This window comes from Carya illinoinensis, chromosome 4, assembly GCF_018687715.1.
Source record: "Carya illinoinensis cultivar Pawnee chromosome 4, C.illinoinensisPawnee_v1, whole genome shotgun sequence".
NCBI lineage: Eukaryota > Viridiplantae > Streptophyta > Magnoliopsida > Fagales > Juglandaceae > Carya > Carya illinoinensis.
Genome location: NC_056755.1, coordinates 12,914,891 through 12,986,979, shown reverse-complemented (window position 1 = coordinate 12,986,979; position 72,089 = coordinate 12,914,891). Strand labels below are relative to the sequence as shown.

The 72,089-nt window shown below is 34.7% G+C and overlaps 6 protein-coding genes across 12 annotated transcripts in view; 3 read left to right on the top strand and 3 right to left on the bottom strand.

Annotated features, from left to right (window-relative positions):
- LOC122307274 (small ubiquitin-related modifier 1-like) overlaps positions 1-472 on the bottom strand; it is a 3,087-nt gene extending 2,615 nt beyond the window's left edge. Inside the window, exon 1 of the mRNA XM_043120041.1 lies at positions 238-472. Within this exon, the coding sequence (XP_042975975.1) occupies positions 238-342 (105 nt within the window). The 5' untranslated portion in view covers positions 343-472. The remainder of the gene's footprint in view (positions 1-237) is intronic.
- A 14,894-nt stretch (positions 473-15,366) lies between these two features.
- On the top strand, positions 15,367-28,997 carry LOC122307633 (UBX domain-containing protein 1-like). Of its 6 annotated transcripts, none has more exons than XM_043120641.1 (12): positions 15,367-15,668; positions 15,775-16,345; positions 17,375-17,491; positions 18,029-18,105; positions 22,856-22,935; positions 23,143-23,203; positions 23,953-24,020; positions 24,151-24,232; positions 25,544-25,627; positions 25,742-25,825; positions 27,716-27,835; positions 28,589-28,768. In XM_043120641.1, the coding sequence occupies exons 3-12, from the start codon at positions 17,386-17,388 to the stop codon at positions 28,622-28,624; spliced, it is 798 nt and encodes a 265-aa protein (XP_042976575.1). In that variant the 5' UTR covers positions 15,367-15,668; positions 15,775-16,345; positions 17,375-17,385; the 3' UTR covers positions 28,625-28,768. The 6 variants fall into 6 exon arrangements, with proteins under 6 accessions (XP_042976575.1, XP_042976572.1, XP_042976570.1 ...); XM_043120638.1 differs by having other exon boundaries at positions 15,369-15,668; positions 25,748-25,825; positions 28,584-28,997; XM_043120636.1 differs by having other exon boundaries at positions 15,369-15,668; positions 28,584-28,997.
- A 2,475-nt stretch (positions 28,998-31,472) lies between these two features.
- On the top strand, positions 31,473-41,439 carry LOC122307653 (ankyrin repeat and SAM domain-containing protein 6-like). 2 transcript variants are annotated; one of them, XM_043120673.1, is made up of 7 exons: positions 31,473-31,810; positions 33,042-33,103; positions 33,206-33,471; positions 39,112-39,186; positions 39,450-39,512; positions 40,733-40,822; positions 41,041-41,439. In XM_043120673.1, the coding sequence occupies exons 1-6, from the start codon at positions 31,707-31,709 to the stop codon at positions 40,775-40,777; spliced, it is 615 nt and encodes a 204-aa protein (XP_042976607.1). In that variant the 5' UTR covers positions 31,473-31,706; the 3' UTR covers positions 40,778-40,822; positions 41,041-41,439. The 2 variants fall into 2 exon arrangements, with proteins under 2 accessions (XP_042976607.1, XP_042976606.1); XM_043120672.1 differs by having other exon boundaries at positions 41,034-41,439.
- Positions 41,440-51,251: 9,812 nt separating this feature from the next.
- On the bottom strand, positions 51,252-53,058 carry LOC122308252 (RING-H2 finger protein ATL52-like). Its single transcript, XM_043121471.1, has one exon. The coding sequence runs from the start codon at positions 52,813-52,815 to the stop codon at positions 51,637-51,639; it is 1,179 nt and encodes a 392-aa protein (XP_042977405.1). The 5' UTR covers positions 52,816-53,058; the 3' UTR covers positions 51,252-51,636.
- Positions 53,059-62,859: 9,801 nt separating this feature from the next.
- Positions 62,860-63,501, top strand: LOC122306255. Its single transcript, XM_043118687.1, has one exon. It carries the CDS (start codon positions 62,860-62,862, stop codon positions 63,499-63,501), a length of 642 nt encoding a protein of 213 aa, XP_042974621.1.
- A 744-nt stretch (positions 63,502-64,245) lies between these two features.
- The window catches only part of LOC122307273 (ATP-dependent RNA helicase DEAH11, chloroplastic-like), an 8,557-nt gene continuing 713 nt past the window's right edge, over positions 64,246-72,089 (bottom strand). The window contains exons 1-3 of the mRNA XM_043120040.1: positions 71,826-72,089; positions 67,129-70,252; positions 64,246-65,611 (exon numbers count right to left, since the gene is read on the bottom strand). The exon at positions 71,826-72,089 is cut by the window's right edge and continues 713 nt beyond it. Of these exons, the coding sequence (XP_042975974.1) occupies positions 64,398-65,611; positions 67,129-70,252; positions 71,826-72,089 (4,602 nt within the window). The 3' untranslated portion in view covers positions 64,246-64,397. The remainder of the gene's footprint in view (positions 65,612-67,128; positions 70,253-71,825) is intronic.

Sequence of the window (72,089 nt, the reverse complement as noted above, 5' to 3'; positions counted from 1 at the left end):
TCTCAACCAAAATCAACACACACAGTGAGCCTCACACACACTGAAATAGCTCCATTAAACACAATCCAACATCAATTGAAATCCCAATCCCAGCCAAACACAGTCAAAGCAACAGCCACATAGTTCTCCTTGATCCCTCCATAGAGACAACGTATCAAAGATTAGCACATATATATAAACAGAAACTAAATATAAAAAGCAACATCATTTTCTAATACAGATAACAGATATCTATACCTGGCCTTTGACTTTGAGATTAATGTGCTGGTCCATGGGCTTCTTGTCCTCCTCTTGACCACCACTAACACCACCACCACCGGCACCGGCACCCGTTGCAGACATCTTCACCCACAACTCCTTTTAAATCCACCCAATTCCCTCCCTTTCTCCGTCTCTTTCTCACTTTGAATCTCTCTGTGGTTTTAGGGTTTTCTTTCTGCAACCAGAAATAGCAATACTAACGTGATGTAGAGAGCCCAATTCGACGCCAAAAAGAGCAAGCGTCGCATACACGCTACACTACAGCTTCCCTCCAATCGTGGAAATGGCATTACAGTAATTTCGGATGCAATAATTACTCTTTTTGCCCTATTTGCAGACGTGTCGGCTGGACAGAGCGAGTGCTAACAGTGGTTTATGGTTTTGTAAACGCGCGATGATGGAGGTGAAGCGGAAAAAACTGAAATTGAAAAGGGTTTGGATTCCAGTGGGGAATCAAAGGGTGGAGGGGTAAAAGGTGACGTTGGAATGGGCGGCTGAAATCGAAGAGAAGAAAGAATCGGATGGTAGTAATTGGATTCCTGATGTCACTGTCTTTTGCTTTTTTTAAAAAAACAGGGTGCGTTTCACGTGTTTTGATTGGTGAGTACGATTACGAGTGATAATATACTATACGATTCATTAATTTAATATAAATATGATATGATAATAGTGAATTAAAATTTAATCTTAATAGATTTGAGTTAAAATAGATTAATTTGTTAAGACACAATTTTTTAATAGATCGATAACAAGTCAACCCGTTATGACACGTTAATAAAGTTAAAATTATAATTATATTTTTCTACTTAAAAATAAAATTATTAGAATTTTAATCTCAGTATTTTATTATTTAGATTGTAATTTTAGACTTGTAATTAGTTTTATAATTTTTATAGATATTGTAATTTTAATCTTTATAAAAAATTATATTAAATTTAATCAGGTCAAATAGGTAACAGGTTAATTTTAAGTTTATTCAACCTATTTAAATAAACAGTTTAAAATCAGTCGTATTGTGTCGTATTAACTTATTTTATAATATTTACTAATGAATCAAAACAGATTGACACGATACGACACGTTATGTTAATAGATCGTGTTAAGGTTTGAGATTTTAACACGATAAACTTAACGGATCGAATTAGGATTGACTTATATAATATAATATATATATTTTAATACGATACGAATACAATTTATTAATACGATTTGATATCCTTAAGTATGATGTGTATATTTTTATAGAATTGTTTTCGAGTTTGGAGGTTTTTAATTTTAGATAATTAAAAAATGATATAAAAAAATAAAAAGGCAAAAACAAAAGTGAAATTGGATTCGTTCTTATCCACTTAAAGTGGTCACTGACTCACTCTTCACTTGGTCAGTGGTCCTCCATCGACCAGATAATGTCTAGTAATTTTTACGAATTTTTTTTATATTTTATTATTGTTATTAGTTGCTTATTTTTTTAATATAAAATAATTATTTTAATTAATTATATCAATAGAGTATATAAAAATACATAAAAATGTTGTATATAGCGTAACTCGACATTATTAAATTGGATTTCAGCAAATGAGCCCCTACTAATAATTTTTTTATCCATAATTATTAAAAAAAAATTAATATTAAACGTTAAATTATAAAATTATTTTTATTAATATATTATATGAAGTAAAATGATACTTAGTTTCCTCAAATTTGTCTTTCAAAGTTATTGTTTAAATATTTTATTTTATTTTTTATTTTTTTAATGATTAAAGAAGTGACTATTAGGAAAGTTATATATATTTTTTATTTATTTTTTATAATTAAAGATTTTAAAAAATGTTTAAAAGAAAATTTTAAAAAAAAAAATTGATACTAGCGATATGCTCAGCGGTAAGTGCTGGGCGATCTACTAGCACTATCTATTATATAAAATTACGTCAATTTGTAAGTTTATTTTTATAAAAAAAATTTATAACTACAACTTTTTTTCTCTCTCTTTCTAAATAATTTATCATAACTTGTGATAGATCATCTCATAGAGAAAATATAATATTAAGAAATGCTATAAGTTTTTCGATATTAGATATTGTAAGTTGTACATATTATTTATATTTTCTTCTAAGTTAGAATCCAACTCAGATAAAAAAAAAAAAAAAAAAAATATATATATTGAACTCTCTCTATCCATATAGCAAATTCTTTTGATTATCTCAATTTTTTTCACATTTGTTTTCTTTGGGTTTAACTCTTTTTTTCTTTTCTTTTATTTAACATATTTCTTGGAAATTTTTTTTTACATGAAGAAATGGGCGTGTTTGGTTAGAGAGAATCTTGAGAATGTTCAAAAAAATTTGAGATTTTTTTTTAAAAAATTTTTGGGATGTATTCTCATTGGTCAAAAATACAGCTAGCTAGTTTATGGGATGATCATTGATCTCCAAGAGATTTCCAATGAATGTTGAGATTAATTTTTCAGCATATTCAAAGGAAGAACCACTCCATTTCAAGTATCAATGTCCTTCATGTTTACAAATATCAAAGACAGTGATCATGCATGCAAAGAATAATACTTATCCATGCGTTTGTTCTGTGTTTTGTGTGGAACCACAAATATTGTCAAATTCTTTGGGTTTTAATTTGTATTTTTGTTTTTAGTGTTTTTAAATTGTTTCTATGATTTCATCTTGTGTTTTTAGGGTGTTATATATATTATTTACTTATAAACTAAAGTGCAGTTTAGATGGTAAGATGAAATGTGATGATTTTATATAAAAGTTAAATAAAATATTATGAAAATATTAATTTGTAATATTGTTGTTGTTTTCAGATTTCTATTTACTATATTTTATGTAAAAATTTAAAAAAATTATAATAATGAGATAAGATAAAATATTCACACTAACCAAACAGGATCTAAATTGTAGGAGAGGAGAGACAAGAAAGAATAAATTAGTCAAATAAGTTTGGTCAATGCTACAGTTTTCAACAAATCCTTTGAAATATTGTAGCTCAAAATCAACTTGCATATCTAGTGAATAAAGCTAGAGACCCCGCTGGCTCCCAGCTTTTTTTTTTTTTTTTTAGTGATTAAGAAAATGTTATTTAATATTATTGTGAATTTTTTTTATTTTTTTAAATATTTAAAAATATTAAAAAATAATGTGAAAAAAATAGCCTAACGGGAGCCCCAGCGGTCGCTCTAGAATAACACATCCAATAGTTACTTTAATGTAGATAAAAATTAATAGATTAGTTTTTTTTTGAAAAGTATACTTCATTCATTCATGAAAGGAAAGTTATTTCTGTGACTTGATACAATTATAAACTAACTATTCACAATTAGGGCTCTCTCAATACACAAATTCTTTTGTGACTAATATGGTCTTAACTTTTATAAATCTCTACAAATAACCGTATGAGAGACAACACTCTACTTAAAGTAGAAACATCATCCTCCACCCTCCATAAGAGGAGATGACTTTCACTCTATGGACAAAATGTTCAAGAGACTATTTCTTTTTTTATTTTTACCTAAACAAAAACAAATAACAATAATAAAAAAGATAGATGTGAAAATGATGAATTACAGTTTAAAAAATTGTAGATCCGCATTTTTAGTCTTTCAAGAAGAAAATAAAAGAACAAAATATGTTGTGGTGGCGCTTGAGGGCCATGCGCCATCCTAGAAGTGTAGCTAACGGTCAAGTCTAAAGAAATCGAGGGCCTTGGTCCTAGAAATGCCACATGTGGCAGCAGCAGGAACTTCTCCATATGGTGGCATGTGGAACTCATATGCACTTTGACTCGCTCGTTTGAGTCACATGCCGTTCCATTTGACGAAATTCTTCACCCATCTAAAAGATCGGAGGCTTGGGAAATCTACGGTGGGGCGTGTGGTGGTCGCTGAGCTCTAGAGAATAGCATATTAGCATTTTGTCATACTTTGGATGGAAAATACAATAAAAAATTAGAAAAAAAAAACCATTATACACTGTCTGGTCTAAACATCCATTTGGTTTATTTTTGCTAAAGACGAAACTCAAGAGAAAATGAAGAGAGAAAATTGCGGCAACTCTAGCTATCGAAGGTAATTAATAGACTAGTAGGAATAAGTTAGATACAATTATGAATTATATAGACAGTGTAAGCATCGCATATTATTATTAAAAAATTAATTTTTTTCAAAATAAGTGGAGAAAACTTTTCTTAATTGAAACATGTTCTATCATCGTTACTAAGTGATATGTCATTAATCTTATTGACAGCGTGTCAGCGTATGAAAGAAATAATTTACTATGAATAGTCTATGATAGCTTCATTAAAATTTTGTTATTAAAACAGCATAATAATTTGTATAAGTTTTATATGTACAAGTATTGTATAACATTTCATTTAAAAAGTTGATCTCGTTCAAAAAAAAAACGAAAACAAATCATATTTTTAGAAAAGAATATGCGCAAGACTTGCACACCTGACAATAATTACTCATACAAAACAAAAACATATTTGTCACTTGAACGTTAAATACAATTTTAGAATGTATAAATTTTATACATTCTTTTTTTAAAAAGTAGAGTTCACCATTAAAAATAAATATTTTTGTATGATTTTCTTACCAGTAATGAAACCCTCGCAATAACTTTTCACAATATATTTAACAATTAATTTTTAAATGGGAGTATTCTTATAAAGTAATATTATTTTTATAAGGTATTTTATAAAATTACTCATCATTTTAAATTATAATTATATAAAGTATTCTAAAAAATATTGTACTTTAATAATTTTTCTAATTATCTCTTTTGAGCACTTTCAATATCTTTTCTATTTTGCAATGTTTGTAAAACAGAGGACAATATGTCAAGATAAGGCTACCATTAGATTATGAAAAATCAATGCAAAATATAAATATATATGAGTTAAAGTAATTCTCTTCATTTAATATGCACTATTCATCTACGTAAACATTTTTTTTAATAATTTTTTCATTTTCTTAATCTTTCTTTTATATTTCTCACATTTATATTTTTATTTATAAAACATGAAAAAAATTTAATATTATTAGAAAATTTATTTTAATAAAAATAAAAATAGTCATGTTAAAAAGTTTTCAAAACATCATAAAATGATAAAAAGTAAAAAAAAAAAAAAAAAAAAAAAAAAAGAGAAGAAGAAGAAGAAAAGAAAAGAAAAAGATGAATGAGTTCTTTTCATCTTTATTTTCTTTTTGATCTCTTATTGGGCCAGTGATGATATTTTGGCAACAAGAGATCATGTGTTCACATTAATATATAATAAATATTTAAAGACATGAGAATATTATAAATTTAGTGGTAATTAGAAAAATATTTAAAATGAATAAAGAAAGAATAAATAAATTGATGTATGGTGTATTGTAAAAGTTGTTAATTAAAATATAAAAAGTGAATTTTGATGGTGTACATAGCATTACTTTGAAATTATTGATAAATAGTTACAAAATACTGAAATAGTTTAAGAATAGTCAGTAACAATTGTTTTAAAAAAGAAGCCCTAAGTTCCAAATTCTTTGAGTTTTCTCTTAACTGCTTTTCCCACCCTAGAAAGCGACTGAGAAGAAGTGTGCAATCTTCTTTCGCTTTTGAGGAAGAAAGTGGTTGGTCTCTTTGCTTGCAATTGTGAACAAAGTAGTGTTCGGCATTGATTAAGGAAATGGAGGTAGTGTAGAGGTGTCTGAAATTGAATGATGAGAAAGATTGTCTGATAAAGATACAACAAAAGTTGATTGGTTCAATGCGAGGGAAGGGCGATCATAGTCTGGTGGGGAAAATTGTCTCAGATCAAAGGATAGGGAAGGAAATAGCCAAATCTATGATGGAGAAAGTTTGGAAGGTAGGTAAGCTACTGGAATTTTAAGAAATTGATAGAAATTGTTTTGTTATCACTTTTGTTAAGATTTTGATGGAGAAACACAACTTAGTATGCTTGATTTTGATCATGCATGTCTATGGGTTCAGATGTTAAATCAACTTCTCAGTTATATGAATCAGAGGATGGGGGAGGTAATAGGGAGGTCAATGGGGGAGGTTATGGAAGTTGATGTTCAGAAAGATGGTTCAGCTTGGAGTAGATGTATGAGAATGAAGGTGAAGTGTGATTTGAGAAGACCTATAGCTTGAGGAAGGACTATTGTAGTGGATGAGGGGAAGTGTTGGGTACCTTTTCAGTATGAGAAGTTGCCTAGGATGTGTTTTAAATGTGGGAGGATTGCTCATGAGAAGGATGGGGTGTCTGGCTTCGAGTTGTGCCTCAAACAAGAAAGAATGCTGTTAAGAATGGGGGATATAAAGAAAAAGAAAAGAGTGAGGAAAGGGGAGATCAAGGGAGACAGAGTTCAAATAATGTAGAGAAAGATGAGGTGTTTCATAAGGGTGAGGTAAGGGAGGAGTCTGTTGAGAATGGAACTGATGTGAGTGTTGAGAGTTCCAAATTGGTAGAGTCTCAGGTAGCGGTTTCACAATCTCCAGTCCTGTTGCAAGAGGTGAATAAGAAAATGCCAGTTGCAATTGAGAAACCAAATAATTGTCAGATTATTGTGTCTAGAAATGAACTGTTGATTAAAAATATGAATGTAGGTGATGGGGATGATAGTAAGAGAGTCTCAAGATGGAAGAGGAGGACTAGAGCTAGGACTATGTCAGGTAAGCTTCCTAGTCAATCTTTGGTTAAAATAAACTATGGTGCTATTTAAGAGGTTAGTGAAATGGTAGTGGATGGAAAGAGATTTAAAGGCAATATTGAATTGCTTTATGTTGAAAACATACTAGGTGTGGTGGCTACTGAGTAGCACCACCTGGCATTATGAATATTATATGTTGGAACTACCGATGGCTTGTGAACCTTTGGACAGTTCAAGGTCTTAGCCTATTAGTTAAGGATAAGTGGCCCTCTTTGATCTTTGTTTGTGAAACAAAAGCCAAATCTTACAAAATTTCAAGCTTACAGAGAAAATTAGGCATGGAAGGATGCCTAGTTGTGGATTCTGATGGGAAGAGAGGAGATTTGGTTATATTATGGAGATATGAGAATACTGTTGAGGTAATTAATTACTCAAGTTAACATAGAAGTGTGATGGTTAAAGGAGAGAAGGAGGGAAGGGATTGACAATTTACAGGCTTTTATGGGCACCCTGAAACAAGTAAAAGAGGTCTTTCTTAGGACCTATTAAGACAATTAAAGCCTACTAAGGATGTTGCTTGGTGTATAGGGAGAGATTTTAATGAGATTTTGTGGCAAAATGAGAAGGTGGGAGGCAAGAAAAGACCTGAGGGTCAACTCAATATGTTTAGAAATGCATTGGAGGATTGTGGTCTAGGTGACACTGGCTGTCGAGGCAGTGCTTTTACTTGGTCTAACAAACATGATGATCTAACCTTTATAAAGACAAGATTAGATAGATTTGTAGTAAATGAGAAATGGAGGTCTTTCTTTAAGGATTTGAAGGTAGAGGTTCTGACTGGGAGATGCTGTGAGCAGGTCATTAAGCAGGGGGGAAAATGATTGTCAATAATAGAACCTATACAGAGAGTCCAAACTGGTCTACAATATTGTAGTGGTTCTCTATTATCCTGTTTCAAAAGAAAAGATAAGGGGAGAATTCAAGAGATTGACCTGGTTTCAAAGAAGATCCAGGAGTTGCAAGGGAATCTGTCTCAGGAAAATATGGTGGAGATGAAGTTGCTGCAAGATAAGGTGGGTATGTTATTGGAACATGAAGACATTAAATGGAAACAGCATGCTAAAAGGAATTGGTACACTATGGGTGATAAAAATACTAGATTTTTTCATAAGTGTGCAAATCATAGAAGGAAAAGAAACAAAATTGTGTCAATCTCGAATGGACAATCAGTCTTGAGGGAAGATGAGGAGGGTATTACAGTTGCTTTTAAGGAGCATTTTTCTGAGATCTAGTGCAAAGCCATCAGCAAAAAATATAAATGAGTGTATTGCAGTTTTACAGCCTAGGGTGTCAGAGGCTATGAATGAGTTTCTCAAGAAGACTTTCACAAGAGAGGAAGTGGAGATTGCTCTGAAAATGATGGGGCCTATGAAAACTCCAGGGCCTGATGGTTTTGGGGCATGTTTTTTCCAATCCTTTTGGCATGTGGTGGGGAATGATGTGAGTGATGTTGTGTTGAAGTTTCTAAATGGAGGTAGATTACAAGGGTCTGTTAATCAGACATTTATTGCATTGATACCTAAAGTTAATGATCCAAAGAGTGTAAATGATTTTAGGTCTATAAGTCTTTGCAATGTATTTTACAAAATCATTGCAAGGACCCTTGCAAATAGGCTTAAAAGGGTAATGTGTGAAATTATTTCAAGATACCAAAGTGCCTTTATCCCTTGGAGGTTGATCCCAGACAATGTCATTGCAGCTTATGAGATGCTACATTCTATAAAATGCAGACAAAATGGTAGAGTGGGAAGTATGGCTGTGAAACTTGATATTTCAAAAGCCTATGATAAGGTAGAATGGGGATACCTAGAGGCAATAATGAGAAAGCTTGGTTTTGGAGTTAGATGTACAGATTTGATCATGAAGTGCATCTCATCAATGACTTATGCTACCCTTTTGAATGACAGGCCAGGTGACTTCATTGTTCCTACTAGAGGATTAAGACAAGGAGATCCAGTGTCTTCTTATCTTTTCCTCCTATATGCTGAGGGATTAAGTTCCATGCTTGAAAAAGCAAAGCGGAAATGTGAGTTTAAAGGGGTGGTTGTGGCTCGAGGAGGGGTAAGTTGACTTATATACTATTTACAGATGATTGCTTAATCTTTGGGAAGGCTACATGGATGGAATGGAGGAAAATTAGTGAGATTTTGGAAATATATGAAAAGGCATCTGACCAAAGTCTTAATAAGCACAAGACAATTGTGTTATTCAATTGTACAATTAGTATAGATGTGAGAAATGCCATTGTAAATGATTGTGAGGCTTGAGTGTAGAACAATTGTGAAAAATATTTAAGCTTACCAATTATGGTTGCTAGGTCTAAATATCAATCTTTTAGTATTGTCAAAGATCGTGTGTGGAAGAAACTAAGTAATTGGAAGAATCAATTCTTCTCTCCATTAGGGAAAGAAGTGTTACTTAAGGTAGTTATTCAAGCAATTCCCACCTATTATATGAGTGTATTTAGGCTACCAAAAAAAAGTGTGTAAGGAGATAGTCTCTCATGGCCAAATTGTGGTGGGGTTTTAAACAAAGGGACAACATAATTCAATAGAAGAGATGGGCCAAGATGGGATTATCTAAGTCGGTTGGAGGTTTGGGCTTTAGAGAATTAGAAGCTTTTAATAAAGCACTTCTTGCAAAGCAATGTTGGAGGGTGATGATGAACCCTCTTTCTATGGCTGTTATAGTCTTAAAGGATAAATACTTTAGACATTCGGACATATTGTATGCTTCCTGAGGGTTTAAACCCTCAGTTATTTGGAGGAATTTGTGGAGTTCTCTGAATTTGTTGAAGGAATGGCTGGTTTGGAGGGTTGGGGATGGAAAGAGTATAAGGATTTGGGAAGATAGGTGGATTCCTATGGTTGTCACTCACATAATTCAGTCTCCAATGAATATTTTACATGCTGAGGCAAAGGTGGAGGAGTTTATTAAAGTTGATAATAGGGGATGGGATGTTGAACTAGTGCATTGAGTGTTTAATGAGTATGAAACTGCTGCAATTTGCAAGTTACTTGTTAGTCTCTCTGGGCTTCCTGAGCAACAGATATGGACTTTTTCAAAGAATGGTATGTATAGTGTTAAAAGTGCATACCATTTAGAAGTGGATAGAAAAAGAAGGGAGAAGGGGGAAGTTTCAAGTAGGTCAGGTGAGGTTTGGAAGGAGTTGTGGAAGCTGAATATCCCAGGGGTAGTGAAAGTCTTTGTTTGGAAGGCTATTAATAATTGTCTACTAACAAAGATGAACTTATTGAGAAGAACAATCATAACAGAAGCTTCATGTCCAGTGTGTAAGAGCATGAAAGAATCAGTTTGTCATGCTTTGTGGAGTTGTAATGGGGCAAGTGATGTATGGGCTTGTGAGAGGAGTTCAGTGTAGAAATGGTCAAGTAGTGAAAGGAACTTTCTTGAACTTTGGTTTGATTGGTCTTCGAAGTTGTCTCAAGATCAAATGGAGATAATGGCTATGGTGCTGAGAATAGTTTGGTTAAGAAGAAATGGCTTGGTGTTTGAAAATAGATTTGAAGGACCTAACGAAATTTTTAATCAAGTTGTTAATTGTTTGTTTGAGTATCAAATGGCACAAGCACAACAAGGCAATGATCAGAGAAATGGTGGAACACATAGCAGCATAGTTACTCATTGGAAACCATTTGTGGGGGATGTGGTGAAAGTTAATTGGGATGCGGCTTTGAAGATCAATGAGAACAGAGGTGGGATTGGGGTAGTGATCCGTCATAGCTGTGGAGAAGTTCTAGTAACTCTATGCTACCCCAAAGAATATGTTTCTAATCCTGTTATAGTTGAAGTCTTTGCTCTATGGAGGGCCATGAAGTTATGTGATGAACTAAATTTCTGAAATGCGCAATTGGAGGGTGATGCCTTGTTTGTAGTAAATGTTGTTAATAGTTTAGAAGTGAATTGAGAGTGGCATGGTCAATTGATTGAAGATTTAAAAGCTACTTTGAAAAATAGAAGGAGCTGGCCGGACAGTGTCATATGTGAATAGATCTTGTAATGGTGTTGCATATAGTCTTGCAAAAATGGCTTTAAATGTAAGTGAAGAGTTAGTTTAGATGGAGGATCATCCACAGGAGGTTCTTAAGAATGTAATTTTTGATAAATTATGTAATTCCTTTAACACATTAATACAACATACAAGTTTTCATTTAAAAAAAAAAAATGAAGCCCTAAGCAATAGAATTTTCTATTCAATTCTGCTAGGGATAGTCAGAAGATGTAACCACGGACAGTCGTCTTATATGTTATGCCACCTCAGTTGAGTTATTAGAAAAAAAAAAAGACGAACAAAGTAGAAAAAAAAATAGAGGAGAAAGCCATTGTCTTATTACTTGTGCCTATATGTATATTTGTTTTTGCGTTGTGTATACCCAAGAACACCAGCAACCTCTTAGCCTTAGAAAATGACCTCCACACCATGAAAACCAGTAGCGGAGCCACGTTGGGGCAGGGGAGCCATGGCCCTCCCAGAAATTTGAAAAAAAAAATTTATATGTTAATTTTTTTAATTTAATAAAATAATATGAATTTATTATGTGTTGGCCCCCTCTAAATATTATTTCTCTATAAAATTTAATCTAATATAAAAATAAAATAAATAAAACACATCTCGTATAAAATAAAATACATATTTTTATTATAAATAAAATTAAAAAAAATTATAACTATATCTAATAACATTTCTAGCCCCTTTACATTTTCTAAAGCATTTTAATCGATTATGGCAATCTGTCAAACATCCTTTTACAGACTATATTTCATTCTCACACGGCACAATACCATATTTTCACATCTCATCCTTTACTTTTGTTTTCTCCACTTTCCAACATCAAAACTCATTTCATCCTTTATATTTTATTTTCTCTACTTTTCAACATCAAAACGAAAAAAAAAGGAAGGCAGGAAGCAAACGATTTTACTTGTTTGCTGCCCTACTGCTCGACTATGAGGCACTGAGGTGTAACCCAGCGAATGCCGACAGACCATTTCCAGTCGCTCTCACTCTTGGCGTCCTCTCTCTCAGTTGCTCTCGCTCTCGGCGTCTCCACTATTTATTTCATTTCACGGTAAAAAGGCTAGACCTTTTTCACTTTTTGGTTTTGAAGGCTTGAAGCTTCCAGATGAGATAATAGATTAACAAATAACAATGATGAGAATCTCGAGAGAATATAGTCAAATAGTCAAATGGAAGATGACCCTCTTGTAACTTTGTTTGTCTCGACATGATTGTTTGATTTTTTTAATTCATTTTTTTTTCTAATCTCTGGTTACTTAGTTATAAAAAATTTCATAATATATTAATATTATTTATTTATTTATTTAATAGATTAATATTTTTAAAAATTAATACTTTTATTTATTTAGTAGATTAATAAATTTTTTTTTTTTTTTTATATAGTAAACTAACATTTTATTTTTTAATAGATTAGTAGATGTATTTGATAGCCCATTCCAGTTCTCGTCGTACAATCTCACAGATATGTCTTCTTTTTTTATAAAAAATTTATATTGGTATTAATCATATTATATATATATTACATATATTAATTGTGTATGGTTGTATGTACTTATTCAAGTTGTTTTTTTAATAGTATTATGTGTATTAATAAATTGTTTGATTTTCAATTTTAAATTGTTTGATTTTAATTTATCAAAGTTTCTAATTTTATTTTATATGTTTCAATTTGATTTTAAATTTAGGTTCATGAATAATGTCTAAATTAAAAACTATCGACTCATTCTTCAAAAGAGAAGAAGTTGATCTTTCAGAAAATTCTTCTAAACTTCCGAGGATTGAACCTGAAAAAAACCCTGATCTTAACTCTCCAATTTTGGAATCTGAAAGAATTTATTTTATATCGTCAACACTTAATTCTAAAGAGATTGATATATCTTCTCTACAACGAGATCTGGGATTACGTCCTCCTATATGAGATTATCCAGTTAATCAGCGTCATTTAATAAGAAGAGCTTATTTAAAAATGGTCCTATATGAAATACGTCTCTCAAAATATCAATTTTTTGGTTCTGAAAAACATCCTCGTCGCTTTCAAACTTCATGGTTTGTACAATTTAGATCTTGGTTAGAGTATTCTCCATCAAATGATGCTGCATATTGTTTACCTTGTTATCTTTTTACAATGAAAGCATCTCAACGTTCTGGAAGGGATGTATTTATTGTCATGAGATTTAGAAATTAGAAGAAGATTAATAATGGACAACATTGTGCCTTTTTGAATCATATTGGGGAGGATCATTGTTCTTGTCATAATAATGCTATGAAATCTTGTGAGGATTTATTAAAACAATCACAGCATATTGATAAGGTAATGAATGCACAAAACTCTTAACAATCGACTCCGTGTAAAAACATCTATTGATGTTGTTCGATGACTTGCATTTCAAGGATGTGCCTTTAGAGGTCATGATGAGACTCTTGATTCAAAAAATCGAGATAATTTTTTAGAGATGCTTAAACTTTTGATTTCCTATAATGATAAGGTTGGAAAACTTGTTTTGAAAAATGCTCCTAAATCTTCAAAGTATACTTCACCCCAAATTCAAAAAGAGATTTTGGAAATTCTTACAAAGAAAGTAAGAAATAAAATTCGTGAAGATGTTGGAGATTCTCGATTTTGCATTATTGTTGATGAGGCATGAGATGAGTCTAAGAAGAAGCAAATGGTTATAATCTTGAGATTTGTTGATGTTGATGGTTTTATACAAGAATGATTTTTTGATCTTGCACATGTTAAAGATACATCGGCATTGACTCTAAAGAATGAAATATCTGCAGTTCTTTCTCGTCATTTTCTTGATATTTAGAATATTCGTGGGTAAGGATATGATGGTGCTAGTAATATGCATGGTGAATGGAACGGATTGCAAGCATTATTTCTTAAAGATTGCCCATATGCATACTATGTTAATTGTTTTGCTCACCGATTACAGTTAGCATTAGTTGCTGCATCTAGGGAGGTGGTTTCTGTTCATGAGTTTTTTTCAAATTTAAACTTTATTATCAATGTGGTGGACGCTTCATGTAAATGCCATGATGAATTGCAAGCTGCTCAGGCAACACATATTGCACATATGATAGCTATTGATGAACTTGAAAGTGGAAAATGAGCTAATCAAATTGGCACTATCAAACGAGTCGGTGATTCTCGTTGGGGTTCTCATTTTTATTCTATTTGCAGTCTACTGAGAATGTTTGAAGCTACTTGCCCGGTGCTTAAAACCATAATAAAAGAAGGATCCACTTACTCTCAATGCAGGGATGCAAATGTTGCTTATAAAATGATTATTTCATTCCAACTCATATTTATTTTACATTTAATGAAGGAAATCATGGGTATTACTGATGTTCTTTGTCAAGTTTTGTAGCAAAAATCTCAAGATATTTTGAATGCCATGAATATGGTTTTTACTACAAAATGACTCATTCAAAAGTTGAGAAATGAAAGTTAGAAAAATCTGCTTGAGAACATTGTCTCTTTTTCCAAGAAATTTGATATTGACATTCCAGAATTGAGCTCTCGTTATATACAAGGTCGTGGTCGTCATCAACGAGATTACATTACGATAGAGTATCATTATTATTTTGAAATATTTAATACTGCTATAGATTTTCAAATGCAAGAGCTTGACAATAGGTTTGGTGAAGGAACGACAAAACTTTTAACTTTTAACTCAGCTTTAGATCCAAAAGATGAATATAAATCCTTTAATATTGATGATATATGTTGTCTTGCAGAAGAATATTATCCTCTTGATTTTTCTGAGAACGAGAAAATCAATTTAAGGTTTCAATTGAAGCATTTTGAAGTTGATGTGTTTAGCAATTCAAAGTTTAAAGATTTGAGATTTATTGCAGATTTATGTCGAAAATTGGTAGAGACAGATAAATCAAAGATATACTATCTTATTGATAGATTGATTCGTCTAATTTTGACTTTTCCAGTGTCTACAGCAACCGATGAACATGTATTTTCAGCTATGAAGATTGTTAAAACAAGGTTTTGCAACAAGATTGAAGATGAATTCTTAGCAAATAATTAGTTGTCTATATTGAAAAAGAAATAGCTAATAATTTAGATTTAGATTCAATACTTGATATTTTGTTTGTTTAAAAGAACGTAAGTTATAATTTTAGACATTATGTATTTTTTTTGTTTAATATATTTATATGAATGTCTTCATATTATTTCAATGATACATTATTCTTGACATATCAAATACTTTTTTAATATATAAATTATATTAAACATTTTTTATTTTTATTATAAATCTTCATATCAGATTAAAAAAAAATTATATAAAAGTATAACAAAAAAAATATGTTATATATATTGTGTTAATTTTGTTTGCCCGTAGTGTAAAATTCCTAGCTCCGCCGTGATGAAAACCATTTCGCAAGAACCATTTCTCACGGCAATCGAGGCTTCCACTACCACGATTTTTTATCACCACCCAACGTTGCTCCGTCGCTCAGCCACTAAAGAAACTGCATCACCAACGTCGTCAGTTGTCGACCGCCCATACCTCTGTTTTTGTTCATTCAAAACAGAACAAATTTTTTCTCCTAGCTTTTGACCTCGTTGCTTCCTCCATTCACGGCTCAGTGAAGCCCAGCGATGCCGACCAGTGCCATTGCATCTCTGTCGTCGACGCCGTAAGTGTCTCAGTTTTTCTCACTCTTTGTTTCCTCTCTCTCTCTCTCTTGTTCTCTCTCTCCATGCTCTCACTCATCACTCTCTCTCTCTCTCTCTGATGTTCAGCCACTTGCCACTATCGACCCAACCATAGCACAGTTTCCAGTTGATACTTTTCTTTATCTCTGTAAGCGTCGCTCAACTGTCTCGATCTAGGAAGAGAGGGGGAGAAGGGGATGGGGAAATCGAAGAGAGGGGGAGAAGGGAGATGGGGATTGAAGATGGGAGAAGGAAGAAGATGGAAATCCGAGGGATAAAACGGCGTGTACACAATTTTGAATGAAACGGGTTCGTTTCATTTATGCCACGATGTCACCAACTGCGCGGCTGTTACCGAAGCCGTTTGCACAAAGCATTTTTGTTTTCTATTTATCTTGCCACAGAGGAAGGTTTGTGGAAAGGTATAAATACAAGAGTCAGAATGTTGAATCAGCAAAGAATCCTCCTCCTTCCTTCTTCAACAATGTTACTCCATTTTCGTGATTGCTTAGACTACATGGCTTCGATGAGGCTCCCAGTGAACATTCCTGACGTACATATACCTCGCTTCTCGTCCCCATTTCGCCAAATCATTCGAAGCCTCTCTGCTCAGCTTTTCATCTTCCATTTCCGCCACAATCCTCGTCAATCCAACTCGGTATTCATTGAATTTCTTATTTATTTAATATGCCTGGGTAATTGTGAGTGCTATCTAGTTCATTAGTTTGGTTGCTCGAGAAAAATTCTAGAAAAATGTTGGAGTTTGAGCCTTTTCGCTCCGTATTTGGGTAACCCTGAAAACCGGGATGTTTAGAATGATGGGAAATGTTAGATATTAGAATTTTAGGGGTGGTTTGCTAATTTTTTGCTTTAATAGAAAGCATAAGATAGAGGAATCTAAATGTCTTTGTTTTTTTTTTCCCCCTTTTCTTTTCATTTTATTGGCAACAACCAAAAGGAGGGCTGAAAGGAAATGATATATGTATGATTTTCTGTCAAGGATTAAAAGGCCTTCTTTGGACGCAGAGATGATTGCTTAATCTATGCGGGGGGTGGGGGGTGTTATTGCTTTTTGGTTCATGCCATGGTGATTACCTGCTGGAGGAGATCCTAGTTTTATCACCCCTTTAGACTTGTAGATCGAAATTGAATGTATTTTAATCTTAGTTTCAGCTGGAACTGCATATTATCTCTTCCTTTGTGTACGTGATGTGAGTGTAAGTGCCTTTTATTTGAATCAGCTGCTTGAGTTGTGAACTTTGTACAACTTATGGCTCTCAAAACTAAGTTTTGTTATTCTATGTTCTGGAACGTGTACATCTAATTATTTTGTAATGTCTTAGAAGATGTAAAGGTGGGAATCTACTTGCTATGCCCTATGATTCTGCAAAGTTAATAAATGTACGACAGCTTTTGTAGCAAGTATTATCTCTCTTTTGTAATAAGAGGAGGTTTGGGGTTCAATCCCTTGAAAATTGGGGTGGGGAGGGTGGTTGCCCCTGGATTTGGAGATGGCTACGAACCTTTGGATATGGATGGGGTGACCTTTTAATTATGTCTTTGAATAGAACTGTATAATATGTTTTAGAACAGCTTGTTTGTAGATCATGCAAGTTCTTACTTTTACGAATTGGAAGATTGGTTGGTATATGATTTTATGGCAAGATTAATGTTCCATGATTTTCAGGTGTCATATATATGCCTGTAGAAATGGCTGTTCCAAAAGTAAACAACAAAATGCTTGAAGAACTTGAAGACATGGGATTTCCTAAAGCACGGGCAATACGAGCTCTTCATTATTCCGGTGAGCTAATTTATGGGAGATACCATGTGTGTGTCTGATGTTGACGTGTGGTTTCCAAACCTTGCATGAATGTGACTCAAGGAGAAATATAACCGCAACATAATGCTGATCAATTAATGAGGTTTCCATGATGTTGGTCTGGCTGGCCACAATGTGAATTCTAGGTAGGGGTGAGGCCATGTTCAATGCTGCAGCATGTGATTTAGCATGCACATAAGTGTATAGCAGTAATAATTTGCTGCCTGGTTCCCATTGGTATGCACTCCTATCTAGTGATGTTGCTAGTGAAGTTATCTAGCATAGCTAAGGACACTTAAGTTGTATATGAAGATGGCACTTTGTGCAAAAGGCTGGAGATGATGATCTGATACCGAGGCATGCTCTCTTGATTGTTGATCCCAAAAAGAATTGTAGCTTTGAGGACTGGTCTTCTAAGCATTCTTGTTGATAGGGAAAACTGTTACTTGCTCTTTCAGAGTCATTATTTGCAGTAGTGCTATTTTCCTGATTGTGAACATAATTGTTTCTGTTAATCAGGTAATTCTAGCATAGAGGCATCTATAAATTGGATGATTGATCATGAGAACGATGCAGATATTGACCAGATTCCCTTGGTATGATTTCTCATGTTGATTGTGTTCCTTTCTGACATCACATAGGGATTTCTGTAGTGTTGATTCTTACTTGATGACATCCCTATTTTGATTTTTCTGTCTTTATCAACTAATATGGCTTTTATTTTATTTTATTTTATAAGTAATAAAATTTTATTCATCGAATGCAATAGGTGAAGCCCATGTACATAGGAAGTATACAAAAGATACACCTAATTACATTCTAAGATTAGGAAATGATTCAAATGAAAAAAAAAAAAACTCATGAACAGTCCCTCCATTAAGTAAAATAGCTGAAACCCATTGAAGCAAGGTAAACGAAAAAAATTTCCAGATTTCCTCTGCAGTACGCTCCCTGTTATTAAAACATTGCTCATTCCTTTCCATCCAAATACACCACATCCAAAGGAATCATCTTCCATGCAGCTGCCACTTGAGAACAACTATGATGTAACGCCTGGTCCTGGAGGTCCGGAGAGTTAGCTCTTATTACTAAATATCAACTCCAATATCACAACTATAAAATCCGAAAAAAACTCCATAAAATACTAATTCATTTGCTCAACCCAAATATCCATGTTCCCCCACAAAAATACTAATCAAAACCCTCAATAAAATAGAATAACAACTTTACAAAGACTCGAATCTCCCATAACTCGACGTACCAAAATAACCGCCAAAGGTAAACAAACCTACAAAATATGATCGTCCAAAAATACTTGCACCCTTAGCACGTATTCATATATGATCATTGAACTTTTCCAAAATTTCCTACTCGTGTTCTCCAGCTGAACCATAAAAAATATCAGAAAAATGTTATGCAAATTAGGGGTGAGTTATCAATAACTCAGTAAGCAGAGAACATATACTAGTATGCAAACATGAGCATTTACATAGTTCATAATGCAGAGCAAAACAATTTTTATTTTCATAATGCAAAGTCAGAATACGTTATCAAAAATATTAGAGCAAAGATTCAAAAATATTTTTATTCAAAATTCATTTGGCATAACATAACTGAAACATCACATCAGAAGAGAATTCTATGTTTAACCTCAATGGTAGGGTTGTGCAAACCCTGGTGGTCAACCGAGCAGAAACAGAATGTGAATCTTTCCCTTATTATTCTCGGAGTCCCGAGTGTGCACATAGGAAAGATTATGCAGAAAACCACTTTGCTTTCAAAGTGGGAGCACCGGAAACTAAAAAGTTGGTACCAACCCGAACAGAGGCCACAGTTTTACACCTGTGGTGAGGTCAGAATGGAACAGAAATAGAATGTCATGCTAGAGGTTTTTGGAAATCACATCATATCATATTAGAGTACAGAACATTTTCAGAACAGAACAGAATCATATCACAAAAATATAATTTATGCACTAAATTTCATATTCACTCTTGTGCACAATTCAAAAACAAAATCCCAAAGTAGCTCATGTCTACACCAGTCATACCACAAATACTTTATTCATATATAGAATTTTATAAGTAATGCAGAACAAATAATTGAGATTGTTTCACATTTCTTTTCATAATAAAGCATGCATATTTTTCAAAATTAACCTCAGTTCATTTTTTTAATGCAAAGTTTAGCATAGGAACCCCGCTTTCCTGAACTTCTTAGCTTTTCAGAAAATTTTCTCAATAATGCCGAACGATTATTAATTATCACCTATAAAAAATAATCACGCAGTTTCTGTAAATTCTCAATTGAACACGCATTCCAATATCTCAACATGAAATGCCAAAATTAACCTATTTTAATTCCTCAAAACCTAAAATTCTCCTAACCCTAGAAATATCATCACTTTCCAAATTCCTCAACATCCACTTCATTGCTATAACTGTTAAACTCTAAATTATTTCCTAAAAATATAACTAATATTATAGCAAAGTCATTTTAAGTAGAAAATCACTTTCTTTTAAAGTAGAAAATCACTTTCTTTTAAAGACTTCAAAATAAAAATTTTGTACTTAATATATATTTCTAGAATTCATATTTTAAAAAAATATAATATTACTAATAATATACTTCCAATATTTATTTATTTATTTATTAAGTTATCTATTTAAAAACACTATGGTAAAAAAATGAAAAAATGAAAACTAGATTTAATATAAACTCATCTAAAGGGTGTTTTAGTAAAAGCCATATGCATGGGCTGAAGTTGAACTTTACAACACCATTTTCTGAAGTTAAAACCATAAGACCGAAATAAACTCACCGAGAGAAGAGAAAACTTGTGACAGAGATTCGGAAATGGCATTGGGTATACGTTGACGGCGTGGCTGGGAGCAGCAGCAACAAGGGGAAGAGGTGAGTAACTGTGTCGCAGCGGTTGGGTCAGCATTTTCCGTGCAACTGGAGGTGGTGTGGAGGGGAGGGCTGTAAGTGTTGTCGTGGTGGATGAGCTTACGGTGGCTTGGGCTGTTCTGTAATTACTGCTGCTCAGTGATGCAGAAACAGAGGTGATACCAAATGGCTGAGCAGGTTGGGGCAGGCCGTGACTGACTAGGTGGTGGGTTTGCATTGCTTATGGTGGGGGAGTATGTGTCCTGTTTTGAGAAGCCAAAACAGAGGTGATACCAAATGGCTGAGCAGGTTGGGGCAGGCCGTGACTGACTAGGTGGTGGGTTTGCATTGCTTATGGTGGGGGAGTATGTGTCCTGTTTTGAGAAGCCAAAACAGAGGTGTTTCGAATGTGAGAGTGCCTATGATTCGCGTGGGCTTTCAGTGCCTGGGCACGGTGGTTCTAGGGAGCAGCTACGGTGGTTGTGTTGAAGCGGTTGCAGCGGCAGCAACGTGGAGGCAATGGCTGGACTGAGGTACACAGTTTGCCAAAGGGCTGGGCTGGGCTGGGCATTGGGCTATCACGGTTCACTTCAAACTTAGGCTGCGGCCAACTCTTTTTGTAGAAGAGAAAATATGGGTATTTATAGAGGTGATTGAAAACCCTAGATGAGAACAAAAAGGAAGGTGGACATGCATGGTGTGGAGTCTAGAAGTTGATTCACATGGGATTGGGTTTTGGTGCAAGGTTTGGGCCTTTGGGTGATTGGGTAGGGCCCATTTCAAATATTTGGGCCCACGGTTTGGATAGTGAAGGAAATTTGTAAGAGGGTTCTTCCCTGAATTTTGGACCTCGATTCAATCTAAAAAAAATAATCCAACTTGTTTAAAAAAAATTATCTCGGCCCATAAAAAGATTTTTAACCAAAATATCAAAGCCGAAGGAAATCATAATTCACTAAAAGAGATATTTTAGGCCCGTATTCTACTTAAAAAAAAAAATTTGAATACTCAAATAGAATAGTCTTTTCACACATATAAATCCAAATTTTTTTCAAAATAGCTTGGCACTTGACCCAGGTGTTACATATGAAGCCTATTCCAATACGCAAGTAGATCCACCACTGTTTTAGGCATTACCCAAACCAGCCCTGCTCTACTGAACACACCATCCCATAACACCTTAGCCACCTCACAATGTAAGAGTAAATGGTCCATTGATTTACCATATTTCTTACACAAGAAGAACCAACTAATATTGCTTTTATTATGCTTATTCTTTTCCTTTTACTCTCCCCCAACCCTTTGCCCCTCTCCCCCTTGTTGGGTTTGTGGAGTTTGGTTTATTGTTGTGGCGGTTCGACTTGATGACCAGACCCAACAAGGATTCGTTACGGTTTTTGAGTAGATTTGCAATGAGGCTTGTGCCATGGAGCATAGGCTTGGGCCGAGGAAAAATTTTGGCACTATTTTTTCACTTGCGACAGGTGGCTCAAGCGAAACTCAGATAGAAAGTTCGCTCGAGTCTCGCTCAACAGATTGCTTGAGCAAACATCCGATAGAGAGTTCGCTCGAGGTGTGTTCAATACTCTGCTCAAGCGAATATCACAGAAAAATGAAAATTACGGCTTCTGCCGTGTAACCCTATAAATATGCCTATTATGAACAGTGTGGCTGACTGAACAGTGAAATTTTGCCCCAAAGTGTATTTTGTGATTCCTCAGCATTATTAAAATCCTCTATAGCTCTGTGGACGTAGGCACGTTGCTGAAACCACATAAATTTGTGTTGCTTGATGGATTGTTTGTTTGCTTTCTTGTCATCGTTTTTCATAACACCCCTCTCCTAGTCCCCGCACCCTAGCAGTGAAGAAGAGGCATGATTATTCATATCAACCGTGTTTTCAATCATGATGAGAATAAATTTAGCAACTAAAACTGCATTGTAAAGTGAGAGTGTATTTCATGCGCCTTAGATCTTTGATTGTCGCATGGTACGTTCTTCTATCTATTCTTTGTAAATGTCTTCTATTAAAGGGATGAGAAGCTCAGCAGGAAAGTCAATGCCTTATAATATGGAGCATGATCATATGATAAAAAAATAAAAAAATAAAAAAAAATAAATAAATCATTAAAATGACTTTTTTGTGGGCGGGTTTGATTAGGTTGCGAGAGCTGAAGTTTAGAAGGAACAGTCCATTGCATTTTATCTCAAATCTTTTTGAACATGGTCTTCTTTTATGTTAGTTTGTTGTTTGTTTGAGTGTGTACTTTTTGAGATTTGAAAAATGTGCTTTATCTTTGCCTCTTGCAAGCCTAGTTGCTCGATCTCATTCTTTGAGAAGGAGGTTGAGAGAAAGGTTTTAGGGTGAAAATGTTGATACATCTTGCACGTGACATTAAAGAATCTTTGGTCTTGCACATAATCACTACTTTGCTTGAATTGTTCAACTTCTCCCAGATAGCAGTGGACATTGATGTTGAGACACCTCAACCATTCCATATCACAGAGCTAATGAAAATGAAGGCACAGGAACTAAGGTTTCCTTTTCTGCTTCTTTGCAACATATCTTATTTTTTATACTTGTTATTTCTCATCATCTAGAAATTCCATTAGCTTCTTTCTCGGTTTTGACCTTTATATGTAGTATGCTTTAATCAGGTTTGACACAGGAAATTTTTTGGCCTCATCTACTGTTTCTGGCTGGCTGATTTCTTTCTATGACTACTAATCTTGCCATGTTTCAGGGATCAAGCACGCAAGATGGAAGAAGAAGAAGAAAAGAAATTGGAAAGACATAGGGACGGGGTATGTGGTTTTTTTTTTATAAGTAAAAATGTATTAATATCAAGAGGCACAACCAATTACACTGGGTGTATACAAGAGAAAACACCTAGCCCATTTGTGGTTTTTCCCTTTCCTTTTATAATAACTCCTTTATCTTGCTCTTTACTTCACTTTTCTTTCCTTTTCTATTTGTTGATATGAGATTTGATATCACTTACCCAAAAGAAGACATGAGATCTCATATCTCTTTTCACTTTTTCTATTGTTTTTTTTTTTTTTTTTTTGGAGGGAGGGTTCAGGACAGAGAATTTTATATGGTGCTCTAGAACATAAGTAGAAAAGGTGCCAATATCTTTAAGAGATTTTTGCAAGCGCAATTGACAACTTAAAATGCATTGCAGACTGTTTGTTCATAAGAGAGGAAGTTGGGAAAGTAATAGAACTTTCTATGTTACAAATGAAGGTTAATGCTTTTCTACTTATACACTTAAAATTTTCTTACAAGTTTACTCTTTTATAGAAGTTCCATTATTAAAATAATAAATGCAATAGCATTCCTTTTAAGATGATTATTGAGTTTCTCAACTTAATAGACATGATCATGTTGTGAACTTGCCACGACTTTGCTGTCTGTTAGAATATCTTATTGCAGCCGCATTGGTTGGTTTTTGTCGGATTAAACTCTTTTGGTTTTATTTTGGCATTCTTAAGTACTTGTTTGACATACCACACATTTCTGTATTGTAACCTAGATAGCCATATTGTTCCAGGAGAGGATTCGAGCCAGTAAGGACCTCACTGAGGCAAAGCGAACTACAGAAGAAAGTGAAAGAAAACGGTCTGTCCTAATCCAGTATTGCTCTTGCGATATAGCAGTTCCATATCTGTTTATCCCTATTCATTTTCAGCTACATGGGATTGTATTTTCCTCTAACTATAGTACAAATATCTGTATTTTGTTTCTTCAGCCATTTAGCACTACGAAAAGCAGAAAAGGAGGAGGAGAAAAGAGCAAGGAAGAAAATTCTACAGAAACTAGAGCAGGATAAGGTGTGAGAAAATTTTGGCCACCTTTCACTATACTGACTATAACCCTGCAAAGATCAGTGTTTCGGACTAGTAGATCATATTTGATAAATTTCACTATCCTAGTCTTAAAGCCTTTTACCTAGGGCCTTTCGATTTCAACTAGAGAGACTCAGTTTTATTATTTCTAATGTTGAACGAATTTCATTGTCAAGTCAGAACATTTTAGGGCATAAACAAGAAGTAAAATGAAAAACCTCGCCGTACATCATGTAGCTTTGCTATTCAGTAGATATACATTGTGCTAATTGTGCTAGGTGGGAAATACAAGGTCAAGGTTTTAAAAATAGATGGGCAAACCAGTAGCCCCAAGTAAGCAACTGCCACTAAAGAAGTGTGGCCAGATTTTTCTCAAATTGCAATACTTCCTACATTACATATAGATAGTTGTAGTGTTTTTATTGTCATTAAATCTTGTGCTATCCAATAGTGAACTTTGGGATAAATGGTGAGCAGCTGAAAGGGAATATGAGCCTTCACATGAGAGTAGTACTGGGAAATATCGATGATTAAATATCTCCCACTATCCAATGTTTTGGCTTTTGTTACCTCTATCATCGATCAGATATATAATAAAACTGTAAGGAATGGCAATGTGGAAATAAAGGAAAAAAAGACGGCCAATGTTTGACATAGAAAGCATGCACAAATTTGTGCTGTATTGATTAAAACCTGCATCTGAGCTGAGGGCAAGGACAAATGTAAAGGGTCACTAAGATGGAAGAGTATAGAGATAATCACTCAAACTCTGACCTTCCCAATGAGCTCTCTTGTGACATCAGAACTTGTCCCAAAAGCTTAAGCTGATTGGAAGCCAGACTTTCCCTTAACAAGTGAGCCCAACATGTGAAATATTTAATTAAATGGCTATAAGTGTAGAGTTAGGGTTCGAATTTAGGACCCCTGCTCTGATACCTTGTGAAATAACTACTTGTTCCAAAATTTTAAGCTGATGGAAAGTAGTAGATTTAATTATTTATGTTGTATCTTTAACATCTCTCTCTCTCTCTCTCTCTCTCTGACCTTAAAGACCTATAGGCTATAGATGAGCAGGAACCTTAAAAAACCAATAGTTTTATGTACTAAACGCATGCCCAAAAGATTGGTTTGAGATTGCCACTAAATTTGAGACAGCATCATAACATATCACTGTTATATCCTTTGCAGCTGGTTTAGCATGATCCTTACTAAGAATTCAATTGAATATTCCTGATTCAAGGTTTGATGCTGCTCTTAAGATTCTGTGTGAATAAAAAAATATACATGTCTTCACAGGTAGAAAGAAGGTTTGGAGTGGTATTGCCATCAGAAAGGCCTGCAGCATTAAAACCTTCCATGCCTTTTTTGCAGGGAAAAAAAGTACGGGTTTTGAAAGTAGTATCTCTAGATTTTACCACTGCTATATCTTATTTCAAAATTTATATTTTTTTGTTTTTACTGAAATTACTGGATGAAATTATATTCGTGTTTAAGTTGCAGGACTCATTGCCTGTGAAGTCTGGTACAAAAGCAGAGCATATGAGGGAATGCTTAAGGTCAATTAAGCGCAGTTACCTGGTATATGGCTTATTCTCTGTCTCCCAACATATTCTACTTGTTAAAAACCACTTATCCCAAAATATTGCACTGATGGGAAGAGCTAAATTTAATCATTTTATTTTTTTTCTAATCCCCTCTCACATGTAGGCTAGACATCCTTTTAACTAGTCGCACAACCGTGCCATGCATGGGAAAATTATTAATTTTTAATTCCGTTTATAATCGAATCATGAATATTTTTAAATGTGACATTATTCTATCACTAATTGTAATAAATAAGATATAGACAAAGAAGATGTAGCGTTATAGAGGAAAGAATATGAAGTGTTCTACTTTTAAAATTCCAAAATGTCTAGTATCTAATTACAGGATCTTTGAAATTATTTTATTTTAAATAACCATGCTTGTGGTCATTTAATGTAGGGGTGCATGACGTGACTTAATCTTCGCAAATTATATTAAAATTCCAAATTCTAGTATTTAGTTACATGAACTTTCAAATATTTTAATTTAAATGACCAAACTCGTTATTTAATGCAAGAGTGGATGACGTGGCTCAACAGGAGCTTTGCTCCTGCTTTTGAAAGTTATATATGTTATAGGTTTGTAAATTAGTATGTTATAGAAAAAAGCCCTAATTTTGATAAGGATGAAATGTGTGTGTGAGAGTGAGGAAAAGAGTAAGAGACACGGATGATTTAAGTGGAAATTGAATAGTCTTTTTTTAATGGCAATTATTTAAAATAACTACCAATAATAAAATGGTTAGAAAACTTCATATTATTTAAATGATATATTATTTAAAATAATGGCTGGCATGGCGCAAAAACAACAAAGACGATCGCTTTGAAAATTATATTGGTAATAGATAAATAGGCCAACACCTGGAATATTTAATTAAAATGAGAATGAAGTGTGTAGCCATGGTTCAAAGTTAAGACTTATGCTCTGATAATATATTGTAAAGTTTGCATGGATGATGGAACACAAAGAAAGAGGAGATTAGAAAATCTTATGTAGTCTTTCTCCCACCATTATTAAATATAGATTGGAAATACAATCAAATGACCAAAAAACCCTCATTAAAAATTCCTCTCGCTAACGTAACTATCTAACCTTAACAAACTCTTCCAACGAAGTGAAACAAACACAAGAGTTGAGAGTCATTTAAAATACCTGGGTCCATGAAACTGACTTATATGACGAAGAAGAAGAGGGATTTCACGTTGGTACTGTGGCATAAATGACAGAACATTGTATTTCCAGTTCATTGATGTGTGTTTATCTAGTCCTGTGAAACATGAATGTAAGTCACATTCACATCTATTATCTTATTGTATCCGGTAGCTTTCTGTGTTTGGACTAGTACTTCTTAAGTGTCATCTATTGATTATCTACTTCATTACTCTAGAACCATCACATTAAATGCCAGAGAGTTTCCAAGACTATTTTTATCTGCCGTGTACTAAATGGTGCTTCATTTCCCTTTATATATTTCAATAGAGAAGCCAAACTATGAAGCTTTCGTTAGTAACATTTTTGGTACAGTGGACTTCTTATCAGTGAAAGAAAGAATACGCTAAGAGCTCCTTGATTTACATGCAAAAACTTGAAAACATATGCTAGAAAGCCTTTGTTTTCATATCATTCTATCATATGTTGCAATTAAATTAAGGTGAAGGTAACTGCACCACTTATACATAAGACTTAATCAGGATATGGTTTGCAGGTGAAACATCCCATGGATTTTATTGCATTGACTTCATATTACAAGGTGTATGAACCCTAGGTTTCACCACTGACAGAGAGGTTCCAAATGTACTTTTTTGCTAACTAAAAGTGTTACCTACTTTCCTGGTATTCTGACCCACATCAACTCTCCTCAACTTTTTCCTTTTCCTGGTCTAGGATGATGATGCCAGAGTAAGGAGGGCATTTCAAACTCTTCTGATCTATGTTGGCAATGTCGCTAAAAATCCTGATGAGGAAAAGTTTAGGAAGATACGACTTGGTAACCCATTATTCCAGGTAAGCTCCTTTGATTTATCTTCTTTTTTTACTCTCTCTCTCTCTCTCTCTCTCTCTCTCTCTCTCTCTCTCTCTCTCTCTCTCTCTGTGTGGGGAGTGGGGTGGTTTCAGGTTTGATCATGTTGGTTAAGCCTTAATCCCAACTATACAAGTATGGGAGCTCATTGAAATTAATAGGAACACCGTTTCATAATCTCTACCGAAGTCTAGAGTGCCCATGAATGGAAAACTATGGGATTGGTTATTGCCAGATAGTTTGACTGGTTATGGCAAGTTATCCTCCAAGGTAACTGGATTATTTTTGCAGCAGCATGGGTTATTTTGGGCGCCTTTGACCACTTTAACAAATCGAATATATTACATTTTGTCAACATTTCGTCACTAGAGCCACGTTGATGAAAGAGGTGGACCTATTGTGGGATCATGTGCACTTTGACCAGTTTAACTAATCATATATCATACAGTTGTCCGCTAGTATCACCGTCAAAAAATACAGACTTGACATGTTAGGAATTCACTGTAAACCAGCGCTCTTTGGAGCCTAGCATTGACTGGAATGGTCTTAACTCATATGTTGGTATATCAGTGCTATGTTGATGGACTCTTGTAATTATCATTATAAACATGGTATAACCCAGACAAAGAAAATGGTTTCATGGCCTAGACCCAGTATCTTGCCTATAGTTTTTCTTTTTGTTTATTGCTTTGTATATTACTTCTGTCGTAAAATTTCCTACTTATTGAACAGGATAGAGTTGGGAATTTGAGAGGAGGTGTGGAATTTCTTGAGCTCTGTGGGTTTGAGAGAATGGGAGGCGAGTTCTTGTACCTTCCTCGTGATAAGGTTGATGAGGCAATACTTAACACAGCAGGATTTGAATTGAAGTCTGCGGCGACCAACCCCTTCTTTGGACTTCTGGGTGTGTAGAACAAGATCGTAGTGTGATAACCATGCTACTTGAGAATACTATCTGTATATATTGTGTTAGGTTCCTGGCCGCAATAGATGAAAAATTGTAATGTACAAAACAAAGAGCTTGACATTAGGAATAATTTATAGGTTATTCAGTCAAACTCTATTTGGAATTTTACAAGCGATTTATTGTTATACTCACATGCTTGCTGGCTGTATGAGGTTGTTTCGTAAACTTGAATTTTACAATGGGCTATGTTTGGATATTGAGGTGATATGTAAAGAGTAGTGAATAATAATTGTTATCCAGATGACTAATACAAGAGGGAGGTGAATTAAGTTGTATTAAAAAAAAATAATTATAAATTAGATATACAATATAAAATATAAATAAAATACGAAATAGTAATAACTATAAAGAGTAAGAGTAAGAGAGAAACAAACTCAGTATGTTAATAAGATTCGGCCCCACTGCCTACGTTCTCGCGTCAAGCTACCCCTTGAGGATTTTCAAATTCACTATTCAACCTCTTTCAAGTGGAGATAGAAATCTATTACACATTTGAACAACACCGTTACAAAGGATCCGTGTAGAACACCCTCTACACTTGCAATCATCTTACACGTGATGATTCAACTATTTTATGTGTAGAACACTTTCTACATGCACAACTGTTATACACATCCTTTTACTGATACAAAAGTTGATAGTGGGTAGGTTATCAGAAAACACTCCTCAATGAGTGGAATAAGAACAATACAGCGCAAATTATATCTTTCAAAATGAACAAGAATTAAGGCTCAATACTTAGAGAATAGATAATTAAAGCTTTGAATGAATGTTGTATGCTCTTGGTGTTGTGAATATGAAACTCTCAAATGATCTATTTATAGGCATATAAGGCTTCACATTCAAATTTAAAAATATTCACATGTCAAAAATAATATCATTCACTTTTTCAAAAAATTCAAATAAAAGGTTCTTCTTTTTCAATTGTCAAAGATAATATCATTCATTTTTCAAATATTTCAAATCTAATCTTTTACTTTTGGCATATGACAAAATGAGCACACTTTACTTTTAAAAAAAATTCAAACCTAATATTTTACTTTTTGCATATAACAAAAGGAGCACATTTTACTTTTCAAAATTTTCAAACAAAATCATCTACTTTTTGCATAAATCAAAAAAAGCATCAATAACTTTTGAAAATATTCAAATAAAACATGCACATGTGAAAGATGACAGTCAATCATTTTTTAAAATTTTAAAATTTAATTTTTAAAATATTTATGCACATATAGAAAATGTATTTTAATGCTTTATGATAAAATATTAATTTTGAGCCTTAATCCTAATTTCGAATTTTTAAGAGATTTACAATATTACTCTATGAGTTTAATGTGAACTTGTTCCTTTCTTGCTCATGCTTGTTTCCTTGATGTGCTTGACTCTATTATGTAGACAACTTAAGTTTGAGACTTCTTTATTTTTTGAATTCATTTGTTATCATTAATATTCATGTGTAGATATATAATTACACAAAGTTTGAAACTTTAGATTCAATAATAATAATAAATAGTGAATAATTTGTTAATAGTAATAAATTATTTGTGAATATTAATTAAGTAGTCTGAGACGAATTCACTTACCAAACACGGCCAACTTCCTTCTGTTTGGGCAAGGCAGATTTCCCGCCCTGGCTCGTGCAGGGGGCCCACCTAGCAGCCCTAAGTAATTTATCTTTTTTAAAATGAAAAACTCAAAGATAATATATTACATCATCACAGCATGTTAATGGTAGAACGAAAATATAGTATATAATATGTTCTTTATTTTTCACTTACAAACAATCAAATCAAGTCTCTAGGCCTAGAATTAAAAATGCCAACCAACTTATAGCAAGGATGGACTTTTTAACATGAAGAAAATGTTGGTGCACATAGCCGAGTATGAAAGGGAAAAACAAAAACCCTAATTTCATTATCAGCCCCATCGGAAGAGATGGACGGATGAGCTTTTTAACATGAAGAAAATTTGGGTGCGCATAGCCAAGTATGAAAGGGGAAAAACAAAAACTCTAATTTCATTTTCTCTTCTCTTCTCTCTCACTCCTCTGTTTGACTTCGACTCTCATCTTTCGGCCTCGTTTGATTACACAGATAAAAGAAGAAGAGATGAAAGGAGAAATTTATAAATAATATTGAGATAATTTATGAATAGTAGTAAAATAGTTTAAGTTAAAATATTTTACGGGATTTTGATATTTAAAAAAAAAATTGAATTATTTTTTGTATTTTGTTTAGAAATTTTAAAAAATTGTAATAATTAGATGAAAAACTTGAAATTAAAAAATATTTATATTTATAGCGTTTAGGTATTGAAATGAAAGATTTGTGAAATCAAATCTTCAATCTTTCTCTCTTCTTCAACTTCTCCTTTGTTACTGCCCCCAACTCCGCAGGATTTAAGGTCCCGTTTGGTTATCCAAAACATCTCATTTCATCTCATTTGATCATTATAATTTTTGTAAATTTTTACATAAAATATAATAAACAATTCAATTTTTTTAAATCTTAAAACAAAATTAATATTAAAAAATTATATTATAATAATATTTTATTCTATTTTTCAATGAGAAATTCTACAAAAAAAAAAAAAAAAGGTTATCCAGATTTGATCAAAACGCGGCGTTTCATTTCTTTTGGTTTACAAGCTTCAATTGCACGATCGTTCCCTCTGCCTCCCCGGAATTGAAAGGACATCCGGAGCAGAACTATTTCTGGTTCTTGTTTTTAACCCTCTAAAGGGTCTTGTTCGCTCACTAGAATTCCAAGAACTCTTCCTTAACCAACAGATTCTTCTTCTCTTAAAAAACTATTCCCGGTAAGGGTAGGTTTAGGGTTTGGGTTTTTTATTTGTTAATTAACTAGTAAGGAATACAGTTCTATAAGAAGATGTACGCTGATCGAGAGGAGGTCGAAGCCAAGAGGTCAGTAAAAGACCGACTCAATGGGACCTCCGTTGGTGATACTCGGCGTCGACAAGTCACCGGCAAGAGGTTTGCCTTCTCCTCTTACTTTCCTTTTGTTTCCCCTGGAATTGGCTTCAAGGAAAATCTCCTCCAAGAAATTGTTCCTTCTTTCTTCGATTAATAATTTACTTTACTACGTAGTTCCGACGCTGCCTTTAGCTTCGAGCTGATACAGATTTCTGGCGTAGGCATGTGAATTTATTTATTTATTTTTATCTTTTTTCCCCTTTCTTTGGGCATTTTATTCTATGGTGGTTTATGGGGACGGTTTTTTCTTCTTTTTTTGGCTTGGAGACAGAGCTTATTTCGGGTTTATACTTGAACTAAAATGTCAATGTGTATTTTACATTGAGAATTCTAAGAATTTAGTATAGTATCCGTGGTTCCCTGCATTCGTTAAAACTTTAGTTTTTTTCTGCTTAAAGTCATTCCTTATAATGTGGGCATTCTATTTCTGTGAGAATCGAGAAGGAATTGCGTTTCACAGGGAGAATGCATTCCCCAGACTGACTAATTTGTGACTCAATGTTTTGTTCTTTTTAAAACCAAAATTTGAAGGGTACCTGTGATTTTCTATGATAATGTTGCTGATGATATTATACACGAATTTAATGGAAACGATATTCATTAGAGAAGTTCGAAACCCCCCTCCCCCATTGTATAAAAAAAAAAAAAAGGTGGTCATTAGAGAAGTTAATTTGACTTTCTTAGTTTTGAATCTGTTAATTGTTTACAAAATCACTGGATATCAAATTATGACATTTTCTTTCTTGATCACCAATCTCTACCCCCCTAGTAGAGCTTAAAATCAATTATAGAACTCTTTCCCTTTTTTTAATCTGCTCAGAGGTAGGAAGGGAGGGAGGGGGGGTGTTGGGATACAAAAATAAAGGTTTCAAGCTTAGTTTGAAACTGTCTATCTAGCACTGCAAGCCAAACTATATGAATATTTTTAACAAATGGTGAATTGCACTTCCTGAAGGTTCAAGAGCACCTCCGTATATAAACTATCTAGGATTTATCTTATATGCGGCTGGTTGGCTTTATGTTTATCCATTTATGGTTTCAAGTTGGAATCTGTGGGTTCTATGTTGCATGGTAGTGTCTGCTATCTGGTTAATCAAGTGGCAATCAGTTTTTCAGAAAATATTCCCCTTTCCATCAATATCTTCTGGTTTTTTGTTGTAAGTGATTGAGTTCTCCACATTTATTGTGGCCAAATATATTGATAATCAATTGAATGGCATATCTTTTGCAGGCATAGGCAAGATGACAAGTGGGAACATGATCTTTATAATGATGATGAATCCCAAATTTCAAGTATGAATTCTCTCTAATACTGTGACATGCAACTAATACTTGCTTATTTGTAAGATATTACTAAATCTTCTTTATTTGGTTTTTAACTAATGGCTTATGTAGATCACAAGGTTGGGGCTCGAGATCTCCGTTTGAAGCTCCAAAGGAAAAATATCCAACAAGCATCTCAAAGTGGGCCTCTTTCAGGTGTGAGGGATCTACGTGAAAAGCTGTCTGGCCTGACTAATACACAATTAGTGAACACTGATCCCTTAAAGCCAAAACTGGAGGCTTTTAGACCACCCAAGAAAAGTGTAGCTGTTGAGGCCCCTGCAACAGAGGCCAAAAAGGCGACCAACCCTGCTTCTAAAAAGAAAGCTCCACAAAAGGCATGAGCCTCTTTCTTTCTGTGTTTACTTTTCTTTCATTTTCATGACTCCATGTACAACTGCAGGGAAGATTAATGAGTTGTTGTTTTTTTTTTTTTTTTTTTTTGTTTTTTTGGGGGGGGGGGGGGGGGGGTTATGTTTAGGTTAGTATTTAAATATGAACTCTATTAGGATAGACAACATTTATATCATCATAGGGTTTGGAGTTTTATGCACATTCTTACATAATTTTTCTCTAGGGATATTTAAATGTTGCCATTCTTGCATCATTTGATAAAAACACATTAGGACCAGGATGAAGTTTTCGCATAGTTTTACTATGTGTGTGTGTTTTTTATGTGAGTTTGGTGGTTGGGAAAGGGAATAGCTTTATAATAGGAAACTTATGTGATTGGACATCATGTGATTGTGCATGCTTCGCTACGATTTGCTTTCCAAAACTTTGTCAATGTTGAGTGAATTATCCTAGGGTTTGTTGCTAATCACAACAGTATGTCCTAAGGTCTCTCAGGAAATATGGAGTGCCCTCAAGGGTTTGGACTAAAGTATGGTGGGAATGAAGCAAGCTGTAAATATGGAAAAGTAAAAAAAGAAGAGAAGCAGTTTATGGTGAGAAGAAAACGTGGGAAATTGAAGGATATTATATTGATTTCAATGTGTGTTTTATTGCAGTTGCCTGTGTTTTGGTGTGATGGGATTCACTAGTTAGAGAAGAGCAATAGGATCCTTACTGCAAAAATGTGATGGGTGTAGGGTCCACCTATTAAACCTAGCTTTTGCAAGCAATATTCCTATCACAATCTCTCTCTCTCTCTCTCTCTCTCTCTCTCCCCCCCCCCCCCCTTTTTTCTTCCCTCTTTATATTCCCAACATTCTTGTCGGGCTAGTCCATCGTAGGTGCCACAACTCAAGTCCCATATTTTTTGTTGGGATAGGCTCTGATATCATTTGTAATGCCCCAATGGAAAGCCCTAGCCACATGGCCTATTCTTCAAAAGAACTAGTCAATTCTACAATTGGAACCCCATTGGAACATTATAAAGAGCAAAAACTTCTCTTTACCAAACAATGTGAGATTCTATACACCACCTACCTTCATCACTTATCAGAATGAGGTATCCCAATCTAACCGTCTGAGCAAATAAGTTGCTTGTTTCTGTTTTTTATTTATTTTTATAAGGTGCCTGATTCTGTTAAATAAAAAAAATGCAATACATGAAATCCCTCCTTCTAAAGTAAGAATTTTGACAGTGGTGGACTAAGACGTAGGACAGTTTTGTGTCATTACTTGCCATATGAAAATACATGGGCTTTTATTGCAGAGTGATCGTCTTAGCAACTAAAAATTCTGATTCTTGTAATATTAAAATTGAGAAAAAAGTGTAATGCTTTTACATTATGTATTATACTACAAGGGGAAATATCTCTATAACTATGATCTTGAATCTATTTTGTCACTTGGCATTATTTACCCCTTTAAATATGGATTTAGTTGTTATCATTATTTCTTTTTTCATGAGAATGATTTGGCACTGTGGTTAACTTCTCTCTCGGCCTCGATTTGTGAGTCCTAAGAGCGTGGTGGCATAGCCCATATAACCGGCGACTCCATCGACTGTGTCGTTGACACAGAAAGAGCTGAAGGCATTTGACGACTTTGCTGGGAGAACTCCGGCGTCGTGATCTTCCTTGGCAACAAATCTTGTTGTTTGGAGACGCTGAAAGTGAGAGATAGAGACTGCCTATCAACAAGAGGATGCCGAAACCCTAACCTTCGGTGTTCCAACATACTCTTACAGTTGATAGAGACGTCATCGGACGTCTCTCTCCAAACAAGAACTTCATTGTCTCATTGAAGCTCGTTTTGAAGTTCTCTCACGTCACACGGAAGCTCTTGAAGTTCTGGGCATGCACATATTTGCTTATGCTTCTGCATCGCATCGCATCGCTTAGCTTGCTACTGCTCCTACATCTAAAGGTTCTGACCACTGGTTTGCTGCTCTAGCAGAATGAGAGCACAGATGGCTTTTTCTGGTGATGATTGCCGGAAATAGTTCTCTGTTTCACTCAGTATTCACATCATTATGGGTCAGTTTGTGTGCTTTTGGGTGGAATCCAAGACTTTTGAATTTTCACTAGAGGCATGGAGGTCCTCAATAAAAATTGTGAAGAGCTGACAGGTTTGAAGGTCTCTAGTTATGGGTTGTAGTGGTATAGGGTGCTTGGTGGAGACGGTGGAAGTTGTGTTTTAGGCGGTAAGACAAATGAAATTAATCAAACACATGCTCTGAAGGAAATAGAGCCTTCGTGGCTCAAAAATGCTCCAATGTACATGGTATATTCTTAACTGTAACCGAATATGGTGAAGGAGGTAGGCAGGGGGTTCTAGTAATTCCGGAAGGGTATGAAGGCCTGAGTTGGGAGAAATTTGTTGTCGAGTTGTGCAGATTTGCTGATCTCCTCCCTCACAATGGGTCATTGGGGAAAAGCCAAAAGAATTTATCTACTAATGACAACAATATGGGCCTGAAGCAAAAGACCCGAGCACAGCCACGGTGGTGAGGTGTTCATATATAGAAGCTCTGAATACGCATCCTGCTTTAGTGACTCAGTTTGCTGATAGGGGTGAGAAGGAAAGCAGTGAAAAGGCTATGCAGCCTTTACAGATTGCACATGGACATACTCCAATTCAGAAGGGGTCCGAATTGGGTTGTTTGGGTCCTAATGGGATGCACTGTACATTAAAAGAGATGCAAAACCAGCTTGCTGAGTTGAAGGCTGAGGTTGCTTTGTTATCAGCAAAACTTGAAGGGCTAGGTGAAGTCCTATTGGGTAAATGGTTGTGGTGGTACCAACAAGAAAGGGGGGCCCTGTGGAATTTTGTCATAGTTGCTTAGGTTAGGGAAACATGAGGTGATTGGTGCTCGAATGAGGTACGTGGCTCACATGGGGTGGGTTTGTGGAAAAATATTAGGAAGGGTTGGGAGACCTTCAAGAGACATACACATATTGTAGTGGGTGATGACTCTTGTGAGAGATTGATTTTGGCATGATAAATGGTGAGGTGAACATGTCTCAAAGACACTTTCTCCACCATATTTGAGCTAATACAAGTAAAGGATACAGTGATAGCAGATCTTTTGGCTTTTTCTAGTGGCTCCCCTCAATGGAATGTGAACTTCACTAGGGCAGCCCAAGACTGCGAGTTGGAGGTTATCACAGACTTCTATGCGGCGTTGTATTCCGTATGTAAGACCAAGTCTACTATGGACAAAATGTTTTGGCACCCTTCCAAGAAAGGTAAATTCACGGTTAGATTATTTCACAAAGTTTTATTGAGCCTAGGCATGCCCACATTCCCATGGAAGAGCATTTGGCAGACGAAGGCTTTTTCAAAAGCAGCGTTTTTGGTTTGGACAGTGGCATTGAGCAAAATTCTCACCGTAGATAACCTAAGGAGACATCGGTTAATGGTGTTGGACTGGTGTTACATGTGTAAGAAAGATGATGAATCAGTTGACCATCTGTTTCTACATTGTGAGGTGGCCAAGACCATGTGGGCTGATTTTTTTATAAGACTTGGATTATCATGGTCATGCCCCGTAGATTAGTGGATTTTCCAGCATGCTGGAGAGGTCTCCGAGAAAGTGCAGCAATCTAGAAAATGGTCCCTATATGTATGTGTTGGTGTATTTGGCGGGAGCGAAATGATAGAAGCTTCAAAAACCATGAGAGAACAATGGAGGAGCTGAAAGTTTTTTCTTTAAAACATTGTTTTCTTGGGGTGGGGCCATTGTTTGTAATGGACTAAATGTCCATGACTTTTTACTTTCAATTGTAAACTCTAGTTAGGTACTTCTCATGTATACTCCCTGTGTACTTAGGCTTTGCCTATTGTTATGAATAAAATTTCTTGATTACTGATTAAAAAAAAACCTTGAAGGGCTAGGTGTGCTAAGAGGTGGTAATGGTGCTTTAAGGCACAATATAAGGGCGGGCTTGGTGTCTTAAGTGATGGGCCAAATGCTATAAAATTAGATAAAGGAAAAAAGAAAGTTGGGTTTGGCCCAGTTTCAATATCTAGACCCAAGCGAGTGTGGCGGGTCAAAAGGAGAAGTGGATCATCTACATTCAAAGTGGGTTCTACATCGGGTATTGGCATGGAGATGGATGAAACAGACTGCCTCTCACCAAGGGTGACTCAGAAAAGTTCGTTGATGAGTGGCGTAGTCAATGCTCTCTTTGTCAAATCGGCGGCACCCACGACAGAACCTGAGGTATTGCCAAGTTTTGGGGGAGTTTTCGACCCCAAATTTCCCTAAACTTCCGCTAACTCCAAACTTCAGGCACCTTGCAGGTCGAAACATAGCCAAGGTGGTGACAGCACTGGCGCTGTGGACAAGATGCAAGAAGATGCTCGTGTGGAGGAAGGGATGGGGCGATCATTGGTGCCTTGTGAGGATTTAGGGCCTGGCCTACAGTTTGGAGCAGAGTCTGTAGAATATGTAATTCCCCTACTATCTCTCCCACCAATTAACAATATAGCTGATTCATCATCGGATTGGGTTTTGGACAAGGTAAATGAGATCAAACAATGTGTGGGGATTACCTGCGAAGGATTTGAGGACCAATTCATGGCATTACTCATTGCAATAGAGGGGTCGTGTACTTAGCCAAAATCAATATCTAAGAAGAGTAGAGAGCTAAAGCGTCTTACTTGGAAAATCAACTATGACACTAAGGGAGGTAGTTCCAGTGGAGGGAGGACCAGAGGGAAGTTAGAACCAATTGTACGTTTTTAGTAGGCTCGTTTGGAGTGTACAAGTATTGAGGAGTATGTTGGGGAATTTACAGTGGCTTGGTGTATGGGCAAAACCTGGCTTGGTGGGATAGGCATGGGTGCACCAGTGGTGGTTTGGGGCAGGCACGTCTTTGGGCTTGGGCTAGGGTTTTGTTAGGATCATTTTCCTTGTTTTGTCCACATCCCAACTAGGTGTTTTCTCTTGTATACATCCACTGTACTTGGCTACGCCTATTGGTATTAATAAAGTTTTACTTATATAAAAAAATATATAAAAACTTATCAAAAAAAAAAACTTATATAAAAAAATATGGATTTACTTTAAACTTATCAAAAAAAAAAAGAAATATGTATTTAATTCAAAATAGGGTTATATGTTACCACATCTTCTGGTTATAATTGAGACATGGGGACAAAATCTTACAATTATAGCAGTTAAGCAGTGGGAGTCCTCCCATTGGGAAGGCCATAGCCCAGTAGGGGCTTTATATTGGGTTAAATAATTTAAAAGGAAATACAGCCTCACTTATAAAAAATAATATAAAAAATAAAAAAATAAAAGGAAATTGAAAAACGAGGCATTTCTTACCATTATGCAGTGCAAATTTCTTTATTAGTTCAGCTTGAATGGTCAAAACAATATTTTCTTGGAAATAAGAATTTTTGGATCAAGCTTGATGAAGTGAGAGTTTATTGAGATTATTTCGCACCTGGACTTTAAACTAATTTTTTTTTTCTTGACCCTGCGCAAATGAATTGATTTAGTCTTCCAATGAACCACCTATCTACAGAAAATGCACTATGTCAGTAGTTTCTAATCTCCGCTTCTTTTTGTGCAGGCTGGTACATCTGTGGATGAATTTCTGCACTATTTGGATCTCGAAAAGTATCTTATTACTTTTCAAGCCGAGGAAGTAAGTAAATGGAACCAGTGTTCATGACTTTCTTTATCATTTTCTAGCTCCTAACTTATAACTAGGTTTTTTCTTTCATATACTTCCTGTATACTTGGGCTACACCTATTTATTTTAATTGAATAAAATTTTATTTATTTATAAATAAAAAGTATGTAAATGTTTGCATCTTTTTTTGTATTGCAAATTCGTGTACTTTCTATGCTGTTTTCTGTCTTTGCTTTTATTTGTCTTAACTGTTGGACTCCATTCTGTTTCTGCAGGTTGATATGGCGGCTCTACTGCACATGACTGATGATGACCTCAAAGCTTTAGGAATACCGATGGTAAACCCAGTGAGACTCAGGCACAACATGCATAGTTTCATCTTTATTTTAATTTTAATTTTAAGCAGTATCTTAAGAGTTCTCTCTTTAAGAGGAAGAAAGGCAATATACGGGCACAACCCTGGTATACAAGAAGTATAGAAGAGAAATATCCAAGTTATTTCTGCTGACATTTGATTTGTAGAACTTCTCTCACATGTATAGTATAAAGTTGGAATTGTGCAGATAGGTGATTACTTTCCCCTCCTGCCAATAATCCTTTTCGAGACGAAAAGTTCTACTTCTGAAAACTATTCCAAAGAACACCAAATTTCTCCCCACAGTTGTAGTCAGGCTCCCAAGCTTTTCGGGAAGGGCTGTACCAGAAGCCCATAGATCTAATTTTATATTTTTAGATTGAACATCGGTTGCACCTTTTGCACTTATTAATTAATATTTCTTATCAAAAATTTTGTTTTGAGATTTGTTTTTTTTTTTTGGTTTTTCCAACTCGGTTTAAAATATTCCAATACCATTGTTTTCTTTGGAAATCCTAGTCCTTGTAGGAAAAAGGTCTTAAAATAGCACATACAAAGGCATGCTTGTATTTGTGGTTCAGGGGAGAGTTACATAAAATTTCTAGTGGCTTTGCAAGTTTGTGGGATGTTGTCATCTTCCCCTTCCTAGGTGTGATTGCTTAGGAAACCAAAGTGCAACTGCCTAGGCCAAACAACTTCCAGAAATTTTTGCAACTGTGATTTCTTATTGACTAGCACAGAGGTCGTGAAGATCCAATGTTTTTCATGCCTACCAATTCCAAAACCCTTCACATTAATCCCAAGCAATAACCCACCAAGAAACTTCACTATGGTGCCAATTTTCCTAAATTTTTGCAGCAATTGGTCCGTAGGATTAGGGGAACAGGTCATGTATTCATTTATGAATTGAGCTTATTTTTTGTTTGTCTGTACTTGTCCCAACTGAATTCCTTTTCAATTTTTAATTGCTTTGGTTGACAAAGAAGATGTTGAGAGTTGGTTAATAGAAATTGTTGGGTTACTACAGATTTTACTGCAATTTTTTTTTTTTTTTTAAATTGCTCTTGGGTACTGTCACATATTTATTACGTAGCCCCGCCCCCAAAGTTGGGCGTGGCACATGCAAGCGTTGTGTACTATATGATACAAATTGCATCATCAAAAGCTTCTTAGCCATTTAGGCTTTTACCTTGGTGATTTCAGGGTCCAAGAAAGAAAATACTTTTAGCATTGGAATCAAGAGACTGACATCTGGGAGTAGAGCAGGTTATTTGCCGGATCTTCATTATATCGGTATGGCAGGGCTTGCATGTTAGTAGGCTGTGTTTTGACTTGTATCAGCACCTCTAATTTTCTTCTGTTCCTTTATTTTTTATTTTTTGTAGTTTCTTTTGTTCCCCTTTTTACTGGTTGTGTTGCTACTTAACCCCCCCACACACAAAAAAAAATAAAATAAAATAAAATAAAATAAAATTTGTATTGCTGATAGTGGCTTAATTGATAGTAAACAGGTATGAAATTGTTGGCTTAAGCTGGGGAAGAGGGTTCAATGGGAAGAATTTGCTGGTTTATTTGACGAAGCTATTTTTTTGGATTTTTCCTGCACGTTGCTAGAAGTTGTCCCTCTGCTTTGATGGCACAATGGTATATACGTTCCAAAGTTCACGGTTCGACTCCACAAGGTATTACAGATTTTGACATTTTAGGCACAAAACGTCATGTAGTCGAACTTCCAATTAGCCCTTGTCAGGTATTATATGAACAATGTTTGATATCTACGTGCGACCAAATTGACTTAAATTTTTAGTTAGAGATCATGATACATACATTTTGTGCAAATTATTCTGCTGTTTGTTTACATCTGAAAATTACTTGATAGCTCGGTATAAACATAAAGGATATTAAGTTCACATGTCTGAGTTGGAGTTGATTGATGTGAAAATTGCAATTGAAGTACTAAATGGTTGGTATTTTTTATTTATATTATATTATATTATATTATTTTTTGGATGATAGAAAATTATTGCAGAAGACTGCTAAAAACGCTGTTGTGAAACATTCTGTGATTTGAAAATCATACAAAATATTCTCCGATCTTAAAAGCAAAATTAAAACTTAGAATTTGTATCAGGTTGCGATTGTTTCAAGACAGATATTTCTCGATTATTTGTTCATATATGCCTGTGCGACTAGAAGTTGTTTCTCCGTGCACACACTCTCCCCGCATCTCTCTTTTAAGATTGGGGCTACTGTGCCGTCCGGTTCATATATATATATATATATATATATATTTCATTTTTTTTACATTTTTTAATATATTTAAATATTTTGAAAAAATAAAAAAAATATATCAATAAGTCACTTCTTTAATTTAATCACTAAGTAAAAAAAATTGACCAGCGGTCAAGTATGGCGGTCAACCCAGGTGGCAAACAAGTTTTACTCTTTCAAATCCGTACAAGAAAAGATCTAATTCACTTAAAATGAGTATTTTGGGAGATGAATGAATATTATCTATTTCAGGTTATATAGAAATGATAATTTTCCTAAATTTAACACATCTCATACAGAAATATACAAAATAAATATTGCCATATGATCCGGTCCAAAAGAATGTCTTCAAACAAAATTTCCTCCATAACATCTCTCTTATTTAGTTGGTAAATCACAAAAAAAATCTTCCAACTGCAACCCCAATCTCAACTACACTCAACTTATGAATCCACTCCATAAATTAAACATTTTGTTTCAAGTTGTACTCGTGTCAAATTGAGATAACAATATCTCGATAATGATAATTTCATACAGATCCGCTATTAGTAACTCTCATGTCCGAATCCAATGGTGGGCCATGATTTTTTCAAAGTTTTGAAATGAGGATGGTTGTCATCCGGTACGGTATTCAAAACTTTGATCTTGAGTTTTGCTTCAAGTCTAAAACTGAGAGGAATCACAACCAAAGAAATGGGAAATAAAAACACATCAAAAGTCAAATACAACAATAGACAATCCTGGATTCTCCCACAAAGTTGGAAGCGGGTAAATCATTTCCCCTCATACTCACCTGGCTTTATCTATCTTAATTTCCATAATGGCTCAGCCATGGAATTGGTTCATGTCAACTCAAGTTTAGGTAAAATGATCAAAAATCTTTTATCACTTTGGTCTTCCAAGCCAAATACTTCTTTTTTTCTTGCTTGTATCTTCTCCATTCTCTTAAAGCTGCCAGGAGGACATGCATTGAAACTGGTAGGAAGAAAGGCTGCACAAAATGCCGTAGCATACATATATAAGATATTTATTCATAATATGTTCTGTAAATAATATATACAAGATAGCAGCAAATATACAACACATTCACTTGGAAATGTAGATGAAGCAGCCATATTGAGTGCCAAACTTTTTAAAAGAAAAAATATTCTTTCCTTTTCTGGTGAGTTGAGAAAACAAATACATAAATGAAATCTAACACCCCCATTTGAAAACATATGCTACATTTATATTTATATGGTTTTCAAATTTTTTTCCCCTTACACATTACTAATGATCTATTGTCTAAAGAATTTCAAAAACAATTCTTATCTTAACCATAGAGGTCTCTTGAATATAAACCCTACCCAGAGTAAATTTGCACCTATTCTACATATGCTCATAGGTATTTTATTAATTAATGATTGGAACGTGAAGGTATTGTAACTATGTTTTAGAGAGACAAAAGATCCAAAGAAGTTCAAATAATTCACCGAATAGACAGCAAAACAATGTTCAAAGGAGTAGTAGCTAACAGACATAATTGATGGGTGAGAAAAGGCATCCTCTGTGAGAGATCTTGCTTGCCTAGATGATACTAGTACGAAAAGAGAGAAAACTACATATTATATTTTCATTGCAATGAGAAATACCGGCAAGAACCCTCCACTAAATCTAAACTAAACTTCCGCCTAGGAGTTGTGGTAACATACCAGCTGAAGCATCGTAAATTCCAAGGGAGACATTAATTAGAGCTAACTTTGCAGCCTCAAGAGAATACGCTACTCGTTCCAGGTGAAAAGCAGTAAGTTTCCTTTTCTTCTTTTTGGTAAGTGAATTGTATTAAAATAAAATATCACGTCAGAAATGACTGATCTGTTTTTGCAAGTGCGGCACAACCAACCAATAACAAATATCAAGCACTACAATTTCAGATACAATCACAAAACACTATCTGCTAACAATCACAGATACATACACATCTAAAGATACTCCAAAACAAAACGACAAAAAAAATCCAATCAAGCTCCTGAAAACACAAACACACACACACAAGATGCCTTTGGAGAAGTTCAAGGCTTCAAATCATATGCACTAGGCTATAATTCTTTTTTTTTTTTTTTTTTTTTTTTTTCGGGATAAGTAAGAAAATTTTATTAAGACAAGTAAATAGGCATAACTCAAGTATACAGGAAGTATACAAAGGCAGAAACCTAGTGAAACTAGGAAATCATGGACCCCAGTTCTATTAAATACAATGGCCGAAGTCCAAAGAAATAAGGTATTAAAGAAGAAACATCTAATTTTGTCCATTGGGCATTCCTTATCTTTAAAACACCGGTTGTCCCTCTCAAACTAGATACACCACGCACGAGATTAATGGATCATGTTCCAAATAGTGGCAATTTGAGAGTTAACCCTGAGGCCTCCAAATGGAGAAGGCCTATGATCATGCCAACTAGGATTTTTCTTTGTATTTGCTATAGAGATGTGGATCTGGTGATAAATAGTGCGGGTTGATCACATAATATATATTTTCAAGAGCAGTTTGCCACTTAGATTCTTTTGCAGCCGTCAAGGCCTAAGACAAGAGGACCTATTATGTCTCTTATTGTTTGTAGTTGTCATGGAGGCATTAAGTAGAATGTTGATTATGGCTGTGGAGAGAGAGGACTCTAGCCATGTTTTTGGCAAGCTACGGAAGTTCTAAAGAGTTATTTGTGCCGCATCATCTTTTCAATGATGATACATTGATTTTTCTAAAGGATAATAAGGATCAATTTTGTCACTTATGCTACCTTCATTATGCTTTGAAGCTATATCAAGTATTGAAGATATCATGGATAGGCTAGTATTATGGAATGTGGGGTGGCAACTTTACTATTAAGTACTTGGAATTACATTTAGAAAAATTTGAGGGGATGAGGGGTTTTCTCAAGCTTCATCAGATTTGAGGTGGGTGATAGGGGATTAGGTTTTGGCAGGATGTTTAGTGTGCAATAGGCCATTGAAGGTTATGTTCTCAGAGCTTTTTAGAATTTCTTGTGACAAGGATGCATCGGTGGCAAAATCATGTCAACACATTAACAATTCGCCAATCTTTAGTCTATTGTACTCTACCAGAATGACGAAAAGGTCAACATCTTTTCATCATGCAATAAGCTTAATTCCTTATGTTTGACGTGGCAAAAGTCACGTTGTATATGACCGAGGCATCCACAATAGTAGCAAAAGTTAGATAACCTTTCATATTTGAAGTTGATCCAGGTTGCTTGTCTTCTAGGCTGGGAGAGTGGAAAGCTACCAAGGAGTGGATTTTCAACATTTATTTCCATTTGTATATGCATATATTTTCTCAGGATTATTCTCATGTCCGTGGCTTGCTCCATCAGAATAAAATTTCCTAGCTTTCTTGCAAGTCTTTCTGCATTTGCTATTGTCATGTATTCTAAAGGGAGTTCTTGTATCTGCACCCAGAAGGTTGACATTTTGAAATCTATTTCTTGCTGACTTAGCCCGATAGGCCAATCTCTAACCAACATATGGAAGCCTCTGATATTCCATGGCCACTGTTCCAGAACTTAATTCTTTCATTATGTGTTGGGAAAGTGAAGAGAAAGGTATTTTATGCTTTGGTATTCTATTAAGAGCGCTATAACGAAGCTCCATGCTGCCTTTATTGTAGCATGCAATGCATGTTTGTTGAGAAGCTAGGAAGAGATGATGTGTCCAATGAGAACATGCTCGGAAAGATATGCTGTAATTTCAATTTCTGGCTATAAGTTTAAGTCGATCCATTTTGGGATGTCCGAGGGTTTGATGATTCTTTACATTTTTGGGCTAGGTATTGTTGCACTCATATCAGGGTTACCTGGAAGGGTTCAGGGGTAATTGAATGGTATGCAGGAAATGGATGTGTGTGGTTTATGCATTTTGAGTTGTGGACTGGTAGTTGATATGGGTTGGTGGAAATGAGTATACTGATAAGGGAGGTGCGTTTAAGGCTATCTTAATTAAGGATGACGAGAGACTACTATCGATGTAATTCTAGTTTAGTTGGGAAAACTGAAAATGAAACTAGGTTAAGATGGGTTTGACTCACTAGGGAGGAAAGGAGAACTTATCCTGGGGAGAGAGTTGGTTTCATGTGGGAGATTTGCCCGTTATAACATGCGGAGTACTTCCATTTTGTAATTTATGATTGAAAATATTAATTTTACATTATTATCAATCATCTTTCAATTAAAAAAGAATTATAAATTTATGATTTTACATAAAATATAAATCAACTTGTTTCTCCCTAGGATGCATTGTTCTCTTACCGTAATTAGAGAGTGTTTTATAAATGAGCATATACTTTTAAATAGAAGACTCATGTTATCATTTTTTTTTATTAAAATTTAATTTCAAGTTTTATAATTTTTAGCATATCAATAACTAACACATGAAGGAATAAATTTTTTATAAGTTTTTCTTAAGTACAATTAACATTTTCCTTTATAAATTAATATTTTATCAATTAAAAGCTAAAACAAAAAGTTAAATTAAATTTATACATGGATAATATATCATTGATCACATGATTTTCACTTCCATTTGTAAGATAATAAACTTTGAAACAAATTTAGGGTCTCCTTGATTTTTCTTTTAATTAAAATGTTGAAAACCTCAAATTATAAAAATAAGAGGACTCTTCGAGCCCTTTGGAGAGTTAGGGGATGTTGAGGGAATAAAATACGATGAGAAATCTATGAATAGTAATTAAATAGTTTGAATTATGTTGTTTTATAAAGTTTTAGGAAAGAAGAGAAAAAAGTTGAATAAAAATACTAAAAATTTAAAATATTGTTAAAATATAAATTTTTAATATTATTTTTGTTTTAGAATTTTGAAAAAATTGAATTATTTTTTATGTTTTGTTTGAAAGCTTGATAAAGTTGTAATGATTAGGTAATTATTAAATGAAATGTTGAAAATTTAAAGTTAAAAGTATATGTTTAAGTAGAGTTTGGATATTAAAATATAATGAGATGAAACCATCTCAAAATCCAAACAACCCTGCCTATGCAACGAGGTGTCCACTAGCTCATCCATGTGTTCTGCCTAGCTTGCTTGACACTGATGAAAATTCTGCTCGATTTGCTGACCATGCAAGACCGATTGAATTTTTTTTAATAAATCAGTGCGGGTTACAGGTAGGATATCCACCCTCTTGCCCACCCCACCTAAATATATATATAGACATATATATAATCATAATTTTAACCCTTTCACCGTCTCTTCTTGTGACGCCCCCAAATTCCTTTTGGGATCGGATGGACATTTGAAACGTCGAGACATGCAACACAAGATTACCTGCCCCCGTTCATGACATATAAGATGTAATATTCCTAATATGCATCTAACATTATGCAATATTCGCAGCGGATAATTTTTTTCTTTAGTAATACTATGCACCAAACTGAAAATATCTCAAATACTTAAAACATACTTCATATATAAAAATCCATTGAATAACTAAGATCACAGCACTAGTCCAAAATAGTTATGATCCAAAAGTACTGGAGATGCAACTCTATCGTATAAGTAGTAATTTAACTACTATATTAACATTAACGACGCACTGTCGTTCAGTCGATTGTGTCTAGTTGGTCAGCTCCTGATCCTCCTTCAGGTCCTGTAACAAGATCTACCATTTGGGAGGAATGGTAGTTGGGACTACCACAGTGAGATTTGATTACAAATCTCAGCAAGTTAACAAAAAAAAACTTCCACACAGGCTAATGATGCATGAATGACAGTAAAAGCATGAATGTATAATCAAATTCATAAATAATTAAAGCATAACTTAGCGTACAAAATAGCATAATTGACATAACTTAAATTGAAACATGAACTGAACTTGACTTGATATGAATTTGATCTGAAACTTGACTTAGCATGAACTTGCTCTGAAACTTGAATTAACATGAAAAATACATACTCCACAGTTGTTGTGGCCCCATGTATTCTACGTGTAAATACATACTCCACAGTTATTGTGGCCCTATGTATTCTACGCAAACTTGACTTAACATGAAAAATACATACTCCACAGTTGTTGTAGCCCCATGTATTCTACACAAACTTGACTTAACATGAAAAATACATACTGCACAGTTGTTGTGGCCCCATGTATTCTACGCATCACAATTGTAGTTAAATACATACTCCACAGTTGTTGTGGCCCTATGTATTCTACACAAACTGAATGTACTCAAGATGAAACGTGACTGGAATACAAAAGGACTGAAGCCCTGACGTAACATAACGTGACTTGAACATAACTTGAAATACATGACCAACTTGAGATAGAAACATTTCGTAACATGGCATAACATATAACAGACAACATATTTAACATGACATACTTGTAATGTATAGTAATACATGACAGAATATATTATGTAACAGATAAAAATTGATGACAGAATAAATTCTGTATAATAGACAATTACGTAATAACTTGGCATGGCATGACATATATGATAACATACATACATACATACACTGTAGTTCTTTTACTTAGCACACATACACAATAGACTGCTAGTAAGTTAAAAGCTAAACTTACCTCAATCTTCGCGTTTCTTACAAAACCTTAAGCGCGATCACAAGGAACTGTAATTAGTGATTCTAAAAGTTAGCACCAAATCACTAATAAATTAAAATATGGAAAATACTAACTTAAAGAGTAAAATTTCTATTTTACTCTCTGCATGTAGGAAAATGACCGTTTTACCCATAACTTAAGGATTTTGCATACTAACTCCAAAAGTCACCAAAATTTACACGCCTCATGTAAATTTTATCCTCAATTCAAATATCAATTTAGAAAAATTTAAAACTAATCACAACTATTAAAACTCCATAGGGCCGAAATTCTCATATGCTATTTCTATTGATTTTTGTTTCCAACTTGTTTTGATCAACCTTTTGATCTATGACTTATAAATATGTGATCTTCAAACCAAACCATCACATGGTTTAAAAAGATGTCCTAAAACATATATAAGCTTCTAATTCAAGATCACATGGTTAAAAATTAACCAAAACATAAATTTAGCCAAGAACATCCACACTTTGGCTTATCTGAATATCTCTTTACATAAAATTTCATATCTTTGAAACTAACATCAAATATCTTCAAAATAATAATATAACATGTATATAAGATGCTTAGGATCCTCCAATAAAATTATCAAAGTCATTAGAATAGGTTTAGACCACCAAAGAGTTAAACTTTCTCAAAATAGAAACTGTTTTTTCCTCTTCCAGTTTCTAAGTTTCTAAATCTAAGAAAATCTTTCATCAGAACCTTTAATCATACAAAAATCCTCAACCAATAGTCATATATACATGTTAAAAATACTCCATAAAAATTTCGGACCAATATCTATCCATTAGCTTGGTCAAAAACTCCAAACTATAACATATTCTCCAGTTTATCTCCCAGAATGACCTTTCTATAGTTTACATAATATTTGACTGACCAAATGATCTTTAAATGGGGAAAATAAGATATCCATGTAAACTAGACTAAAAAAGGAACAACTTATATGAAGAAGACTTTATGATAAAACACTAACAACAGCTTTGAAATGGGCGTACAAAAGAACTCCTAAAAACTGTCCGAGAGAGAGTGTTTGATAATCTTTTATTGGAAGGTGTAATTGAAGATAAGTTCATGGGTGCTGGCTAGACATACTTATGGACGAGATAAGGGAGGTGATAAGGCTGGATTTGAGAGTTGAGTGTGGTTTTCTCCTACCCAAAATATCTATAAAAGATTATCTCAAAATATTCTATCCAATAATGTCTACAAAAATCAGCTCAATATATTTTCCAAATGTGGAGTAGACTTGGAAGAGTAAGGTGGCTAAAATATTTCCATGTGTCCAAATAAAATTTCGCTAACTTAATTTGGACATTACACACTGTGATTTTGAAAAACACTGCGCTTAGTACGTTTACCGAGGTTACTATTCACTCGAAAAATAAACGTAACAAACTTAGTACTGAAAAATCCTAAATATTCAATTAAGCCTAGTGGTGTAGACTATAATGTATTCTGACACTTCTAACTATCTCAAATAATTAAAATCGCATTTCTAGCACCATAGTGAGTGATAACACTAACTATGTTGACATGTTAAAACCTATGCGATTAATCAATTCGTGTAAACTTACGGAGTTTTCACGAGGTTCCTAAAGTCAATAGAAATTCCACAATTGAATTTCTAGCGACTGTTACACTTCCTCCTCCTCCTTTCCTCTTTCTTGTCCTTCTTCATCTTCTTCTCTAAGCATCTCCTCTACTCTCTTCTTCTTCCTCCTCCTCTCCTCATTTTTGCCAACCAAAAACCTATAGTGTTGTTCACTGGTCGCGAAGAAGAGATCTATGGCGTTTTCTTTTTTGGTCTTGAATTAATTTAGGTTACATTTTTTAATTGATTTTCGTTTTGTTACGGTTGATTGTTTGGATTTGAAAAATTCAATGAAGGAAATATTTTTTCAATGGCCTTTTGCCGTTTGAGAATGGAGCAACGAGGGCTGAGATGGCATTAGGTGACTCCGCTTAGGCATGTTGAGGCAGAGAATAAGGGTAGACAGCAGGGCTCTGCCACCCGCCACCATTTGGGCAGCGCAGGCAACCTTTCCCACTCGGCCCAGCCCTGCCCCCTTGGCCCCCTTTAGCCTAGTTGAAATCCTATATATATATGCATTTATATATATAAAAATATTTCATTACCAAAATGAAATCTTTTAAAAAAAAATATGAACACCAAAATGACGTCCTTTTTTTAGGGTGTTTAGGGTTCCCCTCCCTACGTAATCACCTCTCTCTCTCTCTCTGTGCGCTGTTTTGAGCTCCTCTATGTTGTGCACCGCTGCCCACTCTTCCTCTTGTAGTTGTCGTGGCGGCACAGCCCACATCTCCATCTTCTCTCTTTCCCCTCTCTCTTTCCTTTCTGGTGGCGTGGACAACATTAGTTTTTTTTTTCCTCAAACTCTCAAATTTTTGGATGTTTTGATCTAATCTTATTGCTAGTTTTGGTTTTTGATGTGTATTGTTATGGATTTGAGATGGTTTTATAAATTTCTTGTGGATTTGAGTTCTTTCTTCTTCTTTTTTGTGTTTTTTTTGGTGTGATCTGATTTTTTTTTTTTTTTTTTTTTTTGGTGTTTTCGTTGTGACAACTCACAGCTAAGAGTGGCTGTAGACGGAGGGCTGAACGGATCATGGGTCTGCCCCCGAATCACAAGGACGAATTGCTGGGGTGCAAACCCCACCCCCCGCCCATGCGGGGGTGGGGGGCAAGATGGGGGCAACCCCGCCCGTAGGGTGCTACCGTAGTGGAGAGGGCTGCTGGGTCGCAGGCGTACTAGTATTGGTAAATATCCAAAACCGTAAATATATGTTGACAAAGCCTGCTGAAATATCGTTTGGGTCTCTATTTCAGATATACAAGGCACCAGCCATGGAAGATGTGAACTGTGATAATAATAATAATAATAATAGCAAGATTTAAATTCTCTTTCGGAGCTCAGAAGCTATTCTAATTATTACAAACGCACTCATTTGGATCCATATGCTCTTAATTACTTTCCAGAAGCTTAAAATGTCAGATGCCAAAACCATCCTGATGAGGAAAGCTTCATGCGAGAACCAGCTTCTTTCTGCTCGCCCTGAAACTTAAAAGCAACTCATGTTTTATCCTTTTGCTGTAGAAACAAGAGAACACCAGCTGATTTCTTCATCTAAGCACGAACCTGAAATTATGGATTTGAAAACTGTGAACGAAGCTTCGACATCTTCATAAAGGAAGGGTTGAGCTTGCACTTCTGCAATGTCTGGATGACAAGAACCTTCTGCTAGAGGAAAAAGACCTTTTCATTGAAATGGGACCCTTCTGCAGGGAACGTCCAATTGAAGAACTTTTCATCAGTTTGCAAATGCTCGAAGTTCCACTCTCTGGCTTAGCAACCATCTTATTGCCAGAACTTTTTAGGTTTGCTAATTGGGCTTTTGAACTTCCTTGATCAGCAACTATATTTGCCACAGCATGATAAATCCTCAATGCAGAAGATGGATCCAATGAAACAGATCTCCTCACTGGCTGTACTTCTTCTTTCACAGCTCGTTGATTGTCATCCAAATTACTTAAAACTCGAGAATGACGATTACCAGAGCTAGAATTCTGCATACTTTTCTTTGATATTTCAGCACCCCTTCCATCTTCAATTGCCAAAGCACTAAGACTTCCATCTCCAACCCCAACTTCCTCACTAGTTCCACCTTCTCCAACTTGGGTTCTTTCCACCCCATCATAATTCTCAAGATTCTCCACTTGGGTTTCTCCACTCGAACCCGCCGAAACACTCACGTTAGGTTCGGTTGCAAGTACCTGAGAACCGGCAACGTCGCTAACTACAGGAGCACGACACAAGGGGCAATTCTTGTGTGATCTCAACCAGGTATCTATGCAAGGAAGGTGAAAGGCGTGGCTACACTTCGGCAAGAGTCTAAGACTCTCATCTTCTTCAAACTCACTCAAGCAAACAGAGCATTCCGTACCATCAATCAACCCCTCATCTTTTTTGTACTTGAAAACTGTGATGGAATCGATGACGGGTTGCTGGAGACCAACGGTGTGGATATACCATATTGGGTGATCGATCACAGGGCCATGATCTTCATCAAGAAAATCTGCTCGGGTATCAAACAGAATTGGAGAATTTCTTCTCCTTGAACTATTCGTCGATGAGTAGTACTTGCGAATGATTAAGAACATAATTGCAACCAGAAGAGCTCCGCCAATTATGCAGGCAGTGATAATAGGACCCGCGTTAATCAAACGGTTCTTATAATGGGAATGGTCGCGAGGTAGTGGTTCTGGTGGCGGACGAAGACAATTACGTAGCCTTACGCGGGCAAAAGGAGGGCGAGGCAAGCTGGTTTCTCTTACTAACGGTTTTCTGAGTTGAAACCCCATAACGAAAAACAGAGCAAGAAAGAGCAGAGGATCAAAACAGAGGATGGAAACAACTCAATCGTTAGTGTATGGAAAGAAATGAGAGACGGAGAAGGCATGGAAACTGCTTTTTTGCCTTCATTTTTCACCACAACTTGGGATATTAGAGAATTTGTGATTGTTTTACCTTTTCACGATTCTCTTGTTGCTTTCTTTGGGACATTTCATTTTCAGTGAAAGACTGGTGCATTTGCTTGGCAGCTTCCTTTTTCTTGGTTTTTAGCCTATGGAAGCTGTACGAGTCAATGGCCTTTTTCTAGTCATTTCCGCCTTCTGGAAAGGTAAAAGCTAGGGATCCGCTTAGAGCTCCCGCTCTCTTTTCCTTTTTTTTTTTTTTTCAGTGATTAAAAAATATTATTTAATAATATTATAATTTTTTTTAATATAAAAAAATTAAAATAATATAACTGGAGCTACCAGCAGTGGATATAGAGTCTATACTATAGACCCACCCCCAGGAAATGAAAGGAATTCTCACCTTCCAAGTCCCAATACATGAAGACCATCCCGTCGTAAGAATACTTTTATATTTTAAAATTATTTTTATTAAAAAAATAGATATAACGAATCAATTAAATCATATTAATTTATAAAATTATTTTTATATAATTATTTTATAGTTACGACAGTTCTCATAAAAAAAAAAATTATTGCCAGTTGTTTACTGAATTTAGTCGTTTAAAATGGAAGAAAACAAACATATAAAATAGACTTTATAATATTAATTATAAATTATTATTATTCAAATATATAAATATATATATATATATTTATATATATAATAGTAAATTTTATAGGATCTACGCCATGCGTCTACTTTTCTCTCGTTCAAGAGTTCAAATTTGGACAATAATTTAAAGAGACCTTGATCGAATCTTCTATAATTTTATAGGATAATTATATACAGTTTAAATTTTAATTTAATTTTTTAATAAAACATCGCTATTAAATTGTAAAATGGATTGAATGAATATTGAAATTAAAGAATAAAAAATTCTCTTATAGCAATAAACTACCTAATTCAATAGATTGAATCTACTCCCCATAATAGGGAATACTGTCAAATACACAAGAATTATAATTATGCTTCCTGAGCTTTAATTTACAATTTTATTTGTTATGAGTTAAAATTGAAGTTAAAAATTAAATAAAATATTAATAAAATAAAATTTTTAATATTATTTTTTATTTTAAGATTTGAAAAAATTGAATTATTTATTTTATTTTATGTAAAGATTTGAAAAAATTGTAACGATAATATGAGTTGAAATGAAATAAATTGAGACGTTTGGAAAAATAAACCCAACAAGATTTAGGAGGATATACAAAAGGTGATAGGGTTACTACTCTATTACTACTCATTTACTACTCAAGTTTATTTTAAATTTTTTTATTTTTTAAATATTTTTTTAACATCTTTAATCATTAAAAAAATTTTAATTTTACTAATATTTACTTCTTTAATTATTAAATTAAATAAAAAAGTAAATTAAATATAAAAAATAAGAAATAAATAGTAATAAGATAGTATTCTATACAAAAATTGAGTTACGGTATTTAACTTTGATAGAGAAAGACATCCGTTAAGTTACAGTTAAAACAATGGTCACTTTTTATGTACAGCCCATTGGAGGAAGGTGCACAGATAATGAGTTAGGACCTTCGTCTGTTTTGCTTTTCTTATGCCCTAAGTTTTCGACGAAAACGAAGTTGTCGGTGTCATGTCGGCGACACCGAGTGACCCTAAGGTTTGTTGGGCAGATCAGAAGTTTTAATTTTATTAAAGTTAAAAATATTATTTTTTAATATTATTATTATTTTAAAATTTAAAAAATTAAATTAAAAATTAAAAAAAAAATTGAAATGTTTATCGAGCTTTGTTATTTATAAATTCTATACACTATATACTATATAATTTTTCTAAAAGTTTTTAAAAAAATTTTAAATTTTTTTAGTTTTATTTTTTTTTAAATAATTAAATTATTCTACTTATTATTTATATATCATACATTTGGTAAGAGAAAAAAATTTCAAAAATAAGAAGAAGAGTTGTGTGTAATATATGAGGTTTATGAATAGAATTTTCCTTATTTATTATATTTTGTATGAAAATTTAAAAAAATTATAATAAAAAAGTTCAAATGTTAAATCTATACTAAAAAAGAAGACGAGATAATTTTTTCAAATATATTATTACAAACCTTCAAATATATAATATTTTTTAATTTTAAATCTTTAATTTTTTTTTATCTAATTGTTATATAATCAATATGGTTTTTAAAACTTTCAAAACAAAAGAAAAAAATTAATACAAATTTTTAAATAAAAATAATATTAAAAAATATATTCAAATATTTTTTTAACTTTAGAAATATTTATTTACATTTTTCTTTTCGATTTCTCAAAATTAATAAAATATTTTAATTTAAATCGTTTTATTTTTATTTACAGAATTATATAATACTTCTAATATCCAAACGAGCCTTAATCCCCCCCTTAAAAAGAGAGAGAGAGAGAGACAGAGAGAGAATGTATTAAGTATTTTTTTTTTTCACTCAGATTTTGGTCAAAATCATTAATCAACGGATTCATATTTTCTAAAATTCGACGTAAAGTCTATACCCTGAATGTAAAGTAATCAGAAATCTTCAGGTTATTTTATTAAGAATTTAATACTATTTAAAAGATTTATATATTCCAACGTTTATAAAAATTATTAATCTACATTACGAATGATTCTAACCCATGACCGGAGAGCAATCTAAATACGCCAAAAAGGATTAGGTACCGAAAGAATCACAAGTAAACATATGCAGTTGGGATATTATTACACTATGAATTGAATGCATGTGGGAAGACTGAAGACTGAGTCCACATAGATCAGCAACATGTTATTAAGTGCATGCTTTGTTTACACTATCCATTCCGAAGGTTTTTCCCTTTTTTTCTTCGTATTGTTGCCCATCCAAAGTTGGTAGGATTTTCCACCCATTCCTAAGCAGAAGGTGTTCGAAGCTTTGGCTCCTACCACCTCCTCCCCTAAACAGCCCCAATGGCTCAATCCATATGATTTTCTGTTTGTCCCTTTTTCCATTATTTTTCATTTTGTTTCCACTCCGTAACACAATCTCTCGCTGATCTGCTGCTTCCCGACACCCTCCTTAATGCATGCGCCGCCTCTACAACCTCTACAACGGCCGATCTTCATGCTCGCAATAGAAAATTGCGATTTTATATGACGCGTTTGATGCAAGTGCTGCCCTAGCCGTACACGTTTAATATGCGCAGCAGCGTCCTGGAGTTGCTTATGAGGCCACACACGACCCCTCCGACTTCACCGGCCATTGATCATTCCAATCAGCTAGTCCGCTCTCCTCCTAAGGTGGTGCATGTTCTACACACACCGCCACCAACAATGTTGTCCCGCCGACAACTCGGCCTAGACTCATGTTGCTATCCTATGTTATCGTTTTTCCTAACCCGAAATCAAAACAATGTAATCGTGATAGTCTCCTACAGTTAAACTAGATTAGTAAAATGCAACGCACCACTCTCAACTACGACTTTTAGTTGTAGGTTTATAGTCTGTTTATCAGACTATGCTAAAATTTCCCGTGTGGGATTAGGTTGGAGCCAATCTTTTGGCGAGATAACCCGCTTTAATTCTCATTTTAGTGCTGCTTTTATTTGTTTTGGAAAGATTGTTGGGATTCCCACCCCACAAAATCTTATATCATTGTAATCTCTTAATTTATCTACAAAATACTTTGCTTACTGAGAAAAAAAAGAAAAAAAAGTGCATGCTTTGTTTCAGTGTAGACCAATGTAAAATAACCGCTAGACCACACAACCAGCAAAATCTGATTCCAATTTGGCTAATATCGGACGACATTTGAACTTAACTCAAAATACATTGTAGTGAAAAAAGTGAAGCCCCTCTCTCGATTGTCACTTTTGTTACTCTTTACTGGGTCTATCTGGATTTTTTTGTTTGATCTATCTGGAGATCTAGAGGCTAGGAGCAAGTTTTGATCTTGATATGATATTCAAGTAATGGTTTAGGAAGAAGTAGAGGAAATGAGAAGTAGAGTAGGAGAGCTTAAAAAGATGGCAAAGAACTCTGTTGAAGGAGGATCCTCTTACTCTGATTTGAATGCCTTGATTGAAGATCTAAGCTCGCAAGCCATTGTTGGTGAAGCTATCGAGAAGACCTAGTTTAGTTTTTCACTTTGTGCTTGTTGAACTGAGACACTATTTTAAACATTTTCGTTTTCCTTGAAATTTTCCATAGAGATTTTAGCATAGCGCCATAAAACTAAAACAAGAGTTTCGGCTTTAAAATAAATAAAAAGAAAAAAGAAAAAAAAATAAGAAGAAGAAGAATTAGACTATTTCAATTCATATCAAAATTTCTTTAGAGATAGAGAATATATCTCATGTTTTCCTCGTATTCACTGGTTATTTCAGCCAAAAAGGCCTACCATGAGCAACTCTTTGTGGTCGAGATCACAAATAGTGCCTTTGAGCCATTGTCGATGATGGCAAAATGCAATCCTTGCCACGGTAAGTACATGGCTTGCTACTTGAATTTTATTTACCTGTGTGGGAGAGTTTTTGGAGGTGAGGAATTTGGCTGTGCTGGAGAAGGACTAAGGAAGTTAGGGGTAGAGTCTGCAGAAGGCGATGAGGATTATAACCCAATCCGAATGTACCAGGTTGGGTTGCAACCTTTTAATAAAAGCTTCGGGTCAAGGCCAAACCCGACTTGGACACCTCGGATTTTAGGCCTAATGCAGACCGGACCGAAGAGATAATAGCATGTTATTAGTGAGATTTTTTTTTTTAAGCAAATTCAATAAGAGAGAGATAGGGTTAAGATAACCCGACCAAATGAACCGGGTCAGGTTGTCACCTGTTAATTAAAAGTGTCGGGTCTGATCGGGGCCAAACCCAGACACATCAGATTGCATGCTTAAATTGTAAACTCTACTTGAGAGCTAATAGCATGTTATTAGTAAGATTTTTTTTTTTTTTTTTTTTTTTTTTTAATTTTCAAATTCTCGAAGAGAGATGGGAGTAGGATGACTTGGCTAGATGCCATCATGATCATGTTCAAGTTGTACAACTATTATTATTATTATTATTTATTATTTTTCAAAGTTTGATGGTTACGAGAGCAGATAAGTCTTAAGGTGAGTGTAGCCTGATCAGATAGATAAAATAATATGAGGTAAGAGAAATGTTAGATAAAATATTATTAAAATAAAATATTTTAATATAATTTTTATTTTAAAATTTTAAAAAGGTGAATTATAATTTATATTTTATTAAAAAAATTTAAAAAATTATAATAATTAGATATAACGTTTAATTCCATGGCATATAGAAACTAGAAAGTATATTTTCATGCCTAATAATAGAGGTAATAATATGTTATACGACCCGTTAACCCAATACGAATACGACACGATAATAGCGGGTTAGGGTTTAGTATTAACGGATTCAGGTCAAAACGGATTGACCCGTTAAGAAACGATTTCTTAACAGGTTAATAACGAGTCAACCCGTTATGACATGTTAAGAAAGTTAAAGTAACAATTATACATTTATACTTATAAGTAAAATTGTTAGAATTTTAATATCGATATTTTTATTGTTTGGATTGTAATTTTGGACTTGTATTTAGTTTTATAACTTTTATAAATATTGTGATTTTTAAATTTATATAAAATTATGTTAAATTTAATTATGTCAAACTGGTTAATTTCGGATCCTTTTAACCTATTTAAATAAATAGTTTGAAACGGATCGTATTATGTCGTGTTAATTTATTTCGTAATATTCACTAATAGGTCAAAATAAATTGACACGACACAATCAGTTATATTAACAAATCGTGTTAAGATTTAAAATTTTGATAAAATAATCTTAACGGATCAAATTAAACTTGAGTTATAAAATACAAAATATATATATATATATATATATATATATATATATATATATATATATATTTTAAGACGACACGAAGATAATCAGTTAAGATAATTTGACATCCCTAACTAATAAGAGGTGGAAATGGCAGGAGTCAGTGCATGAATGGGTGGTTGGAAGGTGTAAATGCGTGTCCCTAAAGTCCCCAACATTAATGACCCTGGCCCACGAACCCTCAACTTGCCAACCTCTTTGCTCAATCAACACTGTCACGATCAGCCTTAATTGTCAAAACTACTTCAATATTGGAGGCTATACTGAACGGGCGGTGCTACTCCCAGCCCGCTTAGGCTTTTAGAGATTTATATATATATATTTTTTTCTAATACATTTAAATATTTTTTAAAAAATAAAAAAATGTATGATATTATTAAAAAATACTATTTAATCATTAAGTAAAAAAATAAAAATCAAAAAATCGAAGCGCTAAACTAACTATAAAAATTATTGGTAAAAATAGCATTTTCCTTACTGAATTATCCAGGCCTTAAGACCGAACTGGACTGCTTGGTTATGGTCCGATCCATCTTATTGTTTTGGTTCGAACTACTTTTTTTTTTTCCCCCATTTTTTTACAAAATTAATGATTCTATAAAATGATTAAAACAAAGTGATTGCGTGATTTAATCTTACTTAATTATTTTAATTAAGTGTAATAAATTATAATGTTAATAGTCTCTATATTAATTATCAATACTCAATGATAAATACGTGCTCACATATAACATATATATTAGTCCAAGCATATACGAGACCGATTCAGACAGGCTAAAACATGAAACAAAAGGGAGACTCCAAAATCCCCTCCCTCCCAAACATCCAGCACTCGTCCGTACCATTTATGTTCCAAAGCTGCACGTACCGTCTGATCTTATCTTGATCTTAATTTCACCATGCACTGGCCTCCTCCGTGAGCTGGTTCAGTACACAACGTTTTATACCAACCGTTGCCATGCAGCATGCATGCATGCCCTCTCCAGTCTCCGGCCATCCTTATGCTATATATGTTTAACAACTCGAAACCATTTCTTAACACTGGATCTCTTCAGGCCAGGCGTACGTGCTCATCCGGGCATTGTACGTCTGATCTCCCTATTGACGTCTAGCTCTTTGGACATTTGAAAGCACTAGCTATAATGAAGGCCAAGCCTACCAGTTTAATTGATTGATCCCATCTAACTCTTCCTAGATGGTTACTTTGAAGTTTGAACCCATCTCTCCCTTGTTGGCTCCTCGAAAGTTTGAGTGCTATGCTACCGCTCACCAGCCTCGACGGTTTCCTTTCTTAAGACAACAAATAGTCATAATCACTGTAGCTTCAGCAGTACTGCTTTCATAGGGTCACTGTTCTCTTCGTCAACATTGCCTTTTTGTAATTACCTCTCTCGTTTTTGCAATCTTATCTTTGGTTAGCATTGGGAGTCTTTCTCATCCCAACTAATATCTTTTAGCTTTAGTTTGATTATATACATAAGATAAAAATTAAATATTGAATAAAATATTATTATAATATATTTTTTTAATATATATTTTTTTAATTTAAAAAAATTAAATTATTTTTTATATTTTATGTGAAAGTTTAAAAAAACTATAATGATTATATGAGATGGTTTGATTTGTTTAACTAAATTAGGTCTTAGTATAACTAATGAATATGTAAACACAACTTGTTTGAGAGTAACTCCAATAATAAGTAGGCTTAATTCGTGAAAGAAAAATTCTATTTATAAGCCAACATGGATTATACACCTAGTAAAGTGTACTTATATGGCATAATTTAATTTTGAAGAGAAATTTTAAAATTTGAGTCTTACAAATTCAATTTTAAGAACTTTATATGGAATATTTAATCAATTTGGTATTTAAATTCAAAATCTCTGTTCTAATACCATATAAAATTACCACTTGTTCTAAAAGTTTAAATTGATAAAAAGAAATAAAATTATTTATTCATATTAATCTTAACATGTGTCAACAATAAGTTCAATATTTTGTGAATGAGACGTGGTTTCTTTCAATTTGTTGGATAATAAATTTCTGTTTGCTTGATGAATGATAGGGCAAGAGAGTATTAGAGCATGGTTTTGTTTAGGGAATTTTCATTCCAAATAGCAAGGGATAGAGTTTTTTATTCCACGTAATGTAAAAAGCTTGTACATCTCATGTGTTATCTTTTGTGTCCAAATTAACATATGATTTCTATGGAGGGGAACAAGTTAATACTTCCAATTAATGAATCCATAATCAAGATTTATTGTGCTATGTTTGCTCACACATGTGCAATCTCATGTGCAATCATTTGGTTGCACAGTTCAAATGAGATGTTTTGTTAAAAGTTAAATAAAATATTATTATAATACAATTTTTTAATATTAATTTTTTTTTTTAGATTTGAAAAAACTGAATTGTTTATTATATTTTGTGTGAGAATTTAAAAAAATTGTAATGATTATATAAAATGAGATAATTTAATTTTGTGTAACTAAACTAACCAGAGTCTAATGCATGCTAAAAAGACATTTAGCAGTAGCCAAGAAAGATGAGGTTTCATGAGGGTTGAGTCCTCCTAACATAATTTCAAAACATTATAGTCACCTACTATTTCCGTACACTAGGAATATAAAAAACATGTTTTTGTAGATAAGCCAATGCAATAAAATATCTCTCAATCTCAAGACAAAGATTGGAGAAATTGGTTATATTTTGAAAGATTCTTGCTTTTAGCTTTACTAGGGAAAAGGATTTGAATTGGGAATAAAAAAATATTTTCTTGCTTCCAAAGTGAACAAAGTAATGGAATCTTTTAAGCAAAATCCTTTCATTTGCTTTCAAGTAAGTATATATTAATCAGATTGCTTGAGCTGTAATTCAATTGGTATGCCCTCTCTTTACAGTAGCAGATTTAATTAAGGTTCGGTTTAGCTCTTAGAAATTATTATCTCAAATTCAAAATTTTCATCTCATCATTATAATTTTCTTAAATCTCCATACAAAATATAATAAATAACTCAACTTTTTCTTGACTTTTTCAAATTTCAAAACAATAATAATATTAAAATATAATATTTTGATATTTCTTCTTAAAATTCAAAGTTCTTATCTCAAAATTCTCAGCGGCCAAACCGAATCAGTGGTAAATTATTTATAACAAACAATGCTGAAAAAGAAAATATATGAAAAGTATGCATTTAATTGAAATATTGCTAGTGTATGAAATGAGACTGAAGGTTGCCTCACAAAAATTCCAAAAATATAAATATAAAATTAATCAGAACAAAAATATAAAACAAATTAAAATAAAATCAGCCGGTCCACGCTCTTTTAATTTCCAAATAATTCCATTTTTTTTTCTTTTTTATCGGTGTAGCCTAATTAATTTTTTTCCTTGACTGCAAAAGTGGAATTTGGATCTTCAAGAATTCTCATCTAATTCTAGAATTAGAGTAGGAGGGAGAAGAATATATAAAATGGACACAATAACATTTATTGAACTTTTAAAGTTGTTTGAAAAATTCATTACAGTTATAAGTAGATTATTTTATTTTTAAACGGATGTGGATAGATACAATTCACATTACTTAAATGATAAGATCTTAAAAATTTTGAATTTGAAAATATATGAGGGCCCAGTTTCTTAGATAATCTTGCCAAAGTCGCAAAACTAGAAACATGATATGCTTGTCCTAGCTCGCAAGAAACGAATTTCCCCCATGTTTAAAGCAACTTGTAATATTAGGATATTAAATTCAACATTTTGTTAAAAAAAATATTGAATTCAAATACCAACCAAATCCCCCCCTGTACGTCGAATTCGCAACCCCCATTACTTCACGCCACGCTCTCTTAATCCAATCCTCCACTCTTTTCAACCCACATTTCCCCCACCAACCCCCTCTTTCTTCCACGCTTCAAGCAGTCTAAAAACTTTTCTTAAAATTCTGATCAAAACCCATTAAACTAATCGATCAGAACAAGCCAAATATTGTGTGCATGAGCATGAAGTCGTCGCCTATGGCAGGGTGGGCATTGAGAAACCAGAAGTTGAACTGTAAAGCTGTGGATGGGAACGAGATGTTGAAGGGTATCGTCGTTTCTCAAAAGCCGGCCGGTATGGACCTCATGCAGAATTGTGATCTCCCGCCGCCGATGAAGGTTTTCAAAGGGTCGGATAATACGGTCATATCGTCTATGAACAGGGTGTTTAGCATGACGGTTAAAGAAGATGATAACGAAGAGTTCAGCGTGTACAGAAATGTTGGCGGGAGCGAGAAGGTGGAGCTTTTGAAGGCGTTGAGGTTGTCACAGACGAGGGCAAGAGAGGCAGAGAAGAAAACAGCGGCTCTGGTTAAGGAGAGGGATTGTCTTGCCAATGCTTTGCTAGAGGAAGGGACGAGGTTGTTTGCATATCGGCAATGGGTGAGAGTGCTCGAGCTTCGAGTCTCCAAGTTGCAATCGCAATGCCAATGCCTGCATCAACATAAACACCAACAGGGTTGTGTTTGCGGTTGTGGCGGAGAAAAGGGGGCGGAGGGATTGTTTAAAGAAGGGAAAGGAAATGAGGATGGGGGCGGTGTAACATGGTTTATGGCTCTTGCATTTTGTCTGGGCTTTTTTGGTGTAGGCTTTGCATTTGGTTACACATTCTTGTTTTGATTTCTCTGGTTTTCGTGTTGCACAGTTGCTCAGCGAAAGCAACAAGGAGAAATGGTTTTGTATAGTGTTAATATGCAGTTTTGTATAGGCGATGCTATTTTGTTCATGAAAATGGATTTCTTTTCCTGACCAAAAAGATACGAATTTCTTAGCAACAATATTGAGAGCAGAGCACGATCATAAAATACTGTTTTAAGGTTGCAACGTTTGCTCCCCAGCAGTTGCACGGTTTTTTCCGGGTAACAATCTTGGTTAATTCAAAAATCCTCGATTGAAACTGTGATCTCCAGTCTTGCAACCATCATGTAGCATATACATGAACGATAAGAATTTTATTTTATTTTTTAAAAAGCAGGACACATACATGGGAGAGTTTTTCTATTGTTCAATAAACTCAATTTTAAGCATAGGGACACCTTTTCAGCAAGTCCTATGGTAGATGTTTGATTAAAGAAATGTAAAAGAACTACAAAATATTTGGGTACTTGTGATATAATATGATACGACAGATAATAAAGCTCTTTTCACAGTAATATAGATCTAATGTATCTTTTGATTAGTAACTTTATTTTTTGTAAATATCAATGTAAGTCTAGCATTTTGGGATTGAAAAAGAGAATAGCAGGGGGTGTAACAGAATCAGTTTTTTTAAGTTGAAGACATGCATGAAAGCATCTGCAAGATTCCATGCATGAGAAAGGACAATGGAAAGAAGACAAAAGGCACCTGCTGAACACATGAAGAGAAGCAAGAATCCGCAGCTACCTTTATTTTCTATGTACATAATATGCATGATGTATGTGACCTGTGTAAATATAATTCTGGCTTATATGTACATTTCTATCGAAAGTCTCAAATTGGCATTAGAGGTTATTATTCACAGCGCAGCTTAACTTTCATATGATGGCCATGTGCACATTCCTCAAGTGGTTGTAGCAATCATTACTTGTTTCAAAAAACTCCAAACATGCCCAGCATATGTGCCTCCCACACCTGCACTCAACGTGGTTGCAACCTTCAAATTTCTCGATTGTATAGCCACACACAGGGCAGCTCTTCACATTTTCTCTGTCTCTGCACCACTCCTTAAGAGACGAATCCGGATCTTCCTTGAACTCCCGGTACCTCTCACATGATAGGTACGGATGATACTCTAAGTGGCACCTAGTACAAGTCTCTGCATAACATGCCCCACAAAAAAATGGCTCACCAGCAGTCCCGGGATCTGCCACTCGATAAACTGATGGACAGTCGGGAGATGGACAAAACCTGTAAGTGCCTCCACTCAATGCAACAAAGGACCCCACAGAAGCCCTGAAGAGGTCCTCCAACTTCTCACATAACAAGAGAGACCTCAAATCCAGAAGCAAAATAGGAGCCCTGCAGCCCTCACGGGCACAGCATATTGGAAAACTATCCTGGTTCTTACTTGCAGACTCAAACTGCTCCACCAGACACAATTGACAGAACAAATGCCCACAGCCTTCAAGCCGGTAACCATCCTCAACCTCACACAAGCATATGGGGCAAGTAGTTTCATTGTCAAATCTTTCAGTCGAACCATATTTCATCTGCGCAATCTCATAAATAACCTCTTCTACCTTTTGTTTCAACTCTTTGTTACCATGAACGGATATGACATGCCGGCGAGTATTGAGAGCAAACTCAGCCCCAGATACCTTCTCTTTGAGCCCATGGAGATCAGGCCCAAACTTAGACACCACCTCCTTCATCAGGTTGGGAGGCAGATCTCTACCACGGAGATGGATCTCAAGTTGTTTGCTTTCATGAAGAGTCAAAAGGGATTCAACCAATTTCTTCTGAGCCAACGCAACCTTGTCCGGAGAACCAAACACCCGTACATGAAGGCTATGCCTGTCAAGGAGAATGAAGGTTCCCGTCTCTTGTTCCACTGACTTTTTAAGAATGGTGCCATCTCTAGAAAATAGATGCTGTATAATGGTTGGCGTGAGGCTGGCATCATCAATGGTCTTCCCTCTCATGAGCTCTTCCACAGGTCTTCTGACCTCCGCCACAATTTTTGTAGCATTTGCAGATATCTTCACTCGGTAGGAACCATTAGCAGTCTTGTCTAGAGTGCACTCTGCACCTGCGAAAAAGACAAGTGTTACCATGATAATTGCATATCAAGATTATCCCATTATCCAGACTATAACTGATGATGCTGCTAACGAACTCATCATGCCCTAAAAAATTTGGACCTTAAACCAAGGCAAGATTCACGAAGCTGCTGTCATTTGAAAATCCACAAAGCTAGTCATTAGCCAAAAACGTAGGACTGTGACACAAGGGGCAAATAGTACAAAGCCTCCTTTGGTCATTGGTCCACCAGACTTATTAGCGGGCTTATACTATCTTCTACCATTACACCATCACCTTTGATAGGTTTTCCATGACTACCCCATGCTCCAGTTACACTTTTCCACTATAACCATCCTAATTCTGAAGTTTCTGGATGACCAAGCAAATAGAAATTAATATTTTCCGGATAACCAAGAGAAGTTATTATCTCTTGGTCACATATTTTCTCTACACATTCACCAAATTGAATGCAGGAACTAATTTGATGTTATGCAGTTAAGCATAGAACAAAATTATCAGAATCACATGGAAATACAATGACCATTTCAAACTACCGTCAAATACTTTTGCCCCTTCTCATTCTAATCCAGATAGCATTGGCAATTAATAAACATTTGGTGTAATTTCCAAGTCATTGGAAGATGGTACTGAAATGATGAAATCTCCTCATTTGAAAGCAAAAATATCTATTTCGTCATAGCAAATGATCAGGAGCCATAAACTGAAAACCTCAGAATTTTATAAAGCAACATTAATGTTTATATCTTCCATAAATGTAAACATTCATGTAATACCCTGATCATTGTATCCAAACATATTATTTAGCCCTGCGCTTGTTAACTAACCAGCCACTTTTTTACCAACCAATCCGTAATAAGATGTCAAGAGAGATTGTTTCTTTTTTACTATTACCTACTAAAAAAACAGAAAAATGTGAATACAAATCATCCATAAAAGTAAAGTGCAGTATAGAATAAAGCAATTATCTATTGACTCACTGAACAATTAACTATTAATTTTTTTTATCGGTAAGGACAATTAACTCCTAATCACAAAATAACATAACACAAAAAGCTCAATACAAGGCTACAAGCCGCACAGCGCTAGATTGTGAAGAAATTCAGGAGGTTGACAGCTACAAATTTTAACAGATTTGAAACCATAGAAATTATTCTTTTTATATTCATGGATAAATAACAGGATTTAAATGATTCAAAAACAAAAGTACATTGTATAAACGTATGTCTTGACTATCTTTATCTAACAAAATTAATTAGCTAGTAAAAAGAACTTCCATCACAATAGCTTCTATCATGAAACATGTGGCTATAATTAAGATGAGAAGAAAAAATAAAAACCATACAGAATCTAGATTAGAGCTCAAATAAGAAAGAATAAAAAATAAATGTGTGATAATCCCATGACTTGCAACAACTCCAATAAATGAGAAATAAAAAAAAATAAGCAAGAAAAGTCACAGATGAACATGGGAATATGAAAATGAGACTGCATCCATTGAAGTACCCTTTAAATGCCTGAAGCGTGCAAGTAAGGAATCCAGTTGCTTCTTGATCATAAAATAGACATGCGCCGGGCACGACAATGAGGTATGAAATAACTGCTGGCACTTTATCTTCTGCCATGAAAGACAACCAGGCAATACTTTCCCTTCCAGTTGCTCCAAAGCTGTTGCAGCCTCCAGATGCAATCTTCCATCAAAAGTGATATAAGCTTTCATGAAAGCATCCCTCTGTTCGGGTGGGAAGACCTGGACTCGGCAACAATTAGTGTGAGGGTTCCTTTTAGGCATAAAGTGAGAAATTTCTTTTAAGAGTGCTTCTTCACAAGCACTGCTTGGTGGATTTTCTACAGCATCTCCTCTCACCAGGAAAAAATCCAGGATTCTCCTATTGGTGGCAGACCTCAATATTTCAAAAACTTCAGCCTCAGAAAGTTCTTTATCAATTCCGTTTATAACAACACCATCCACATACTTGCTGCTAGGTTCACAACGAACATTCTTTCCTCCTATCAACAGGTTATGGAATTCATTAACAATGAACTGCACATCAAGTACATCACATTTTACAATTGCAAAACCCTTACTGGGCCTACGTGGCCAAGAAACTTTAGCTTTAACAGCAGGAAATGAGAACATTTTATAATCTCCAAATGATGTCCGTGACGGAACTACCCTCACTAAGGAGCTATTGAATTCAGATCCATTTAGTTCAGCAGCCTTTGCAGCAGCATCAGGAGTAAGAAATGTTACCCTACCCCACTTCTCTTTGTCATCACCATCCAGTCCAGTAAACTTGTGGATAGCACATATACTACCAGAGGCAAACTTCTCGAGAAACATTATAAACTCCTTATCATCAATGGCATCCGCATTTGAATGATACACATCAACAGTCAAATATCTCTTTTCAAGCTCCAAATGTTTAATCTCAGCTCCAGAACCAAACAGCGCAATAGAAGGCAAGATACCAGGTCCATGGTACAAGCATTTCTCCATGCATTCACTAAGCAGCAACTTCCGTTCATACTCCAACACGCCATTGACAAAACCAAGAACCTTTTCCATACCTTCTGAAGAGGCAAATAACCGAATCTCATTCAGGTCAACATTGACCTTGATGCCAATACGTTGATCCATACACTCTGTGCGTATACGAGATTCAAGACCAAGCAGATTACTATTCGACTTCCCACAAAATCTTTTCAGGAGAGTACTACCAAAACCAGTCAACACCCTCACCTGCAACCTCTGGTTTTTCATTTTAGACACATCAAACAGAGGGTAAAGGGTAGACAAAGATTCTATGTCAACAGCAGTTACACAAACCAGATACTCATTAGAAATTGATAAGATTTCCCCAAAAACTACCCAACTAGGCTTCTGACTGAATATTAGCAATGAACTTGAAGGATGAAGCTGAACATGACGTCCCGTGAGTGCCACTTCATAACCAAGTTGATCATACCCCGAGTACATGGCTACATTTTCTTGAAGGGAAGAGAGTATAGCCTTTTGCATATATTTATCAAGCTCAGTACACATACGAGGATCCCACCTCCAGGTCCTAGGAATAACAACATCAAGTTCATGATTGAGGCAAGATTCTAACTCCCTAATCGTATCTTGACATCTCCGCATGGATTTGGCATTGACACTGTTTTCCCAACACCACTTGTTCTTCCTATCTTGAGGCACAGCCTCCCATTCCTTGTAAACAGAGAGAAGAGTAAAGAGATCACCATTGAGGTGACAAAATTGCACCTTAAGGCAATCAGATTTTAGTTTATCTTCATCACTACCAATTCTGCAAAATATGCTACTGGCATTTGCCATTACAACGGCAAGGACAACTCCCTCACGACGCAAATCATAATCCATGCAGCCAAGAATCAGTTTACCAAGCCGAGGCTCAATACCCAATTTAACTAAATATGTACCTTCGCTGGTTAACTCTAGTACTCCATTACTCCATGTAACAGCTCCTAACTGAACGAGATTTCTGACAGCCATATCAATAGCTGTAGCACTTGGTGCATCAACAAAATCAAAGTTCTGTACATTCTTGACGCCTAAAGCAAGGATCCTAAGAACTGCAACTCCAAGGTGAACTCTACGAATTTCAGGTTCCTGGTTAGGAGGCATAGATTCATAATCAGATATTGAGTACAGTCTATAACACCTTCCAGGTTCTGTTCTCCCAGCGCGCCCAGCACGTTGATTAGCAGAACTCTGGCTGATCCTGCAAACCTTGAGGACATTCATGCCACTGCCAGGTTCATATTTACTATCTTTAACCATGCCACAATCAATTACATACTTTACTCCAGGAATTGTCAGTGATGTCTCTGCAACATTTGTTGCAAATATGACTTTTCTTTTTCCAGGGTAGTCCTGGAAAACACGTAATTGCTCTTCAAAAGAAAGTTTTCCATGTAAAGCTAATGCAATTGCAGAGGGAGCACTGAACCTTTCACAAGCCCATTCTACTTCCATTTGAGAAGTCAAAAAGGCAAGAACTGTCCCCTCTTTCTCATTTATGTGCACCTCAGTCGCCATCCTCACAACCTCAGGAACATATGAAGCAACAAAACCAGAAGCAGAACCTCCTTCTGTCACGCAAGGGACATATTTGACATCAACTGGAAAGTTTCTTCCCACCACGTGAAAGATTCTACAATTAAAAAAGTACTCTGAGAGCTGGTTTGCATCAGCAGTAGCGGACATTATAATAAGCCGTAAATCTGATCTCCGACACAATAAACTCTTGATCAATGCCAAAAGGAGATCAGTATTTAAGCTCCTCTCATGGGCCTCATCAACTATGATGCATGATATCCCAGATAAATTATTATCATTCATGTAATGTTGCAGTAAACAGTGATCCGTCATATATATTACCTCAGAATCAAATGGCTGAATAGATGAAGATGTTTTGCAGCAAATTATTGGTTTATTTTCATTGCACCCAATGTTTTCTTCTCTCACTCTATCTGCCAATGAGATGGCAGCTATCTTGCGAGGCTGAGTACATATAATGGAGTCATCAGCAGCAACTCCTGAGTCCACAAGAAATTGAACCAACTGTGTACTCTTCCCTGAACCCGTCTCTCCAATCAATACCAGTATCTGTGCAAATGGCAGTCAGAAGAAAGACCAAAAGCAGATATCAAGAGAAATCAATTCAGATATCTATGACAGTTAAGGGATTTTTTTAAGCTTAATCGTGAAATGAATTTTTTTACCAGGAAAAAAATCCTAACCACCATTACAGTAAACATCAAGTAATTCCTTACAAAAGAATCACCCATCCATATGATTCAGCCTAGAATTGCATGCTTCATCACCCATTTCTAAATAACTGTAATACCTTTTTTATAAGTAATAATAAGTGTGATACCTGAAAGTATATAAGTACAACTGTACAAGCATATGCTCTGTTTTCTTAAAGGTCCTGGCTGGTAATCTGTTCTCAGTGGGGCAATCCAGAATATAAGGTCTTGTTTGTGTAACAAGGTATTCTCAAGTATACTTAGATATTTTCTTTCCAGACATCACTCAAATACAAAACAATTTTCAATTTCAAATATTCAACCTTTTCATCTGTTCATTAATTAATCGTTATCCAAACACAAAACCCAATATAACTTTCCTAAACTTCCAAACAAAACACAAAAAACAATACAACTTTTTCAAATTTCAAAACAAAAATTATATTCAAACAATTTTTTTACTTAATAATATTTTTATTTAACTTTTCCTCTCCTTTTCCAAAACCTAATAAAACATCTTAACTTAAATCATTCTACTACTATTTACAAACTATTTCACTATTATTTACATATATTACGATATATTCTAAGGGCTCGTTTGGATACTAAGAACATCTTAGAATATCCATGAATAGTAGTGAAATAGTCTATTTTTTATTGGCACTGGGTGTCCAAGAACAGCATCCCAACCAATCTCGGGGATAATAATAGTGAAATAGTCTATGAATAGTAGTGAAATAATTTGAGTTAAGACGTTTCGTTGGGTTTTGGAAAAGGAGAGAAGGGGTTTTGAGAATACCTGAGATCAGTTGTGTTCTCAAACAGGGCCTAATTGTCCAATCGAGCCCAAGTGTTACTTCTTTCTCTCCATGTTATTTAAATGGTGTGCACCTTACATGGAATTGTAGTCAGCAACACATCGACTATTCTTGCACGCCACACAAAATTTCACTCGTACTTCCCTCCCACTTTCCACACCACTTCCCATTGAATGGTGAAAAATATGCAAATTTTCATGAACTAGGATTTACTTTAGTGAAAGCTCACATCTTAAGTTCACTTAATCCTTTCAAGGCCGCATTGACCACTTAAACTAACATATAACTAAGACTAGATGGTTACACTAAAAAGCAAGGATTTTTATTTTTATTTTTTTATTTAAATATCCGCTGCATTCTTGAATAATGGGGCTTATGAATTTGTACCTTATTTTCGGCAATCTTCCTATTAAATATGTTAAAATATCCCCCACTAGCATTCCTCAAAATAATTCAGTTTCTTAATACATCATCCTCTAATAGAGTTCCTCACCTATATCCCACGAAAACTCATAAAACATTTTGAACTTGATCAACTCCTTCCCTAGCCTCAAAGAAACACGAAAGATTTACCTTCTGACTTGTCAAAACGGAAAAAGAAAATAAACAAACCTGTTGTACATGAACTTGCTCAAGAATCTCCTTCCTGTAAGCATAAATGGGCAGCCCATCCTCAAGCCGCCGACACTCCCGCGAAACCAAGCTGAAAATTCGATTCCAATCAATAACCTCACCTAACCTAAACAATTCTATGGCATCTTCACCAATCTCCTCCACTTCATTCTTCCTTCCTTCCAAATGAGCCAGTATACAGTTCATTGCAGACTTAAACTCTACCAAACGCTTCGCGATCAAGTCCCTCTCGGTAATCAGCCC

Coding starts and splice junctions, on each gene's coding strand:
- LOC122307633 (XM_043120637.1), top strand. CDS start 17,386: ATGCCTGTAGAAATGGCTGTTCCAAAAGTAAACAACAAAATGCTTGAA. Junction 24,233..25,543: donor AGAAACTAGAGCAGGATAAG/GTGTGAGAAAAT, acceptor ATGTCTTCACAG/GTAGAAAGAAGGTTTGGAGT. Junction 25,826..27,715: donor CAATTAAGCGCAGTTACCTG/GTATATGGCTTA, acceptor TTCCTGGTCTAG/GATGATGATGCCAGAGTAAG.
- LOC122306255 (XM_043118687.1), top strand. CDS start 62,860: ATGGCAGGGTGGGCATTGAGAAACCAGAAGTTGAACTGTAAAGCTGTG.
- LOC122307653 (XM_043120673.1), top strand. CDS start 31,707: ATGTACGCTGATCGAGAGGAGGTCGAAGCCAAGAGGTCAGTAAAAGAC. Junction 33,472..39,111: donor AAAAGAAAGCTCCACAAAAG/GCATGAGCCTCT, acceptor CTTTTTGTGCAG/GCTGGTACATCTGTGGATGA. Junction 39,187..39,449: donor TTACTTTTCAAGCCGAGGAA/GTAAGTAAATGG, acceptor CTGTTTCTGCAG/GTTGATATGGCGGCTCTACT.
- LOC122308252 (XM_043121471.1), bottom strand. CDS start 52,815: ATGGGGTTTCAACTCAGAAAACCGTTAGTAAGAGAAACCAGCTTGCCT.